This window comes from Chanodichthys erythropterus, chromosome 4, assembly GCF_024489055.1.
Source record: "Chanodichthys erythropterus isolate Z2021 chromosome 4, ASM2448905v1, whole genome shotgun sequence".
In the NCBI taxonomy this organism is placed as follows: Eukaryota; Metazoa; Chordata; class Actinopteri; order Cypriniformes; family Xenocyprididae; genus Chanodichthys; species Chanodichthys erythropterus.
This window is the reverse complement of record NC_090224.1, coordinates 32,667,416-32,726,152: the sequence shown is the minus strand read 5'-3', so window position 1 is coordinate 32,726,152 and position 58,737 is coordinate 32,667,416. Positions and strand designations below refer to the sequence as shown.

At 39.5% G+C, this 58,737-nt stretch overlaps 1 protein-coding gene across 5 annotated transcripts; it reads right to left on the bottom strand.

Annotated features, from left to right (window-relative positions):
* Window positions 1–4,933: 4,933 nt before the first annotated feature.
* On the bottom strand, window positions 4,934–55,031 carry ches1 (checkpoint suppressor 1). 5 transcript variants are annotated; one of them, XM_067384754.1, is made up of 6 exons: window positions 54,872–55,031; window positions 32,434–32,984; window positions 25,134–25,282; window positions 17,036–17,094; window positions 11,847–11,955; window positions 4,934–9,559 (listed from the first exon to the last, which is right to left on the bottom strand). In XM_067384754.1, exons 2-6 carry the CDS (start codon window positions 32,968–32,970, stop codon window positions 9,061–9,063), a joined length of 1,353 nt encoding a protein of 450 aa, XP_067240855.1. In that variant the 5' UTR covers window positions 32,971–32,984; window positions 54,872–55,031; the 3' UTR covers window positions 4,934–9,060. The 5 variants fall into 5 exon arrangements, 4 of the variants coding, with proteins under 4 accessions (XP_067240855.1, XP_067240857.1, XP_067240858.1 ...); XM_067384756.1 differs by lacking the exon at window positions 54,872–55,031 and adding an exon at window positions 54,462–54,570; XM_067384757.1 differs by lacking the exon at window positions 54,872–55,031 and adding an exon at window positions 54,266–54,280.
* Between the last annotated feature and the right edge of the window lie 3,706 nt (window positions 55,032–58,737).

Here is a 58,737-nt window from a genome sequence, read left to right as displayed (position 1 = left end):
TATAAATGAAGCAATATGTTTAAATCGATATACAGTAGTTTGATACGGGCGCAAATGTAGTTAGAATGTAGTTTTCCTCTTTTTTCACTATCTTTGTCTTAATAGCCTTCAATATGAACATTGTTTATAGTACAAAATAAGATATTTTTGTAAAACAAAATCCAAATAGAAAAATGTAGAAAATACCTCTTATATCGCCATTCAGCCACAAAAAAAAATAAAAAAAATAATAATAAAAAATAATAAAAAAAAATAACGAGATATGATTTTTTTTGGCCTTATCGCCCAGCCCTAGTACTGAATACAGCAAGGTATGGAGAAATGTATGGCCCTTAATTTATTGGAAAATACAAGCCTAATGGACTTACCATTTTCACCACACGAGGGCAGTGTGTACCACTCCATATATCTAAGATTCATTTTAAACATTCCAATGTTTAAATACTTTAAATAATAAACAGCAAAACTACTTTTGGATATACATATTTCAAGAAATTTAAATTGAGGACTTACTGCCTCTATAAGTTTTAGATCGTACCAGAGAGAGTATTGTCTACATTCAGATCATTTGTCTTTGAACAGACGAGTTCAGGCTGCCTGCTCCGAAGTAAGTGTGAAGACATTATGCTGACCAAAGTCAGATTGTGCCAGCTTTGACCCACCAAACCCTTAGTGTCAAAGGCAGTTTATTTATGCAATTGTAACTGCTGTGTAAATTCATGTATTCCACCTCTGAGCAGCTTTAAACTGTGTGTAAATTCACGTAAATGCAACAGCTTTACAGTTTGGCTATAATACATGTTATCAATATCTTGAAGTGTATGGTTAGTTCACCCAAAAATGAAAATAATGTTATTTATTATTATTATTCACCCTCATGTCGTTCTATCCATAGACATATAATAAACATTTATTTATTATATGTCTATGGTTCTATCTACACCTGTAAGACCTTCGTTCAGGGAGATTCAGAGCACAAATGAATCAGTGTATCGAATCTGCTGTTCGGAGCGCCAAAGTCACGTGATTTCAGCCGTTGGCAGTTTGACAAGCGATCTCAATCATGATTCGACACACTTGCTGCGTCCCAATTCGCATACTATGCGTCCTAAATTCGAAAAAATAATTAGTATGTCCCAAATCGTAGTATGTTGAAATGAGTAATCCAAAGATACCCGGATGGTGTACTTTTTCCGGTTAGAATTCGAAGTGCAGATCCGTGCACACTTCTAACGGCTAATATTGCCCATAACACATTGCGCTGTGGACGAGGATTCGATTAGAACTACAAATACGAATAAAAAGTGTTTATAAACTACAAACATGACGGACGTGCGAGGTACGACGGTTAAGATAAAGGGGCTTGAATGATTAATAAGCAGTGTCTAACCTGACAAAAAGATATTTATTAAATGTTATCCACATTATATTTCATCTGCAACAGCATTGTGAACTTTTACAACGATGTGTTTGGTCATTAACTTTTAAATGCATCATTATGCAAAGATGAGGAGAGTTCTCTGCATGAAAGACCCATGACTGGCAGATCAACGTGCGACTACATTTCTCTCCGAAACGGTAGGAAAATAAATTTAATTCAATGTGGAGGATTTTAACTGTGACAAAGATGATTGACAGGGTAGTTTAAACAGTTACAGGTTGAGTAACTAAGCAACAGAAAGTCCGTTAAAGACGCAGTTATGACAGTATGTCCCAAAACTTGCATACTCTTCTACTACACACTCAAAAGTATGTACTTTTTCTTTACAAAAACAGTACATACTTTTAAGACGTAGTATAAGTAGGCGAATTGGGACGCAGCAACTGATTCATTATGCTCTGATGCTTCCTGAAGCAGTGTTTTGAAATCGGCCATCACTAAATAAGTCGTTATTTAGTTTTTTTGGCACACCAAAAAATATTCTCAGCGCTTTATAATATTAATATTGAACCACTGTACTCACATGAACCAATTTAAATATGTTTTTAGTACCTTTATGGATCTTGAGAGAGGAAGTGTGCATTGCTCCCTATGGAGGCCTCACGGAGCCATCGGATTTCAACTAAAATATCTTCATTTGTGCTCTGAAGATTAATGAAGGTCTTAAGGTGTGGAACAGCATGAGGGTAAGTAATAAATGACAGAATTTTCATTTTTGGGTGAACTAACCCTTTAAGGTTGAACCACTGTAGTCACAATGACTATTTTAACCTTGTCTTTACTACTTTTCTGGACCTTGAATGACGGTAATTACGTTGCCTTCTATGGGGGGGATAAAAAAAAACCTCTTGAATTTCATCAAAAATATCTTAATTTGTGTTATGAAGATGAACAAAGGTCTTGGGACGACATGAGGGTGAGTAATTAATGACAGAAATTGCATTTTTGCGTGAACTAACCCATTAACTTTAATATAATTACATTTTTTATATCTTATTTTTTTGTATATGTTTTGGGTGTCATCTGTTTACATGAATTTCATCCGCTCACTATTTGCATCATTTCTTTTGTGCTATGGAATTTTTGGCCCATTTTTCTTAACCAAGGAATGAAATACACCTGTACTGTTTACTCATAAAGACTCAACACAAAGACTAATAAAATGTATCAAGCACAGATTGCCTACTTATGGCTCCTGGAGTTGCATAGCAACAGAAATGGCTCCAGTGAGCACAGGGAGCTGGTGGCTGCTGATTAAGCCTCTATTGCCTTTAATTATGAATAAAGCTCCAGTTGCATAAACCATCATTGGGTCCCATTAGCCACACCCAAGCTCAGTGTAATCAAGTCACCTTAAACGTGGGATAAATCAGTCAAGATTGCAGTTAAACCAGACAAAATCACACAAGTACGTCGGGTTTCCATTTTAATGGGGACTTTCCATAAACATAATGATTTTTATACTGTACAACTGTATATTCTATACCCTAAACCTACCCTAAAAAATGACAATGTCGGCACAAGGCCAAATTTGTGCCTATATATGTGAACATTTGACACACACACGACAAGATGCAATGGTTTCTATACTGAGGTAGTGATATAGTGATAAAATAATTTATAATATGATGTAATAAATATATAATCCTCAAATAACTATTCGAGAACTCAAATTCTGACAACAATTAGCCTACCACTGAAACTAAATAAATGAAAACAACTTGTCATTTAAAACTCTGATATTTTTATTATTGCAACTGGAAGACAATACATTACATAAACATTATTTTAAGTTTCAGGAGAAATATGTGGAAAAGTAACAACATGATGTGACATTTATTGTCATATAGACAATGTGATTATTTACATGTATTGATGAAATAGTTTGATATTGTTCTTTGGCAATATGATTGCACACCAAGGAAATAGACAGCTTTATACTCGTACAGCATTGGCATCTGTGTGTATTGAAAATAGACCTGGTCAAATACATATTCATCATGACTCCATTGTGCTCTAAAATCATATCAGACCACTAGTGACTTATGTAAGTACAAGGACAAAAACATATTTGGCAAAAACAAACAACATCAACAACATTGACAAAACCCTTATATTATTTCACATATAATTTCAGAGGCAGTGAGAGATTTCCAATAAATAATTCATGCATATTTGTTTCCCCTTTTTGTCTTACATGGATTTGTAGGAATCTTAGCTATTAAATCAGTTAAAAACAAATTGTGTTTTTTGGTACACATGCGCACACACACACACACACACAATGGCATATTATGGGACTGGCATAAATTTAAAGCAAAACCTTAGCAGCAGCTTATTGCCTAAATATGCAAATCAAACAAAGTAGGGTCATCCCGCCGTACGTCTCTTATTTTACACTGTACTCTACAGTGCCGCTCCATCACTAGACCCCCTGCCGAAGACAAACAGTCCTATTTTACCATTTTAAAAAGTGCTGAAATATCGTGCTGGAGTATTTGAAAGGACTGAAACGATATATCTGTGCTCCGTTCCCCCGGGAGACGCATAACATTCAGAAAGCGTTTCAAATGGAGTGTAAACATCGTGATAGATGCTGTGTAACAAATACATTGGTGCATTCAAGTCCTCCTTGGAAGTTCGTATTTACGGGTTGGGAAGTCGTGTTTATGACGTCGGGTGCGTTAAAGCCACTTTCGTAGGAGCAAAATGGCGGTGTACCTTCTGTAATGCTGCCTTCACGTGCTCTCGGAATTATCATAAATACGAGTTTCCTAGGTTGCACATGATCGTCCTCCCAGACAAGCACGTACGTGAAGGCAGCATTAAAGGGTTTGTTCACCCAAAAATGAAAATTTTGTCATTAATTACTCACCCTCATGTCGTTTCACACCTCGTTTATCTTTGTAACTCAAATTAAGATTTTTTTTGATAAAATTCGATGGCTCAGTGAAGCCTGCATTGACAGCAAGTTAATTTACACTTTCAAACTCCCAGAAAGCTACTAAACACATATTTAAAACAGTTCATGTGACTACAGTGGTTCAACCTTAATGTTATGAAGTGACGAGAATACTTTTTGTGTGCAAAAAAACTTTATTAATCATGGCTGATTTCAAAACACCACTTCATGATGCGTCGAAACTTTATGAATATTTTCGTATCGAATCAGTGGAAATGAAAGTCACGTAATTTCAGTAAACGAGGCTTTGTTACGTCTTAAGTGTTTTGAAATTTCAATAGTTCACGTGACTATGGGAGTTTGATACACGCTCTGAATCACTGATTCAAAACAAAAGATTCGTAAAGCTTCGAAGCTTGTTATTTTGTTTTTTTTGGTGCACAAAAACGTATTCTTGTCCCTTCATAACATTAAGGTTGAACCACTGTAGTCACATGAACTGTATTAAATGTGCTTTTAGTACCTTTCTGTGCATTTGAAAGTGTAAATTAACTTGCTGTCAATGCAGGCCTCACTGAGCCACTGGATTTTATCAAAAATATCTTAATTTGTGTGCTGAAGATGAACAAAAAAAAAAAAAGAAGAACAAAGACTGTGCATCAGGTGTGTTTTGCTTTTCTATGTTTTAATTATGAGCCTACTGTGAACTTTATCGTTACATATTATTAGGCTATATTGTTATATTACGATGCTATCGTATTTTGTGCAGGCAGTTAACTTATTTGGTTGTGAATAAATACGCCTGACAATGTCACTGCTAAATACCTAAGTATTGTGGTATTCCGCCATGTTTGTCACTGACACGCCCCAAACTCGTAAAGATCGGGCTTTATGCTGCCTTCACGTGCTATAGGAAATGTAATAATTCCCACTTCCTATGTCGTGAATACGAACTTATCGCATTCCAGTTTCTACATGAGAGGGCATTCATGCGCAATATTTTAACCTAGGAAACTCGTATTTACGATAATTCCGAGAGCACATAAAGGCAGCATATATGCTGTTCACACCATAGGCGTTTCTCAATGTCAAGGATACTTCCTTGGCAGGACTGGTCCTTCCAAGTCACTGCCTTCAGAGGCTAGGCGAGGCTCCTCTTTAGCATTCGGAGAACACGTAAATGGAACAGACTAGCAAGTGCACGTCATTGCGTCATTACGTCAGTGAAAAGGTAAAAGAAATGCCGGTGACGGCAAACAAGCTAACAATTGTTAAATGACGGTCCGGTTCAGTTAGCCATCAATAACGTAATTTGTATTTCTATAGTTTATAATATCAATATGGTAGTAATTTGTACTGGTATTTAAACGTTAAACTTTATTTATCTGACTTATTTACATACAGTTTTAACAAATGTTTGGTAACGTTAATGTACTTACATTTGAAAGCATATTGCTCGCTAACGTCCAACATTTTTTAAAAAAATTTCGAACAAGATCGCAAAGCTGCGCGCATAGGATTGTGGGTGATTTTAGAGCGCGAAGGCTACACATATGCATCCTTTCCTGTATATGGGATATTTTTAGAAAGAAGGACTTAGTCCTTGTTTGAAATTCCGAGGATCCTCGACATTGGAACAGTCCTTCGACGGATGTCGATGACGTAGCATCCTCGAAATTCTGGCTTCCGAGGATCCTTCCTTGACATTGAGAAACGCCTATGACAACACGTGATTATTCAGAGCTGTTCACATCCTCAGACTGGGAATTATGCTTTTCTCTGCCAACACTATCAATGCCTAAATGTTTGGAAGCTTGTTTCCGCCATTGAATTAAAAAAAAAGAAAAAGAAAAAAGGTAATTGCGACTTTTTATCTTAAAACTCTGAGGAAAAAAAGTCGGGAATTGTGAGATAAAAAGTCACAAATATCTTTTAATTTTTTTTTTTTTTCGGTGGCGGAAAAAAGCTTCCATATAAATGAATCTGCAGCAGTCGGGTGGTACAGTGATCATGTGATACAGGTAGGATTTTTTTCGAAAATTCCCATCTTACAAGGTGTAATTACAAGCTCTATGGGGTCATGGACACTTTTTACAAGTTGAAATATCTTAATTACAGTAATTACAGCATGGCGTGAATGCACATATAATCCCCAGCTTCCCACTCATATTTCGCCATTGTGGTGGCGTTCATGTGCGTTCAACTCGTAAATATGATCTTTCCGACATGACTTGAACACACCGTATGTATTGATGGATGACGACCCAAGCTGGCAGCAAACAACCACCACAGGACGTCCTCACACACCTGGACATTCAGTTTCACAGATGGAGTTCAAGTTCATGAGGGATGGTACTTTAAAACAAGATATAAAGGAAACAGACAAGCCATGGTCGATCGCGCTAATAAGGGATTATCCTAAAGCCAATACTAATTCCTTGTCAAACTATTTCAGTACAATTTATGATATCAACGCTGCAGGTTGCACAATGCAAATGACTTTAACGGAGTATCGAACCATTACAAAAGAACAGAACAGACATCCAAGCACAACCTTAAAGGGTGTACAGAGTGATAGGTCATCCAACACTGATTATTAACAACATCTGAACACTTACATCAATGAATTGAAAAAGGACCACCAAACTGAGGACCACAAAAAAGGCAAAATCAGTTTCACCTGATATTCAATACAAGGCAGATCTGTTCATTAATGGGTTTTCATGAAGTCCCTTCCTTTGGAAGAGTTGTCTGCCGCAGAAGAGAAATACGATTAAAAAAAAAAAAAAAAGTAAAGAAAGAACCCTACACTTTAAGAGACGCCTCTCTCTGTTTTCTCGTAAGAAAATAAGCCATGCCTCATGCTAAATATCTATCTTACATGATCTTTCGTTTAGAAAAGAAAATACTTCTTTCTTATGTACAAGCACCCATGCAATATAACTGAAAAACAGGCAAAAACTGCCTTTTGTGGAAAAAAAAAAGGGAATATCTTTTTACAGTGTTATCCTGACAGGACAAATTGCTTGGATTGTGATGAAGATTTTTAAAAAAGAAAGAAGAATTAAAAAAAAAAAAAAACATTTTGGCAACATAATAGGCATTTCTGACACATTGCTTCATAGAAAGATTAGTTTTCGTGTGCTTCAAATAAGAACTAACACCAGAAATGTTTTGAACACCAGGCATCTAGAGAGAATTGGCATATTGCATTTGACCTTTACATTTGTTATCCACTGGACACAGGCCGTTTTACACAAAACATTTGCTGCTTAATAAATAAATGGATCAATGACATATAAGAGTGTCCACCATAAAGAATAGGAAAAATCTAGTTTAAAACACGTGCCAAGTAGAAATGTACTTTTTGTTCTTGTGTACACCATTTTCAAGAAAGTAAATTTCCATCAAACATTAATAAAAAGAATAATATATTTTCCTTATATCTTGAGTACATACATGAATGTACACGTTAACCATTATTAAGAAATAAATACATTTCTCAAGGCAAAAAGTATTTTTAATTATTCCTTTTTTATTTAATGAATTTTGTCATGAAAAGGTCAAATTATCTGATATTTAAGAGACTTACTGACCTTCTCTCTAAGTATTTTTTTTTACTTTTCAGACAAAAGTTTTCAAATATAATTTAGCAGTTTTGTCAAAAATATTTATATTATTATTAATTTAATTAATGTTTCAAATTTTTCATATTTTTAAGACAATAATAATAAAAGATAATGCCATATTACTTTTCAGTGTTGGGGGAAACTAATTGCAAGTAACGCGAGTTACGTAATCAGTTTACTTACAAAACATCGAAGTTACTTTTTCAAACAAGTAACGCAAGTTACTTTGCATTTCCTTCAGCCTAAGGCTTATTCATGTCACTTTTGGTGTAAAATGGCCTTTACTTTTGCCCAAAATAGAATGCAAAAGTAATGTAATGCATTACTTTTCATTAAAAGTAACTAAGTAACGCAAATAGTTACTTTTTAGGGAGTAATGCAATATTGTAACTCATTACTTTAAAAAGTAACTCTCCCCTTAACACTTCTAATTTTAATGATCACACTGAACTTTCTGACTTGACCCAAAAATGAATTTCGAAATAAAAATGCAACAAAAAGCGTACTCGAGTCGTGAACTGCATTTTTAATGTATTTTTGAGTTAATCAACAGATGTGGACCAAGAAAAATGAGCATTATGTCATTGACCCAAATATTCATCTGATGGTTTTTGTAATATAGGTCGGTATTACTAATTTTTGAAACTATTACTGGTCTTACTAAGTGTGCATGGATTAGCTGCACTTTCATCAACAGGTATCATCTTTGGCACACTTGAGAGCAGCATAGAAAATCTCTCCGTTCAACTTTCTGATGTGAACTAGAAGGATTGCTACAACAGAATTAATTCTTTTAACTTGTTCCGTAGGCTTGATGAATTCAAAAACAAACATTAAAACAGATTTCACTCAAATGACCCAATTTTTACTATGGCTTTTTTCCCTCTTCACACATACATGCACACACACACACTCGCACACACACACTCGCACAAAAAAAACATGAACATGAGATTCTTTCACCCAGGAAATCAAATTTAACAAGGGACAACAGTGATTTTATTGATATTGCAACAACTGACTAGAATTCACCTGATATCCTGGAACAGAAGTATTTAGATCTGTGTTAACGGGATTTCCGTTCATTGCTAATCACTGGCTTCCTCTTTCAGCTCTTTCTGAACTTTACACGCACGCTGAGCGTTCTTATTCAAACCGGTGCGCACGCCCGCCAGGTGAAGCAACGACCCCGCCGCCTCCTTCATCTCCTCATCTTCCTCCTCTTTTACCAGGAGATTTTCCGCCCTCCTCTTCTTCAGGGGAAGTGTGTCACCAGGGGTCCGTAGGTGACCTTTGGTCCACAGCAGTCTTCTGCGCTGGAGTAGCTGGGGAAGAGGTGGCGAAGCGTCCAGCGGAAAGTCTTTTTGCTCCTCCTTGACCTCAGTGACCGTCGCCTCCTGACCGTGGCTGTAGACAGAGAGGGAACCCTGAGTGGAGCAGGAGGAGAGGGAGGAAGAAATGTCCCCCTTTGTACTTGGAGACTGGGAGCTGCTGTACGTGTGGTCCTCCTGTTGATCATCGCTGGGTGGAGGAGAGTCACTGCACAGACTGTTTTTACCCCGTGTCAGATAGTCGCCCAGGGCTGATCTGTTAAGACAGACAGAGAGGGAGGCAAATCATTATTAAATATATTACAGTCACGCAGAAGCTATTACCAAAAATGACAGTGTATTCAAGGTATATACATGTTGTGTTATGGCTGATAACTAAGGCTTGACATTAACGTCCGCCAAATGCGGGTGGATTTCAGCAGTGGCGTGTAACAAGTCACTTCTACTAGCCACTTAATTTGACATATAATAGATTTTCAATTGTAGTCTTTTAAAAAGGCATCTGACATAATAAACTAAGTGCAATGTAGTGTTGTCAAAAATATAATAAACCCTTCCGATATTCATTTTCTGCAGAATAGATACACAATACCAGCCGTGCTTTCTTGCTCTCTCATCTCTCCGACAGTGAGTTGACACGCATACCCGCCTTCCCTCACTCACTCCTTTCGATTGCTCCAGATGAATATCATTGGTATTACAGGGCTTGAATTGCACGTATTGCGCATAATTTTACTGATTCCTGCACCCAAAGTGTGCACACATAAAGCCGCCTCTCAGTACTAAACTGAGTTCTTTTTTGCTGCTTGTGCGCTTAAACAGTCAAAAACAGACAAATACACACAAAATAATGTCAAAATGCTGATTTTGGTGAGTATTGACATAAACATAGTCGGTTTTGTTTTAAGTGAACGTGAACAGTTGAGAAAGAAAAGGCACGTGTAACAGTAGAATGGATCTGTTGTCAGGTCTTAAAGTGACAGCAGCCTAATAAACCAGCTGCCAAATTATGAGATAATATTAAAAATATCTATATGGCAGTTTTTCTCCATGGTATCTATGTCAAAATTGTGGCCAGTGAAAATGCTGAATGGCTAGTAACTTTGAAAAACCACTAGCCACAGTGGCTGGTGAGCAAAAAAAAAGTCAATAAATGGCTGAAATTAAAATTCTAAATTAAAAATGAAATGCTAAAAATTTAAATCTGTAAAATTACTTTAGGTATCAGAACATTATAATATACAGTATATAAATGGATATTCATTTTGAGATTTGCTAAAGATTACATTTTACATTGTTATTGTTTTTACAGATTCATTTTAAGTGAGCATTGACAACAAATTTAATCTACAATGTTAAAATACGGAAAATGAACGTGCGTTATATTTATGTTATAGTTAAGTTATATTGTCAAAATGCTTTTCTTTTTTCAATCATATATCTAACAATGGCATAAAAAAAGACAAAATACATTTTTGCAGTGTCCATTAGCTATTTTACAACAGCTTTGGATTTTGGCTTTTTTTGTCAAAAGCCAAGAGAGAATGGAGTCTGGCATATTTCAGGGACTCATTTTCCCCATGTCAGCTCCTTTTATATGAATTAAAGGAGTTGAGATTAAAACACAATACCATATAAACATTGTAAAGTAAACATTGTCATAACTCATCAACATTATTTCATAAGGAATCGAGTAGTCTGAAGCACTGTGTTGTGTGAGCCTGGAAAAGGCGCCGGGTTTTCCTGTGGGTAGATCAGCACGTTACAATTCAAATGTGTGCATCTACCACTCAGGACATCATCTCTTCCCAAATCATCCCTCCCTAACATTTTCGTCTCGTTTTTATTCGTTGACGAAAATGAGAGTAGATTTTTGTCAAAGTTTTCATCATTCAAAACGTTACACGTTTTTTATTTAGCTGTCGTCTCGTTTTCGTCAGTGAAAAAAATGTAGACGAAAATTATGACAAATTATTGGTCAACGAAATGAACACTGGTTGAGAACACTAGTATTTGTTTCATGTTTTATGTAAGTGTGTAATATTGCTGACTGTGAATGTAAAAGGTCGGTTTTAAAGATCAAAATTCACAACAAATAAAGTTTCCCAAATGAAAAAATCGATTTTGAACTGCCTGAAACGACTCGTCCACAAATCCAGTCTCACTTGCTGTTACATACCAACGTAACAAATTAGTATAATTCAGAAATGGTAATAGGCGTTTGGTTTCGGACACGTACTGTAAGCAGTAGACCAATCACAACAGACTGGGCCGTCTGACCAATCAGAGCAGAGCAGGCTCTCAGAAAGGAGGGGTTTAGAGAGAGTGACTCTTTGAATGAACTATTTTCAGAATCTTTTGAGAAATTAGGTGATGCTGCAATGTATATTATAAGAAAATTTGTGTTTTTTGACTTTGAATGCATGGAAACGTATTGTTGGAGACCTCCAAAACAAAATCAGGAACCTTTAAAATAGCATAATATCACTTTAACAAAAACAATTTTTATTTAAAAACACTGAGAAGGAGAGAAGGATACTAACCTCACGGCTGTGGTCCTCTTACTCACAGGACTCAAAGGAAGGGGTCTGATAACTGGAAAGAGCCCCTGAGCAGCAACACGTGAGCTATGCTGTATCACTCTCTGTGGAACTGTGAAACAACAAACCGCCAATTACAACTCATGGCACAAAATACACAAACAACATGTACTGAACTGGACTACACTGCTGTGATTCCAGAAGTTTCAAGAACCGAAATTACCAGTACGAATAGCATTTTCTACCTAATAAAATATTTTAGAGCTTGACATAACTAGATAAATGTATATTCATTATGTAAATTTCCATGACTTTATATCTTTTCCAAGTCTACAAATTGCATTTTTAAAATTCTCCTATTTTTCCAGGTTTTGGATAATGGTAATTTGGTAATTTTCAATTAAAAAAACCCTGACCCTTGCAACTTGGTTCACAAATAGAACAAAATAAAAACTAAATGGAATCAGAAATATTATGTCAGTTAACCTCTTGATTTGTAGAGTTTCTCCCCTTTCTTTTTCATTTTCTTTCTTTCTTTCTTTTTCTTTCTTTCTTTCTTTCTTTTTTTTTTTAAATTCTTTTTAGCTTATCTAAAATAATTTTAAGCTATCTTGGTTAAGAACCACTGCCCTAAAACATCTGAAGAACATCACCCTAAGGAACATCTTGTCCACCTTACAGAAAAATTCAGCCAAAAATGAAAATTCCATCATATACTCTTCAAAAAAAGCTATTGTATGTCTTTAGAAGACTTGAGGTGTAGTGTATAAGTCATATGAATTACTTTTTTGCATGAAAAAGAGCAGTGTGCTAAACATCTCATGGAAGAAAGTAATTCAGGTTTGGAATGACATGAGGGTGAGCTGAACAATAGAACGATCTGAGGAACACATTATAAACCATATCACCATGAATATTAATCAGGTGATGCAATGTTTGCTCAACTGATTTGTTGAAAGGTCAATAATAGTGTTGACGCTACCAGTTTTGCAGCAGGCAAAAACATAGAAAGTGATTCTCCAGTTAATCACCTGAGGGCAAGTAAATGATTGGGTGAACTATTGATTAAAGGATTAGTTCACTTCATGATTAAAATTTCTTAATAATTTACTCACCCCCATGTCATCCAAGATGTTTATGTCTTTCTTTCTTCAGTCAAAAAGAAATTAAGACTTTTAAGGAAAAGATTCCTGGATTTTTCTCCATAGAATGGACTTCACTGGGGTACAATGGGTTGAAAGTCCAAAGTGCAGCTTCAAAGGGCTTTACATGATCCCAGCCGAGGAATATGGGTCTTATCTAGTGAAACAATTGGACATTTTCTAAAAAATAAAAATGTATATACTTTTTAAATCACAAATGCGCATCATTTTCATATTATTTATATATATATATATATATATATATATATTTATTTATATTTATTTATTTATTTATTTTATTTTATTATTTTTTTTGCTAGATAAGACACTTATTTATTCCTCATCTGGGATCATGCAGAACGCTTTGAAGCTTCACTGAAACTGCAATTTGAACCTTCAACCTGTTGAACCCCAGTGAAGTCCACTATATGGAGAAAAATCCTGGAATGTTTTCCTCAAAAACCTTAATTTCTTTTTGACTGAAGAAAGAAAGACATCTTGGATGATATGGGGTAAGTAAATTATCAGGAAATTTTAATTCTGAAGTGAACCAATCCATTAAAGGGCCAAGCCAAAAGGACACTAGACAGCCTTCACAGGTGTCCAGCCACTCACAAACTCTAAGCACTATGACATTGGCTAGTAGCAAGCTTAAGTGAAGCAAGGCTGTCCAGTCCAGCACTTGACACACATACACACTCTGAGCTCTTTGCTTTTATGTAGACAGCCATCAAGACGTTCACATCACTCAAACGCCAATAGCCTTGCTCAGACACTTTTCACAGGCAGCTCTGCACCCATTATTCCATTATCAAGAGCAGACGAGAAGGAGAGAGGAGCCACTACAGACAGATAATGTATCCATTTCCTTCCATTTAGCTGCTCGCGGTGGAGTGGAAAGAGAGCACCCTGATTGGAATCGAATGGACATTTAAACGGCAGGGACACCAACAGGGAGTGAAAGAGAGAAACAGATGGACTGAAAGAGAGAGATGAAGGAGCAGTTGTGGGAAATGAGAGAATCAGTGGCAAAAAAAGAATGATTCCCAAGACATTACAAAGGTAATCTGTAGGCGCAAAGCAGCTATTTGTGTGATAAAGAGGGCTTTTTTATAAATCAAAATCAAGGGGATTTTGCGAGGCACTTTTAAAGGCTGCATGACATCACTTGGCAAGCACAGGTTGTTTTGATATATTTCTTTGGGTGGGACATATCAAAGGACTTTTAGTTATTTTAAATTGTAATATAAGAGACTTCTTTCAAAAATACTGAAGAAAAAAAAAAGAAGAAGAAAAAAATGGTAGCACTTTATTTCAATAGTAGACTTTTTGACATACAACCTGTAAGTAACGTTGTACCTACATGTCAACTAAAACTAATTAGATTATTAGTACTGTCTGCTTAAAGGTGCCCAAGAATGCTTTTTAAAAGATGTAATATAAGTCTAAAGTGTCCCCTGAATGTGTCTGTGAAGTTTCAGCTCAAAATACCCCATAGATTTTTTTTAATTAATTTTTTTAACTGCCTATTTTGGGGCATCATTAACTATACACTGACTTTTTCAGCGCGCCGCCCCTTTAAATCGTGTGCTCCCTACCACACGAGCTCTCGACTATATTACAGCGCATTTACAAAGTTTACACAGCTAATATAACCCTCAAATGGATCTTACATCATGTGAGTAAAGTATTTATTTTGATGTTTACATTTGATTCTTTATGAGTTTGAAGCTATGCTCCGTGGCTAACGGCTAATGCTACATACTGCTGGAGAGATTTATAAAGAATGAAGTTGTTTTTATGAATTATACAGACTGCAAGTGTTTAAAAATGAAAATAGCGACGGCTCTTGTCTCCGTGAATACAGTAATAAACGATGGTAACTTTAACCACATTTAACAGTACATTAGCAACATGCTAATGAAACATTCAGAAAGACAATTTACAAATATCACTAAAAATATCATTGATCATGTCAGTTATTATTGCTCCATCTGCCATTTTTCGCTGTTGTTCTTGCTGGCTTACCTTGTCTGTGCACAGATCCAGACGTTAATACTGGCTTTCCTTGTCTAATGCTCGAACATGGGCTGGCATTATGCAAATATCGGGGGCGTACATATTAATGATCCCGACTGTTACGTAACAGACGGTGTAATGTTGAGATCCGCGTGTTTTCCGGAAGTCTTTTAAACAAATGAGATTTACATAAGAAAGAGGAAGCAATGGGGTTTGAAACTCAATGTATGTCTTTTCCATTTACTGAACTCTTGTTATTCAACTATGCCGAGGAAAATTCAATTTTTGATTCTAGGGCACCTTTAATATCTGCTAACACTTTATTTTGATGGTCCCCAACAGACATAAGTAACTTTGCAACTACATGTAAACTTCTTCTACTTACCCGAAGCCTAACATCTAACCCAAACCTAACAGTCTACTAATACTCTAATTCAGAGGTATTCAATTCAAGTATTTCTTTATATTTCTCAACTATTTCTCCCAACTGGGTATGAATATAAAAGGTTAGATCAGATATTTTATCATGCTATTTATTTATTTCGTTTTTCATTTAGATACCTTTGCATATGGCGCATAGAATGCCTTGGGACTGAGAAAAACTTAATTGTCACAAACCTGTTTATTTAAATGGTCGGAGTCATCTGAATGATAGTTAAAATAAGAATGGTATTTTTGTGCACTCTCATTTTCTGCAGCGTTTTAGCAAAAGTATCTTGACTAAAAACTTTGACTAAAAGTATTGTTCTGCTCAATGTGTTTCTGCTGTTGTTAAAATAACCGCGTCATCTGCAGCTCTTAATTCAGCACTTTACGTCTTTAGCTCTGGTCAAACATACAGCCTTGCAAAGTATACTTCATTTGACTTGTACATGTACAGAGGAGTTTGAAGTCCCTTTAAGACAAGTAATTTCATTCAGCGGCCATCTTTGAAACGCCTCTCAGGCATGCAAGTGAACCTCCTATCTCTATGAATGGGGAAACATCAAATTCTCCAAAGATGTTTGCCAAGTTTCCGTTTCATATTTAAAATCACCAATGAAATCTGACAACTTTCTCATAAATTTTGGTTCTAAACGCTCGAATTATGACAAAAAAACTCTTTTTCAGGCTGGATCAATCTAATGCGCATGCACAGTCCTAAATGCGTGTCTCTCGTGTCTCATTTCGGAGGTGCGCGTCTGACTGTTTCTATAGGAACCGGAGCTTCTAATGGCCACTGTAGTTACGCAATGACTTTACCAGTCTGCGATTGGCTCTTATTTAGAAGGCGGGACTTATTCTGCCATATTGCGTGTTGCACTTTCTCCCATTCAAAACAATAGGAGTAACGCGTCTCTGTTATTCTATAGTCTTTGTTTCGACGCATGCGCAGTTTTGAGCAATCTTTCGCTACGAGTTACAACCCACACTCTGGGTTAAATACGGACAAAACCAGGGATTGGGTTGTTTTCACCCAGCCATTTTTTTCAACCAATTTTGGATTTATTTTTTTAGCCAGCAATATAGTAATATAGTTAAAGGCATGTTTTAACTCACCCCCAAATAGGGGCAAATTTGTGGGGTATTTTAAGCTGAAACTTGACCAGACCAGAGACTTATATTACATCATGTGAAAGAGGGCATAATAGGTGCCTTTTAACCCAGCATTTTTTAGAGTGCATGTAAATATATTTGTATTCTTTCATGCTAGAGATACAAAGTATTACAAAGTAAAAGAGAATACAAAGTACGCGGGGTTACAAAAATCCAGCGGTGCACATACAGTACTCTTCTGATGACGAAATTTTGAATTCTCTCATGACGAAATTCGCGTCAGTAGAATGACTAAAGTAGACCATCGAAATAAAGTGTTACCAAAAAATCTTACTGACTTCAAACTTTTCAACGGTAATGTACCTGTTTATCTGCTCAGGCTATAGATGGTTTCAAAGTTAGTAGACATGAACTAAAAGCAACAAAACTCCAATTTTGATATAATGGAGTCTTTAAGAAACAGAAAAGAAGAACTAACAAAAAATGGGATTTTACCTTGTAAGAGCATTCCTCCATTTTTTCTGAAGAGTGGACTTCCTGGCCATAGTGGAGGACTAAGGGATATAAACACAGAGCAAGAATGCTAGAGAGAGAAAATCACATAGAGTGATAAAAATCAAATAATGGGAGGGAAAAAAACTTGTATTATGAACTTCCAAAATCCTAGTCAAAGACAGATAAAGGCAGAGGAGAGGAAACTCTAGAGAATTAGAATCTGATGGTGTGGAATGCAAACTGTAGACTGAGAGGTAGTGCAGGAATCTAATTGAACAAGTACAGACATCCTGGCGAGGCTTGGAAATCCAATTATTTATCATGATTACTTGTTATAGACAGTGTAAAGCAATGTATCCAAATGGCTTCTATTTTCAATAACAATCAATCTTATACCTTCAATTAGATTGACTTACTCCTTTAGTCTTTAAAACGGATCCTCAAACTCACCATGGGCATCAATTTTTAAAGTGATAGGGACAGTTGGGGGTGTTGGGGTTCACAGATGATACATTTAATGTCACATTTATCTAATCTCTTTAGGTAACATTTTAGTTCCCTTTCGATACTTCACTCGTACTGCGTATGGGGAAAGGTCTCCCTTTTTCCCCGCTGCTGAAGCCTTTTTCAATAACGCAGTGTAACTGCACCGTCATTGGTTCACTCATAGACAAGTTGTTGAACCAATGGCGGCGCGGCATAGCTGCGCGGCCTATGGCGACAAAGCGCGCGAATATTCCCGCCGAAATGGGCGGGGTATAGGGCTATATAAGCAGGCGTTTCGCCATAGGATTTCAGTGTTTTCTCCTTCAGCGACGACATCTACTTCTCTTCGCTGATCTCCGCCTGAAGCCGAAGAAGCTCGCCGCCTTCTGCTCTCGCCGCCGTCTGAAGAGGCTCCCGCAGCGGACTCGCCTGGACTCGCCGGTGGAAGAAAGCGCCGGCGCCCTCGCGGACTGCAGCTTCTAGCGCCGTCGCCGAGCCGCCGCCTCCCGCTTCCCGCTTCCGGCCGCTTCCTGTGCGTCCCCTGCCGCCATCCGGCGCGCCGCCTGAGAGCTTCATCCGCGGCTTAAACGCCGCTCTAAAGAGCGATTTCCAGCGGTTTTCACCGCTTTAAGAGCTTCCGCGGCCCTCGCCGCTCTAAAAGAGCCACCCAATTGCCGTTTTCACGGCAGCGGCGTCTCACGATGCCCCGCCACTCATGTGGTACTTGCAGGGCCCCCCTGCACGACGACGATGGACACAGCGAGTGTGTCGCTTGCCTGGGCAAGCCCCACGCAGACGGCGCGCTCGCTGGAGACTCATGCCCGCACTGCGAGGGGGCGGAGTCTCGCTTCCCTGCGCTCGCGGGTCGCCTTCTTCACTGAGGGCGATCTCGCCGCTCGCGCCCTCCCGTCTCCTTCCTCCCGCGGTCCGGCGAGGAAAAGACAGCGGGGTAGAGCGACTCAGCGCCAGGAGTTGAGCGAGCTCACGCCGGCCCAGCCCCCGCGTGCCTCGCCCTCTCCTCCCAGGGAACTCTCTCCAGTTCTGTTCTCTCGCCCTGAGCAGCGTCCCTCCGCAGAAGCGAGTGACCTCGTCTCATTCGGGGGAACAGACGACGAACAAGACGACTCCATGTCTCTTGCGGCTTCCGAAGCGGAAGGATGGGCTGGCGAGCCGGAAGACCCCGCTCCACCGCCTCCCTTGGAACCCATCGAGCATGGCCAGGGCATGGATGCCGAGCTCTTCCGCATCCTGTCTAGAGCCGTTGAAGAGCTGGACCTCGAGTGGGCCCCTCCAGAGGAGCCGTCTCGCAGCCGCCTGGACGAATGGTTTCTGCCAGGCCGCCGCCAAGCACCTCGCCAGCGTTCAGCGCCCTTCTTTCCTGAGGTCCACGAAGAGCTGACGAAGTCGTGGCGCGCTCCTTACTCTGCCCGCCTCCACACTACGCACCGCTCCGCCCTCACCGCCGTCGACGGCGCCGAGGAGAAGGGATACGAGCGCTTGCCACCCCTAGATGAAGCGGTGGCTGCTCACCTCTGTCCTCCCGCGGCTGTGGGTTGGAAGACGAAGAGGGCCCTTCCTTCCAAGCCCTGTCGGACCACCTCTACTCTGGCTGGACGGGCTTACACCTCGGCGGGCCAAGCTGCCTCTGCGCTCCACACCATGGCCATATTTCAAGCATTCCAGGCCAAACTCCTCCGCTCTCTGGATGAGTCTGGAATCGACGCGCCAGCCTTCAAAGATCTCCGCAGCGCCACGGATCTTGCCCTGCGAGCTACGAAGGCTACGGCCCAGGCCATCGGTCGTTCCATGGCCAGCCTGGTCGTGTTGGAGCGCCACCTGTGGCTCAACCTAACGGAGATCAAAGACCTAGACAAGACGGCCTTCTTAGACGCCCCGGTCTCGCCTTCTGGTCTCTTCGGGCCTGCAGTGGATGGCTTCACTGAGCGCTTTACTGCCGCGCAGAAATCGTCTCAGGCTATGAGGCATTTCTTGCCTAAGCGCTCCAGCTCCGCTTCTGCGTCTAGCCGCCCCAGGACTGCGCCGGCTCAGCAGAACAAACCAGCCCCACCTGCAACACAGGCAGCGCCGCCCCAGAACATCGCCAGCGCTCGCGCCCTGCGAAGCGCCCTCCCTTCCCGAGGCGCCAGGGACCCCGGCCCAGGATTGTGCTGGACCCGGTGCCTCCGAAGTCGTCCTGATTCGTCGGACAGGAAGAGGATGGGGGACCGTCCCGTTACGACCGGACCACCCCAAAAGCTCCCACGGGTAATTTCCCCTCCGCCTCGTTTATTTCCGGGCGTGGGAAACATACTCCAAGTGACAGCTGGGCCCACACCTGTTGCGCCCACTCCAAACGCCGTTTTCACGGCGGACAAATTTTTACCTCATCACAAAAAGAGCAAATTTCCTCTTCCACCCCTCGCGGTGTACGACCCTCTCAACGGCGGTCTGTCACCCAACATTATTCAACCCCTAGCCACTCGGGCCGAGGCCTGGCAGGCCATCCCCGATGTGTCAGAATGGGTCATGGGGATCGTAAACCAGGGCTACTCGCTCCAGTTTGCACGACGGCCCCCCGCTTCGCCGGGGTGCTTCAAACATCGGTCAATCCGGACGACGCTCATGTCCTCCGGGCCGAAGTCATGTCGTTGCTGGAAAAAGGAGCTGTGGAAATGGTTCCTCCGTCAGAGAGCGAGACAGGCTTTTACAGCCGCTACTTTCTGGTCCCCCAAAAGGATGGCGGTCTCAGACCCATCCTAGACCTCAGGCTTTTGAATCACTCCCTCATGAGACGGAAGTTCAAAATGCTGACGCTGAAGCAGATCCTCGCGCACATTTGCCCCGAGGACTGGTTCTGCTCGCTGGACCTGAAGGATGCGTATTTTCACATCCAGATAGCCCCCCGTCACAGACGATTCTTGAGATTCGCATACGAAGGGGTGGCATACCAATATACGGTCCTGCCCTTCGGGCTGTCTCTGGCTCCCCGCACTTTCACCAAGTGCATGGACGCGGCGCTTTCCCCTCTGAGACAGATGGGAATCCGGGTTCTGAATTACCTCGACGACTGGCTCATCTTAGCCCGTTCACGAGACGAGCTGGAACGCCACAGATCCGTGCTCCTCAGCCATCTACAATGCCTGGGTCTCAGGGTCAACTTAGCCAAGAGCTCGCTATGCCCCACTCAACGAATTTCGTTTCTGGGAGCAGTTTTCGACTCGGTCCGTATGACGGCAGTAGTCTCGCCAGAGCGCGCCCTGGCAATTCAGCAGCTCACGGCATCTGTCACGAACAAAGCCTATCTCCCTCTGAAGTTTTTCCAGAGGCTGCTAGGGCTGATGGCTTCCGCCTCCCCGGTGCTGCAGCTAGGCCTTCTTCGGATGCGGCCTCTTCAGTACTGGTTGAAGTTCCGGGTTCCTCCCAGCGCATGGCGGCACGGCCGCCTATGTCTCAAGGTCAATCGGGCCTGTCTTCTAGCCCTGAAACCTTGGATGGATCCAGTATGGTTCCAACGCGGAGTCCCCTTACAGGCGGTCTCACGGAGGACGGTGCTCTCAACAGACGCCTCCAACTTGGGCTGGGGCGCTGTGTGCGAGGGCAGACCGGCCTTCGGCTCGTGGAGCCACGAGGAAAGCCATCTACACATCAACTGTCTAGAGATGCTAGCAGTGATGAAAGCCCTTCAGTTCTTTCAGGCTTACTTGACGGGACGTCATGTTCTAGTTCGGTCAGACAGTATGACGGTGGTGTCATACCTGAACCACCAAGGCGGTCTTTCGTCCAGCCGCTTATGCGCTCTGGCGAAACGACTGCTGGAATGGGCTCTTCCGAGGCTTCAGTCGCTCAGAGCGACTCATGTTCCTGGCAGGAACAATCTGGGTGCGGACATGTTGTCACGGAGCAACATCCCCTCCGACGAGTGGATGCTCCACCCCCAAGTGGTCCTCACGATCTGGGAGTTCTTCGGGAAGGCAGAGGTAGACCTCTTTCGCCTCAGAAGACAACTCTCATTGCCCAACATTTTTCTCGAAGGAAGTAGATGCTCTGGCCCACACATGGCCCAGCACGCTCCTTTATGCTTTCCCTCCGATCGCACTGATCCCCCAGGTCATCAGGCGTATCAGAGAAGACCAGCACAGAGTCCTTCTGGTGGCCCCGCTCTGGAGGAACCAGGTTTGGTCCTCAGAGCTATTCAGGCTCTCTCTAAGAGCCCCGTGGCCGATTCCCCTGAGACGGGACCTCCTCTCTCAGGCAAACAGAACAATCTGGCACCCACAGCCGCAGCTCTGGGCTCTGCACCTCTGGTCCCTCGATGGGAGCCGACTAGCCTCCCCGAGGACGTCCTAAATACCATTTCTCAGGCTAGAGCCCCATCTACGAGGCGCCTCTACGACCAGAAGTGGTCAGTCTTTGTTGATTGGTGTTCAACACGCAACATAGACCCTGTGGAGAGTGACGTATCTTCCATACTGTCTTTCCTCCAAGAACGCTTGGAAATGGGCGCTCCCCTTCCACGCTTAAGGTTTACGTAGCAGCCATTGCAGCGTTCCACGCTCCTATTGCTGGCCAATCGGTGGGACGAAACGGGCTCGTGATCCGTTTTTGAGAGGTGCTAGGCGTTTGAATCCTCCTCGCCCTCTCACTATTCCCTCCTGGGACCTCTCGTTGGTCCTCAGGGCCTTGAAAGGAGCCCCATTTGAACCAATGGGTTCAGCCGACCTCAGGCCCCTAACACTAAAAACCGCTCTGCTACTAGCACTAGCATCGGTAAAGCGTGTTGGCGATTTGCAGGCCCTCTCTGTGAACCCTGCATGCCTCGAATTCGGGCCTGGTGACTCTAAGGTCGTTCTGAAACCTAGGCATGGCTACGTCCCTAAAGTGCTCTCAACTCCGTTTAGAGCTCAGGTCATCTCGCTCTCTGCTCTTCCTCCCTCGGCGGACGAACCAGAGCTGCAGCTACTCTGCCCAGTCAGGGCATTGAGGACCTACATAGACCGATCACAGTCTTTCAGACTGTCGGATCAGCTCTTTGTTTGTTTTGGCGGCCGCACCAAAGGGTCTCCGGTCTCGAAACAACGCATTTCCCGTTGGATAGTGGATGCTATTAACCTGTGCTACTCCTCACTGGGCACTAATTGCCCCATAGGAGTCAGGGCCCACTCCACTAGAGGAATGGCTTCCTCGTGGGCTTGGTCCAACGGAGTTTCCATCCAAGACATCTGTGAGGCGGCCGGCTGGTCTTCGCCGTCCACCTTTGTCAGGTTCTATCACCTCGATGTCCCGACCTTACAAGCTCGGGTCCTGTCGGTGTGATTAGCGGCTTCCAACAGGTCCCGCTTCACGCCACCATAGGAAGTATCTTCCTTCAGTGTAACCATGGGTTCGGTTAGGCTTTGCCTGCCTCCGCTTGTCCTTTTTGCCCCCCTCTGGGTGGCCAAATGCAAGCTATATCGTTCCCAGCCGTGGCACGGCGTGGTTGAATTCGTTCCCCATACGCAGTACGAGTGAAGTATCGAAAGGGAACGTACTCGGTTACTAACGTAACCTCGGTTCCCTGAGATACGGAACGAGTACTGCGTCACTTGCCGTGCCACGAGGCTGCGGCTCAGGGTCGTCGCTTCAGTCGATTGACACTGAAATCCTATGGCGAAACGCCTGCTTATATAGCCCTATACCCCGCCCATTTCGGCGGGAATATTCGCGCGCTTTGTCGCCATAGGCCGCGCAGCTATGCCGCGCCGCCATTGGTTCAACAACTTGTCTATGAGTGAACCAATGACGGTGCAGTTACACTGCGTTATTGAAAAAGGCTTCAGCAGCGGGGAAAAAGGGAGACCTTTCCCCATACGCAGTACTCGTTCCGTATCTCAGGGAACCGAGGTTACGTTAGTAACCGAGTACGTTTAGGGTCCATTTCTCACTATTAACTTGTTGCTTATAAGCACGAATATTACAAGGATATTGGCTGTTTTTAAGTACTTATTAAGCACATATTATTAATGCCTTATTCCATATTCCACATCCCTTAACCCTACCCAATATCTAAATTTAAGAACCTTAACTAACTATTAATAAGCATTCATTAAGAGTTTATTGAGGCAAAAGTCATAGTTAACAGTTAGTTAATAGTGAGAATTAGACCCTAATCTAAAGTGTGACCTCATGAATATTATTTTGATTACAATTTAACATAACCTTTTACTGGTTTGAAAATGTTTAAATTGATACATTTAATTTTACATCTGCCACTGTCATTCCTGGGATTTTGTAGGTCAGCTGATAAATGCATGGGTCAGCATATTAATAATTTTAATAATTTAATATATATTTTTAGATTTTATTTTATTTTTAATATATAGTGCTGTCAAATCGATTGATCACGATAAATTGCTTCTAACATAAAAGTCTGTAAATATATAATATACATGCAGTATTTTATTTTCTAAATGTATGACATAGATCTTATTGTGCATTCCATTTTTATTTATTTATAAATTTTAGACCTTGCAATTTTTTATCAAAATGTCACAACTCAATCTTCCGGTGAAACGTCAGAATTCTCTCTGTTACACCGTGGCTTTTAATGAAAACAACATTCTGAACTACCTTGGACAATCTAAAAACCATGTAAAAACCATGTAAGCTATCATATGAAACTGTTTTAGCTGGAATTTCCAACAGGTAATGAATTTGGAGTATCAGGTTTGATCGTGGTTCACTTGTTTCAACTTCAACTGATAAAAAAAGGCCACTTATTTGAAATGAAAGACAAAAAAAGCTTTTCTTTTTTTGTAAACAGAAAAAAAACTGCATAATTGACTGTACAACTGTTTACACAGTAAGAGGGTATCAAGAAAAAAGCAAGAAAACAGGTGTTTTACATTTACTGTTGCTATGGAGTTTTGTGTTGCTAAGCCTATAATGTATTTCTTAGCTCTAACTGTCTGTCCTATCCATGTTTTTTTCTTCTTTTGTCAGACAAATAGCTTTGTGCTTATATTCCACCTGCCTCATACATATGTTGCCATGGAGGTGCTCTGGTCGTCACAGCAACAGCAGAGGAGAAGAAACGACTCAGGAAGGGCAAGCGTGTGCTGTTTCTTTACATCCCACAGATTCCCCAGAGGACCATGTCCAGTTGCTGACAAAGAGTTCAGGAATGAGTGAGGAACTGACCCAGAACCCTCAGACACCGAATCAATGTGTTCTTCACAGGAAGGTCATAAGAGACACCACCAAATAAAGGTGTATATATGAGCTTCCTTCTTTCATCCTTTCTCTTTCTTAAAGTGTAAGAGAAGATTTGTTTTAATTCAAGACTATTTTATTCTCAAGATTATTTATACCGTGGTAAGGTCAACATCCACTCAGTCACATTTTGTTATTCCACACTAAGATGTTTTTGTGCCCAAGATCTTTCTTTAGAGACGGAAAAGTCTGGACTAGGATTTTCAGGGCCACACAAAATGGAAAGTGTGAATGAAAGTACCAGAAGAAAGAGGGGGAAAAAGCAATAACTGGTGGTTGCAGAGGAAAAGAACAGAAAGGAAAAAGAAAAAGAAATGGACGGCCAAAAAAAAAAAGAAAACTGTTTATGAAATTGAGGCGTTACCTGTGGTATTGCTGAGGAGAGGCAGATGGGGAGGTAGAAGGTTTTGGAAGCCGAGGGGAATACGGATGATATGGAGTCTTCTTCAGCGCCTGAATCAGATTATGTCTGTAGTCAGGATCAATAGACCAGAGAGAACCCTTTCCTATGCTCTAAAATACAAAAAAAGACAAATTACGGTCATGTTAAACAGTATCGTTATTAAGATTAACAATTTTCAGAGGTACTGTACAGCAGGGAGCCTACTTCAAACATCACCAGGCAAGCCCTGACCTGGAATCTTCAAGGAAAAAGGAAAAAAGCAAGGCCAAGAAGCACTTGGCACCGAGATCTTGAAGCGGATTGCAAAAAGATGGGTAACACCTGGAATGAGGTCGAGAGGAAAGCCCGAGATAGAGATGTCTGGCGAGCCCTGGTTGACAGCCCATACCCCAAAAAGTGGGAAAAGGCAAAGTAAGGAGTAGTACTGTACAGCAGGGGTGGACAGCTCTGGCTTTTCTGAGAACATACTTTCCAGCAGAGTTTAGCTCCAGTCCTAATAAAACACACCTGAACAAGCTAATCAAGAGCTTCAGGATTACTGGAAACCTACAGTCAAGGTGAGTTAAATTCTGCAAGAGAGTGGACCTCGAGAGCCAAAGTTGCCCAGCCCTGCTCTACAGGAACATAATTTAAATTGGGGGCTCTTATAGGATAGGAAACTGGGACCTCACGGTGCCCAAGAAAGAATCATACCTCTAAGGCACCGTCCATATAAACACGGGTAGCTTTTTCTATGCGGTTTGGCCGTTGGTCCACACGCAAACGCAGTATCCGATCACTGAAACCGAACTTTTTTGAAAACTGGCATAAAAATCCTGGCTTCTGATTGGCCAACATGGCTTTACAGTTAGGGTAATGGTTTGGCATGATGCTTTGGCATGCTCTTGACAGCACTTCATAGTGTGTTTTTGCATTTTCATGTGGATGCATTTTTTTTTTTTTTTAAACAAAGGAGGAAAAACTTGTGTACGTGTGGACTAGGCCTAAACCAGGCGTAGCCAACCCTACTTTTGAAGGGCTACCCTCTTGCAGAATTTGGCTCCAACTCTAATCAAACATACCTGAACCAGCTAATCAAAATATTCAGGATTACATGAAATAGCCTTGGGTGTGTTTCCCAAAAGCATCGCAAGCCTATCATAGTCGCAAGTTCTGTCATTGCCAACACTGTTGAACGAGTTGGCATTTCACGAAAGCATAGTTCAAACAAACATTTGCAAATAGCATCGATCGTTCACCCAAAAATGAAAATTCTGTCATTAATTACTCACCCACATATCGCTCCAAACCCATAATACTTTCGTTCATCTATGGAACACAAATTAAGATATTTTAGATGAAATCTGAGAGCTTTCTGTCCCTCCATTGACAGCTACATAACTACCACTTTGATGCTTTGATGCACTTTGAAGTTAATAAAGAGACCGTAAAACTAATGAACCAATGAGGTTCATTCTCATATTACGCAGTAGGGCTGGGACAATACATTGAATCTCGATTTGAAGAATCTGGAGCGATTCTGATAGTTTCCGATGTATCACAATTCTCTCTCGAATCAATTCTGAGCTTAGTTTTTAAACAGCAGATGGCACTGCTATACGTGATTTAGAAACTCGTACACTGCCTGCTTCCAGTTCCTTTACACACACCACTTAAACCTAAAATAATCATTTGAAAAGTTTGAAGCGAATTACAAATCTTGCATCATAAAAGCATTCTCAGCCAAGGTGCAGTTATATTTAACCACTTACATGACTCGAGCCGAACGCACAATCGCTGTCCAGCAGTCTTCTTCGTGAGTGTTTGAGAGTGTGCGGTTAAAAACTAGCCTAGAGCACCATCTGCTGGTAAAACTAAGCTAAGAATCGATTAGAGAGAGAAAATATCAGGATCGATCCAGATTCATTGTCTTGATCGAGAATCGATGTATCGTCCCAGCCCTGTTACGCAGCACGTTTGAGCTTCAGAAAGAGATTTGTTCTCGCACATCAAGCAGGTTTGGTTGAGATCTGATCAAGTCTCTTCAGAAAATTTGGACTAAACCGCTCAATTCATATGGATTAGTTTTACAATCTCTTTATGAATTTTTAAAGAATCAAAGTGTCAGCTGCATAGCCGACAGAAATCTCTCAGATTTCATCAAAAGGGTCTTCATTTGTTTTCCAAAGATGAACGAAAGTCTTATAGGTTTTGAAGGACATGAGGGTGAATAATTAATGAATAGTTTTTGGGTGAACTAACCCTTTAAATGGTTGGAGCTACAGCTCTCGAACTGTAGAAGCATAGTTTCTTGTCAAAACGACAAGAGGACTTGAATAGATTGTGCTATTGAGCACATAGTAATCTAGCTAACATTCAGTACACTCTAAATCTTCAACTTTAGTCCTGGGGTGCGTTTCACAAAGCCAAAACTATGTCACAAGTGCCGTCGTTACCAACACAACTCAACAGAACTTGCGACTATAATTGGTTAATGATGCTTATGATAAACACTCCCCCTGGATGGCCAGTGTCTTGCCAAATTTAGCTCAAACCCCAATCAAATATCCCAAGGTGGGTACACACAGGTGGGTTAAACTGGAACTGGTACTTAGTCTGCAGGACACTGTCTGGAGTTGAAGAACCCAAACCCATACTTAAATTAGCACACAGATTCTCTCAAGAATCTTCAAAGAATGACATATATATTGGGATATCATGTATATTATCAATAAATACACCTTTGCATACTGAGGAAACTGAACAGCAGGGTGGAGGATTAGACCTTGCACTCGAGACCTTCGCTGTCTAGTGAACACAGAGGCACCTTTAAAACTGCCTCAACAGGCAACACTGGCATGTATTTTTAGATCAAAGAAGCCATTCTCCACCTAATTAAGCTGTCTGCCCTCCATCAGGGGCTTCCAGATCCACATTTCACTTTACCAAAAAACACAACTCACACAAGCCATGAAATTCAACCCGTGTGCCTTTGATCTCGGCTCTCGTATTAAGCACAAAAATAAGTGAGACGGGATGATGAAAGCGCTCTGATATTATCATAGTTACAGAACAGTCGCTATTGCAATGATCATCAGTGTTTACTGACACACCACTCACAGCAATTAGGGGAAAGGTTTGATTAAACAGGCCGACAAGCTAGCAATTGCCAAACGGTTGGGGGAAGCAACTTTATTTCGCATTTCTGTGTGTGTATTTGTGTTCTTCACACTGCTCGAGGAGCCATTGGCCCGGCATGCCGTTTCCACCGGGGGTTCAGGGTAATTCAAATACACTCCCCATGACTTCATTCATAACTTCCCCCACCAGTCTGCCCTCAATTAGCTATCAACACGCCTGCAAAACAACATCACAGACTGACGTACATCATTCACCAGCTTCAGCATGGCATCCGGGTACGGCTCCAGCTCACCTGCCTGGGAGAACCGTATGACCCCTCTCTACAGGAGATAGAGGAGGAGCAGACAAGCACCTGTGGTTTCACTGGTCTCCAAGGCAACAAGTAGAAGAGAGGGATGTTGGTTGTCTGGTCGGAAGGTTTGGCAGGAGTATCTCAGTCTACATGGAGACAATGATGGCGTTTTAAAACCAGCCCAGACCAATGTGTTAATCTTTCCCAACCGTGGTAAATGAGGAAAGCAGATTTCTGCCACAGACTTTACGCTGAGAGAGCCAGAATACATGATTGCCTATGTTTAAAGGAGAAGGTTTCTACTTATGGCTTATAAAGTGTACACACATATTCATGAATGTTAAAGAGGTCATATCATGGAAAACTGGATTTTCTGCTCAGACCATTTTTGGAAACTAAGCTGCAATAATGGCTTACTCAGAAATCTTCATGGTTCCAGTGAAAAACTCATTAACGTATGACATCCCACATATCATATTAACACTTATTTAGTATTTAGCAACTTGGTTGACATTGATTAAAACTTATACGCCTGAGTTTAGCCCAAGGGGTCAATGTTTATCTGGTTGGAGTAGTCAAGTTAGTCTCTCCCGGTGGATGCTGTAACTACAACAAATCTCCATCTATGGTGATTCAAAAGTAGCTACGTATTCTGATGAAACAGAAAATCAGGTAACACTTTATTATAGGGAACACATATAGACTATTAACTATGACTTTTCCCTCAATAAACTCCTAATTTACTGTTCATTAATAGTAAGGTAGTTGTTAGGTTTAGGTATTGGGTAGGATTAAGAATGTAGAATAGGGTCATGTAGAATTCTAGTAACATGCATGCTAATAAGCAACTAGTTAATAGACCCTAAAATAAAGTGTTAACGAAAATGATAAATGATTCATTATATGATAACAGATGTTTTCGGAGAGCTCTTTAAAAACATGAAATGGACCATTGCTTCTTGAAGGGTTTGGGAATGTGGACTTTTTTTTTTCCATCAGCCAATCAGTGTTGTTATGAAGAAAGTAAATATGAAGTTTCAGAGTGATTAGCCACATGGCATTTATGAAACACGTGATTTGGTAAAAAAAACCTAGACGTGGAAATGAGTTTCCATGAGCCTGTTTTTGGAGGGTTTTTGTGCCAGCTAAGGAACTAAATGATTGGGAACATTAACAAAAAGTATTATGGAAACTCTTAGTAATTATAACATTTGCATACAGAAGACTTAAAGGTACAGAAGCAGAAAAAACAGGCCACTTAAAGGGATAGTTCACCCAAAAATGAAAATTCTGTACTCATTTACTCACCCTTAAGTTGTTCAAAACCTGTATACATGTCTTTGTTCTGCTTAACACAAAAGAAGAGATTTTGAAAAATGTTATAATCAAAAGAGTTGTGGGGCACCATTGACTTCCATAGTATTTTTTTCCCTACTATGGTAGTCAAAGGGTGCGAGATCTGCTTGATACAAACATTCTTCCAAATATCTTCCTTTGTGAACAGCAGAACAAATAAATTCATACAGGTTTACAGGCAGTAAATGATGACAGAATTTACATTTTTGGGTGAACTATCCCTTTAACCCACTAGTTTGCCCTTCTCCTCCAAACACCCTTCTGGGGTGTGTATGTATTAGTGAAATTAAATACCATTTCAATCAAATCAAGAGAGACATTTAATAAATTGCGTAGGCTACTCAGAGACAAACATTTTGTCAAAATATCTGGACAAAAAAAATAAATTCTGAAATAATAATAAAAAATGTTTCCATTCCCCGTTCCAATCAGAGTGGGAAATGAAACTAAATGAAACACCATTTAAATTTAATTCAGTTAATAAGTCTATATTAGAAAGGTTATATGAACATGTCAATTTCAGCAGATTAGTTTGGTATTCTGCCAGAGAATTACATTGATTATTTTGTACTCAGTGAAATGTGATCCAGCTGGACAAGTAACCTGAATTTTACCCATCAAAACAGATCACTGTGCATCATACCACTTCCCTGAAATGTTCCCATATTTGACCCACACACGCGTATATACAGGTCTACTCACAGACATAGCAACGCAGCCAATCAGTTTTGCTGTTGCTACAGAAACGACATGCTTTTCATGTCAACTACAGCTCGGTTGCTATGGGAATACATATACAAGGAAAACTCTTTTGGCCGTAGTTAAGAACCAAAAGACAACATGATGGCTTAGACAGGTACAAACACACTCTTACACACACACATAACAATGCAAACACACTCTGCCAGAGCACTACGTGTTTTTGTTAATCTTTTCATCTGCTTTGATGTCAGTGTACGATATTATCATTATATTTGTCACATCTAAACAAAAAGCATGATTGCATGGACATGTTTATATATCCACAGCCCAAATTCATAAAATCTCTTAAAAACTAACCATAATAAGTCTTTGTTGACTAGCTAGTACTCAGAACTAATCTTTCATGAAGTCAATGTGGACTTTGATTTAAGGTTAATATGGCATAAATGGGTCAATGAGTTTTCTGTCCTATCTTACATTCAAAATGAAATTCATACATAAAAAGACCACTTCTATGATGAGAATTTGACTTTATTAAAATTTATTTAGTTTTTTTTTTTTTGTGGGGTGACAATATAAAAATGTCAGGATGATACCAGTGTCCTGACATCATAATTCAAATCTAAATGAGTAAAGTTCATTGAGACAAACTTTGATGTTGGTTTGACAAAGCCGTATGAAAGTTTGCAAGTTTTATAAGCTTTAAATTTAATGAAGTGGAAAGAGAAAGAATGCGAGAAATCTTTTGCTAGCATGAATTAACATGTTTTAACAGATTGCGAACATGAATTAATATTTTGTTAGCATGATTTAACACATTGCTAGCATGAATTTGCATGTTACTAGTATGAATTAACAGATTGACAAATTGTTAACATAAATTAGCATTTTTCTAACAAGTTTTAGTACATTGCTAGTATGATTTACACATTGCTAGCATGATTTAATACATTGCTAGCATGAATTAGCAGGTTGTTAGTATGTTTTATTATTTTGTTAGCCTGAATTAACATATTGCTAGCATGAATTAACACATTGCTAGCATGTTGTAAGCTTAAATTAACATTGCTAACATGATTAAACACTCTGCTAGCAATAATTAGCTATTTGCTAGCATGGTTTAACACACTGCTAACATGAATTGTCAACTTGTTAACATGTTGCTAACATTATTTTGCCTTTTGCTAACATATTTTAGCATGTTTTTAGTATGAATTAGCATCTTGCTAACATGATTATCATGTTGCTAGCATGTTTTAACACACTGCTAACATGTTTTAGTATGTTTCTAGCATGTTTTAACACATTGTTTGCAAAAATTAACATGATACTACATGATTTAACATTCTATTAACATGTTGTTAGCATAAATTAACATGTTACTACATGATTTAACATTCTACTAACATGTTGTTAACATGAATTAACATGTTACTACATGATTTAACATGCTACTAGCATGTTAGCTTGAATTAGCATGTTGCAAGCATTTTTTAGCATGTTGTTAGCATAAACTAGCATGTTGAACAAAATTGCTTCACTGCTATTAAAATTTGAAAAAAATATTGTATGTTAAATCAAAGTCATGTCGTGGTTCAATCAACATGCAGAAAAACATGCAGAAAACAGGAAATGATATCATAAAAAAATCTAATAAATATATTTTTAAAATATTTATCTTTTTCTTTATTGTGGACACCGCTGGTCCAAAAAAGGTGGTAAAAAAAACAAACAACCGGTGCTTTGACATCCTTATACTTCAGTAAAACTCAGTAAAACACAAGCCCTCACCTGACTGCGATCCTTATCCACCTTCTTGAAGCATTTGTTTAGTGACAGATTATGACGCACTGAATTTTTCCAACCAGTGGGGGCGCTAGCGAAGTAAGGGAAGTGCTCCAGTATCCATCCGTAGATGTCTTTGACAGGAAGTCGTTTAGAGGGAGCGTCCTCTATTGCCATGAAGATGAGGCAGCTGAAAGAGTACGGAGGTTTACGGCTGGGACCCGTGGACAGGTGGTAGGGCGGCTCGCTGGGCTCAGGGGAGGACGACGGCGAGGACGAGGGCTCGCGGCCACCGTTAGCATCCTGCAGGGGGCTAACGCTACGCAGGCCAGAGTGGCCCAGACTGGTCAGAAGATCTGTGCTCTCGTGCAACCAGCTAAGGCTGGTCAGCTCCTCATCCTCGGCCCGACTGAGAGAGGCAGACAGGGCCAGAGAGAGGTCAGCTGCTTCGGTGTCCTGGTAGAGCTGACTCAGACCCCGCGCCACGCTCCCACTGCTGGGGCCCTCGGCCTTCTTCCCTGGGGGCATGACCACTGGACCCATGCAGCCCTCAGCTCCTGCAGACACATGAGAAGCACACTTTAAAGTCACTGCTGGTTTTTCAGAAAATCTTTTTTTATCAAATTTTAATGAAAAGGCTTAATTGGAACTCTTATATAAGATGAATTTTCCACTACATGAGAAAAAAAATAAAAAAACATGCATGGTAAATGACAGTAAAAAAAAAAAAGGTCATAATTACGACATAAGATTGAAATCATGACATAAAAAGTCGGAATTATGACTTTGTCAAATTATGACAAATTAAAATCATGACATAAGTCGAAATTATGACATACTGAGTCATAATTGTGAGATAAAAAGAAAAAATTATGACTTTTTTTGACATTTATGACACATGCCATAATTCTGACTTTTTAAAGGGTTACTTAACCACTGGCAACATGGGCTTTCAATAAAACTTGGCTGTCTATACAGTATAAGTGTGGGGGAAAAAAGTGAAATCGGTGCTACCTGACTAGAGAAAACAGAAAAAAGGCTGTTGTCTTTCCTTTTGCCAAATAGGTAGGAAAACTTCAACACCCATAATGCACTGGGCATGTTGCCATACAAGGCCACTCCCACCAGTCTGCTATGGATACGCTTAGCAGAGTCAAATACCGTCTTGATTTAGTAGGAAATACTTCTTAGCAAACTTTTAGTCAATGGCGTTGACTTGTATTGTTTGCGAGTGCAAGAATTCAAAGAGTAAATGTTTAGCGGAAGTGAGTTACTTTCAGTTATCCAGAGCATTGTAGGCAGCAGATTAAGCCTGCAAAGACTCATAAATATGGAGTAAACACAGCGATGGAAAATCGAAAAATAGTTTTTGTAGTCAACATAAACACAGAACACAGTGGTTTAGGCCAAAAGGAGGAGAAAAAAAAAAAAGGAAAAAAAAACCTGCCGTTCTGTCAGCTCCCCCCAAACTCCCGAAGCAAAACGTTGTCACGTACAGGTAAGAAAGCTGTTGCTCCATTTTTACCATAATGCTGTTTAAATAATAGACAAAGTAAAATTAAATTTTAAATTTAAACCACCTTTACAATAATTGTTCTGTTAATAACCCTCTGCTGATCAGACTGTCTGGGCGTGGATACAAAAGTGTGAAAGTATAAAATGTAGTTTTCATGAAAGCCCTGGAGCTGTTAAAACGAGTCATCCGGCAGACTTTTGCTGCCAAAAAAACATTAAGTTCTCAGCCCAGGTAACACAGAATGGATAAACACTGTTCATATAGAAATACACTGACACTGTAACAATACAAAATCTGCAAAGATACACCTAAAAAGTCATAATTTCAGGCAAGCACATTTGTGTGCTGTCTAGGAGGAACGACTGGCTCAGTATTGCATCTAGAGATTATCGCGAGTTTAGTGCCATTAAAAGTTAAACTTCTGTTCTCTATTATTTGCTCACTGCATGATTTGACAATTGAGTTTTATAGCTTTCAGTATTAATCAAACATATGGTAAGTAAAATCTAGTTTTTAGGGTCAACAAATACATGAGCCTCAACACATCAATGAATGTGAAGTTTAATCTCTTATATTTGTAGATCTTCCCTCGAAACAAACTCCAGAGAGAAATGAGACTAAAAATCAGCATGAGAACTGGAAACCACTTCCATATTTCAGAGGTAAGGCCAGCAAACAGGAAAAAGACAGAGTTGACACACACAAATGCAGTTTATGATAAATAGTCAAATTCAAATAAACTGAGGAACAGAGCAGAGCAGACAAGTTCCTCTGTTTTCAGTCTTTGGTGGTCAGTTGTTGTGTGTTTCTGTTGGACACACAGTTACATCTTTGCGCCTGCTTTTGCATTAAACCTAGTATTTGTTTTGAATCTGCCTTCTTCAGTCTTCTTCTTCATCTTGTGATAATTATAGCAGTCAGAAGAAAGAATGATGTAAAATTTGCCATCACTCCCTCGGCCGTTGTATTAGAAACACCATCGCAGTTTTTTTGTAATTTACTGCCAAGGTTATTTGACACAAAGAATAGCATTATAAATGTATATTCAATTGCAAGTTTACATCTCAACAAATCTCAACATAACACCGACTGTTACGTAACAGTCGGGGTGTATGCCCCAATATTTGAATATGCCAGCCCATGATCGAGGCATTACACAAGGGCAGCCAGTATTAACATCTGGATCTGTGCACAGCTGAATCATCAGACTAGGTAAGCAAGCAAGAACAATAGCGAAAAATGGCAGATGGAGCAATAATAACTGACATGATCCATGATAACATGATATTTTTAGTGATATTTGTAAACTGTCTTTCTAAATGTTTCGTTAGCATGTTGCTAATGTACTGTTAAGTGTGGTTAAAGTTACCATCGTTTCTTACTGTATTCACGGAGACAAGAGCCGTTGCTATTTTCATTATTAAACACTTTCAGTCTGTATAATTCATAAACACAACTTCATTCTTTATAAATCTCTCCAACAGTGTAGCATTAGCCGTTAGCGACGGACCACTATCAAACTCATTCAGAATTAAATGTAAACATCCAAATGAATACCATACTTACGCGATTAGACGTTGCATGACGGACACTTTGTAAAGATCCATTTTGAGGGTTATATTAGCTGTGTGAACTTTGTTCATGCAGTGATAGAGTCGAGAGCTCGGGAGGGGGCGGAGAGCGCAAGCAATTAAAGGGGCCGCAGCCTGAATCGGCGTATTTCTAATTATGCCTCAAAATAGGCAGTTAAAAAAAATTTATTAAAAAAAATCAATGGGGTATTTTAAGCTGAAACTTCACAGACACATTCAGGGGAATATAGACTTATATTACATCTTGTAAAAAAACGTTCGATGGCACCTTTAAAGTTGCATTGTGAGTTATAAAGTCATAATGAAACATTTTTTTCCCATAATTATGAGAAGTTGCCATTGTTAGATGTAAAGCTACAATTAAAGTGCCCCTATTATGCCTTTTTTAAGGTTCCTAAAATTGTTTTGGGAGTCTCCTACAACAAGTTTACATGCATGCAAGTTCAAAAAACACTTCTGTTTTCTCATAATATACATTTATTTTCACCTCAGTTCTCAATGATAACTGAGAATATGCTGATGTTTCGTTGTGAAATTACAATGAAACGGCTTGGGATTCGTTTAAAAAATGACTCCTTTAATTGACTCAGAGTTGACTCTTACTTTTAGAGACAATAACTTTATGTACGGTACACTTTCAGATTTAAAACTTCGCATGATGTTTTCATTCACTTAGAGCTATGTTACACACTACATGAAAGGTAATTTTCAAAAATTCATAATAGGGGCACTTTAACTTAAAAAAAAACAACAACAACAATGATGCAAGCTTTTTTACAATGGAAAATCTGATCAAGCATTCTATTGGCAGCAGCCTGTTTGTGTGTGTGTGTGTGTGTGTGTGTGTGTGTTTGAGGTTTCTGGGAGGTAAGATTAGCGGGAGGTTATATTTTAGAGGAAGTAAGCCTGGCGCTATCTTCAGATGCATAAAATCTAAATAGGAACTTATCAAATACTGCCCAAGTCACAGTAGGTAATCCAGTTAATCTCTCCTTCCAGCATTACCCGTCACTTTTAACTCCCTCTAACTGACACCCATGCCAACACGTACCCATACACAATTATACTTATACCGTAGGTACATGTCAACAGATGTGCCAGGGGCGGCAACACCCCAATAAGGCCATTCAATCAGTCAATAACAGCATATGCAGCTGAGCACTCCTTGGAAAATGCACAGTCACGCCTCAGGGCTGCTTTTGACACTCGCACTTACATGTCAAAGCAGCAACTCTCTTCCCTTGCATTGATTGACAGCTGACAGCTAGCACTGCATTGCTAATAAAGCATCTGTATCCACGGCAACGGAGCAAGAATATTATCCAGCCTCACAATCTGGAGCAGAGATTCCCTGGGGTCAGTCAAGGCATGGCTGTGTTTATAAGGCAGATTATACAAATGTGGACGACATCACAGCCACATCACAACAGAGGTCTCAGCTAGAATCAACTGCATATTAACAAAAACTGTGTTTTGTTTTACTAAAATACAAGAGAAAACTGTTGTAGTCAACTATTTAATCCTGACCTTTAAATGTCAAATAATTAAAGAGAAATAACACAAAGTATTTTGGAGGTACAGTGATGGTATCTGATGGTAATACACTGGCAGTAACACTGCTTTTTCAGTTATTTTCTACTTAAAAATGTCATGTTTAATTCAATGTGTTACTTGCTGTTTCTTTGTCATTGTTTGTGAATAGCAATTTCTGAGTGACAATGGTTTCTACACCAGATTTTTTTCAGTGTACTTTGTCAATGTTAAAGGGGACCTACTATGCCCCTTTTTACAAGATAATATAAGTCTCAGGTGTCCCTAGAATATGTCTGTGAAGTTTCCACTCAAAATACTCCACAGATCATGTATACCATGTTGTAAATGCCCATTTTTGAGTGAAAGGAAAAACATGCTGTTTTTGTGCATGTATCTTTAAATGCAAATGAGCTGCTGCTCCCCACCCCGCTTTCCAGAAGAAGGTGGAGCCTGTACAACTCAAGCTTCAAATACTCTGCCAAAAACTAACAAAACATCTGTTTGGTTTTGATTATCATCTCTATCGCGGTCGCGCTCACATGATATTGCAATTCTTCATCATCATGAAAATTTATTATCTGCATGCATATTAAATCAGTTACAACTAAGTTCTCTTTCAACTGTTAACACAATGTTATGCCAAAAACACACAAAGTTCACATAATCATAGTTGGTTATGTCTATGACTAAACAGCAAGTAAAGAAATCGGTTATTAGATCTGTATATTAAAGGTGCCCTAGAAGCAAAAATTTAATTTACCTTGGCATAGTTGAATAACAAGAGTTCAGTACATGGAAAAGACATACGTTGAGTTTCAAACTCCATTGTTTCCTCCTTCTTATATAAATCTCATTTGTTTTAAAGACCTCCGGAAAACAGGCGAATCTCAACATAACACCGACTGTTATGTAACTGTCGGATTCATTAATATGTATGACCCCAATATTTACATATGCCAGCCCATGTTCAAGGCATTACACAAGGGCAACCAGTATTAACGTCTGGATCTGTGCACAGCTGGATCATCAGACTAGGTAAGCAAGCAAGAACAATAGCGAAAAATGGCAGATGGAGCAATAATAACTGACATGATCCATGATATCATGATATTTTTAGTGATATTTGTAAATTGTCTTTCTAAATGTTTCGTTAGCATGTTGCTAATGTACTGTTAAATGTGGTTAAAGTTACCATCGTTTCTTACTGTATTCACGGAGACAAGAGAGCCGTCGCCATTTTCATTTTTAAACACTTGCAGTCTGTATAATTCATAAACGCAACTTCATTCTTTATAAATCTCTCCAACAGTGTGTAATGTTAGCTTTAGCCACGGAGCACCATCAAACTCATTCAGAATCACATGCAAACATCCAAATAAATACTATACTCACAGGAATTGATGCATGCATGAATGTCGAACATCTTGTAAAGATCCATTTGAGGGTTATATTAGCTGTGTGAACTTTGTTTATGCACTGTATATCTGCACTTATAATCGAGAGCTTGGGAGGGCAGGGAGCGAGAGATTTAAAGGGGCAGCGCAGCCTGAATCGGTGCATAGTTAATGATGCCCCAAAATAGGCAGTTAAAAAAATTAATTTAAAAAAATCTATGGGGTATTTTGAGCTGAAACTTCACAGACACATTCAGGGGACACTTTAGACTTATATTACATCTTTTGAAAACACGTTCTACGGCACCTTTAAAGTGACAGTAGTGTAATATACAGTACCTACTGCTATTTTTGCAGTTAATATGAATCAAACAACAAAAGAAAAACAGAAAATCACTGACTGCTCTTGATGAAATAACTTAGTACCTTTATTAAGACTACATTTCTTACATAAAATGCTGCTGTTAAATGCTCTGGTGAGGAGATAAACATGGCAGATTGTGTACAGTTCACTCAGGGCGGGTTCTATGCTAATAGGGCAGAATCTGTCAGCAGTCATAGGCATAGCCTAGGCATTTGTGACATCACAAAAGCTACAATCTACAAACAGCTTGTTCTGAGACTCTGCTTATGATTTATGGGGATTAAAAAAGAGAAGTGGGTTGATTTTTATCATAATGAGGTGGTGGTGTACACACACTGTTGACACAAAATTAATGTTCCAATTAATGAATGAGTTTTATATAATAGGTCCCCTTTAATAAAACAGCATTTACAAGTTATTCTAATGGTCTCCAAAATATGTAGTATATAGGACAAAACATCAACTCTGTATCAAATTGGGCTCAACATATAAAAGCCTATAAATAAATCTGTAAAAAAGCAGTGGACTGGTGGGTCAGTTACCAGTCGAGGTGTTTTATGAAGGGTAACCGCATGAAGGTGTTCTCTTGGAACATATAAATGCACATATACACACGATACGCAGTTCTGCTTTCTGTGTATCCATGGTGGCACTGCCACAAAACGTTACATCTGACAGAAAAGGGCCAGCTAATTTTACTGTTGCTATGACAACAAACTACTCGAACAGGGTACCATTGGGGCTGCCAGTGAACTTCCCTTACGCTCAAGAATCAATTACATCTTACCGTTCACAAACAGAAAGTAAGTTTGAAGCCGGTTCTGGTTTAAGCCCTTGAGAACTCCTCTGAAATAAGGGAAATTCAGCAGTTGTGAAAAATGACCAAAGAGATCTAAAAACTGGAAAAGGCAAACAACAGCTCACCCAAATGCCCATTAGTGCCTCAAAACTAATGTAAACATTACAGATTTTTTGGCTCAGTGTGAATGAAAGAAACTTCAAAACTCAGCATCTGCTTTAATAGATACTGCAAGCTTGGTTACTTTCTACAATTACAACAAATGTACAAACAGTATCAGTATGGCATTCTTTGACGTACCTTGGATACCAATTAAACATATACAATGGTATGTGAATATTATAACTAGGGATGTTCTGAGCCGTTCTCAAGGATCGGTATTGGGGTAAATTTAGCATTTTTTAACTGATCGGTATCGGCTATCCTAAGCGCCCTATCCTTTATTTTACATCAGCTGTAACGCAGGTGTTGTGCAATAGGTGGCGGTATGCAGCATTAAGTGGGTTTGCCAACTGCATTAAAAGGAAAAGAAGAAGCTCAATGTGGGTTGCTTCTTGGGCTACATCCAAAATCGCATACTTCCCTACTATGTATGTAACAAAAGTAGTATGTCTGAATTCACAATATTCATAAAAAGTGTAGGCTAAAAGTACCCAGATGACCTACTACTTCCGGTGAGATTATGAAGTGTGCATACAATGGACCATTTACCATCCCATGAGACCACGGGAGAGAATGTGCGAATGGCAGTGAAGCGACGCTATTGATGCTGGTAGGTCATGTGATAGTGACACCATGGCGAATGTGGTACATCCAGATTACATTCATACTACACACACTCATACTATATAGAACATACTTTTTTGGAAGTCATGAAGAAATTACTTATTCAAAATAAGTACCTACTCAAGAGAGTATGCGATTTCAGACGCAGCCCTGCTTCGGAGCTTGACTGACAGACTGGCATTCTGACACCGCAAACTTTATGCTTTCTAACCTTCAGTTTTTGTTGCAATTACTCTGCTTATTGTACATATAAAATACAGTGACCATACAGTGTTACAAAGTCTACCATTATAACAGATGTTTACATATACCAATGTCTTTATGCAGTGCATATATATATATATATATTATATATTATATATATATATATATATATATATTTTATATATATATATATATATATATATATATAATGTCTGTGTGTGTGTGTGTGTGTGTGTGTGTGTGTGTGTGTGTGTGTGTGTGTGTGTATAGCTAATATAAAGGCCTAGAAATATAATTACTAGTTATACTATATAGTATATAGTTACATATGAATTACTCTGTAGTGATAGATGCCCCCTTTTTACATTTGAGCCTCTCTGCACAGCCTTGTATAGCCTACATTGGATTGACTTTAATAACTTTAATGTACTTGAAGTGTGAACCAACCACTAGGAAAATACAAGTACTGGATTGGGACTTGGTAGATACTCAATATTCAGTGACTTGAATCGGATAGGGGGCACAAAAATCTTGCCCCTTATTAAAACCATGGATTCAATTAAACTCAAATGAACATCATTCAATTAAGCTTTCTCCTGTTAAAGTTCATGGTTATTATAAAATATATTGACATTATTAGAAAACATATAGGGCAATTTGACTTTTGTTCTTTATTTCATTTGTTGTTTAGTTGTATTACTTCACAAATGGAAGAAGGGCTGAAACACCAGTCAGAAGAGTTTTCTAAGATAGCGTACCTAGCAAAAAACATCACTCATCAGACTAAAACCAAAATAACACACCATATATTTTATGACTTTTTGCACACCTGTTATACCTTGCACTAATGCTTAACATGGGAAAAAAAAACAAGAACCAAACAAACCAAACCAAACAACAAAAAACAAACATAAAAGGGAAAACAACAACAACAACAATAAAAAAACAAAACCAAAAAAAAACATAAAAGGCAAAGAAAAAAACAAGAACCAAACAAACCAAACCAAAAACCACCAACAACAAAAACAAAAAAACATAAAAGGGAAAAAAACAACAAACAAACAAAAAATAAGAACAAAAAAAATCATAAAAAGCAAAGGAAAAAACAAGAGCCAAACAAACCAAACCAAAATAAACAACAAAAAACATAAAAGACAAAAAAAAAGAACAAAACAAACCAAAACAACAACAAACACACACAAAAAAAGAAGTAAAAAAGGAACCAAACAAACCAAAAACCAAAACTTAAAATGCAAAGCAAAATAATAAACAAAATGTCAAAAAAAATGATATACGAGATAAGGGGACAAGGGAATATTCCTATTAATTACCGCAGTATGAGTCACAAATGATAACCATAAATAACAGGCAATCAATTATGACAGGTAGCGCAAGGCTTGAGTTAATTTAAAGCAAGCAAAGAAAAAGTCTCAATAGACTTGAGTTCATTCTAAATATTTTAATTCCACAAAACCTGCTAAACAAATCCTTCACAAAAGCAAACAATAAACCGGATTCACCTAACCAATCTCGCTTATGAGATTTCAGTTCTGGTATGTAGAGTACAAATAATAGACCTTTGTCTCGATGTCAACACCAGCATTGAAAGACATCGGAGTTTCCCCCTCCTTTCCAGCACTGAAAAAAAGACTTGTTTAGTTTCCATTTCTTCAGTTCCCATGACAACAGTGTTAGGGCACACCAGGGCATGTACATACAGCCAACCAATCAGTCAGGCCGTCCGCAGATCAAAGAATACGGTCCATCGTTTCCACCAGAAATATCAGAAAACTCCATAAGCAATGGCAAAAAGCTGAAGGTTCATTGTCCGAAGGGGCCGGAGCCACAGTTCTCCCTGCGGGGGACGCAACACAATAGACTCCGGGCAAGAACTTTCTCCATTCCAAATGAACCGCTCTACCCCACAGGCACTTACCATTGGAAGAGTTACAGCGCTCATTTGCTTTATTCCCCTGCTCCCCTGTTCCCTCGCTCCCTTGTCTGATCTGAGCTTAGTGAAGGTGACCTGACCGCACTCAGCCCGAGGGTCTTCGAGTGAAGTTCGGAGCAGAGAGGAGACCTCTACTCTCAGAAGTCAGGCTTAAAACAGCGCTGGCCCCGGGCCCCTGCATTCACAGCATACACTGGCAGCATGCTAAGAGACGCTTTTGCAGAGGGACCCCTCTCTTTCTCTCTCTCTCTTGCACTCTGTTTTTCTCTCGATTACACAGTCTTTGCTATTGACCTGAACAACAACTGATGGGAGAGGAGTATTCGGCAAAGAGCAGGGAAGCCAAAAAGACTTCCCTCTCAGCTTTTATATTCAGAGTGAAATAATAAATGCACACCGCATAATTTATATCATTACATTAAAACATGTGTAGAGAATTTCCATACTGTAGTGCAAAGGAGTGAGTTTTTCTTGGTAGTTGGTTAACAAAATAAATATGTGAGGTATATTATTTGGTTTGAATAGAATAATATAGAGTAGTTCATTATATACCTTTTTCTTAGTTTACTACTGTTCAAAAGTTTGGGGTCTTTGAAATAAGTCTCTTATGCTCCCCAAGGCTATTTGATCAAAAATACAGTAAAAATGATGAATATAAAGTTGAATACTTTGTAACATTATAAATGTTTTTACTGTCACTTTTGATCAATTTAATGCATGATGCTTGATGAATAAAAGTAGAAAATTAAATATATATACATATATATTTTAGCAAATAAAATAATGTTTTACATTAATTGTCTTTAAATTAACTATTCAGCCCAAAACAGTCTTTAAAGTGGTCTAAATTGTCATTTTCATGTGGGCACTTTTTGGCTAAACTTCTGATTGTGTTGAAGCTGTGTTTTACAGATAGTTAGGTCACATTCCTTTGCATGTGCCACACGAAACGTATAGAATTTACTGGATATTCATGATTAAGACAAGAACTGAAGGTTGGTAAGCGATTCTATTACACTAGTCTCATGCTAACAAATGATAAGTGTACACTTTGGAAACTGTATATCTTTAACGTTTATTTCCAGTGCTGTACGAATGCCAAATACTTCAATCGTGAATTCATTACTGTTTATTTTTAGAAACTGAGGGTCATGTGGAAATGATTTTCTGTGGTAAACATCAGAAGGCCACAGATGCTGTCGATAGTGTTGTTATTAAACCTCAAATATTCAATTAAAGATTCACCATTTACCTATTTATTTACATATTACCTTTCATGTATAGTGTAATATACAGTAGCTGACTGTGAATGTAAAAGGTCTGCAAAGTTTCAAAGACCAAAGTCAAATAAAGTTATTGTCTCCTAAAAGGAAGAATCGATTCTGAGTTGCCAAAAAGAGGGGTCAGTAATTCCAGCCTCACTTCCTGTTACAAATCTAAGTAACAATGTAACAAATTTGCATAATGCAAGCCAATAGTCTGCCAGCGAACAACGTCTACTTACACTCTCAAGGCAGGGACAGACCAAGCCGATGGTCGGCCGTCGGGCAGTTTTTGTTCGTCGGTCGATTAAGTTTTCTCAGTGTGTTCCGCACCATCGGCTGAAATTTGTCCTCGTCGGTTTGTTGAATCGCCGTCGAAGCTCGTCTGTCCATCAGGCCATCTGACCATTCTGATTGGCTGTTGAGCTATTGCCACCTGCTTGTACGGAAAGACATTTCATCTTACACAGGCGCGGAACGGACGTGCTACTTGGCCGCCGGCTGTCGAGCGTTGGTTTGGTGTGTCAGGGCAACTTTGGACCCAGTCTCTGCCGACATGAGCCAACCCCGCAGTCTGCTTTCATCGCCACTAGTTTATCGGCGTCGACTTGGTGTGTTCCTGCCTTCAAACACTATAGTTGTAGCTGGAAGAGTTTGGTTTGTGTTGTCGACATGTTGATAAGATGCTGCTTCCTGCACTGCTCAAGTTGTGCTTGTGATGGTGGTTCATCTTGATGAGCCACTTATTCCAATGTTTCATTATCGAACTTGGGCTTGAATTGATATGGTAAACCAACGCCATTGTTACTGTTCATATCAAAGTGTATCAAGTGCTGAAGAAACCTCCAGAGCTGAATTTCAGATATGATAATGGACATTTCGTTTCTGACACACGCTGTAAGCAGTAGACCAAACAAAACAGATTGGGCCATCTGACCAATCAGAGTAGAGCAGGCTCTCAGAAAGGAGGAATTTAGAGAGACTGAATCCTTGATCAAGCTGATCTTACATATTGTAAGAAAAGAGGTGATGCTGCAATGTATACTATGAGAAAGTTAAAGTGTTTTTGACCTTGCATGCATGTTAAAAAATAAAACTAGGAACCTTTAAAATAGCATAATGGGGGCACTTTAAAAGTGTTTACAGAACCACTAAGAGTTCCACTCCAAGTCCAATATTTGGGCTAGCTTAAAAACCAAAGCAGCCAGTGTTTAAAGACACTACCCACAAAGACTTCAGCCTTGTGGCATCACCACTTATCTCCAGCAAACAGGAGGACGGGCTGCTCGCCATCAGCCTGAAGTTTGTCCCTGCAGGTACCACCGAGGACTAGCAACCCAGCATTGTTACCCAACGCTTTCCTGGCCCTTGACCATCAGGACAGAGAAAAAAAGAACATCCTCTAGTCATTAGCGGCATTTCAAAGTCAATGCGTCCTCCAGCGTATGCTATTTGACAGGCCCTGCCAGGGTAACGTGACTGAGGGATGATGGTACCATGATTAGACAGAAGCTCTAGGGAGAGGCCATGCATCCACAGATCTGAGCTTAAAGGACAGGAGGAGGAGTGGAAGAGGAAGATGAGACGGGGACTGTGAGAGCTGACAGTCTAGCGCCAGATACATATTCATCAAACGTGCCCTTTGTGATCTGCCGAACTCGAGACACCATACACTTCTGCGGTTCATCAAACTTGCCTGCTTCTGCAAGAGGACCGCAGTCCCTGGTGTCCTTGTCGTGTCAGTTTGTTCAAACAATCCTGTTCGCATCCCCCAGCAGTGCAAAGTCGGCAATGGGTGCGTTTCAGTCCACTTCAACTGTTCAGTAGTGTAGTATAGTACAGTAAGTGCACTACCCAGGGACTGGATTTAAACTCTACAAGAAGATGGACAATAAACAAAACAAATGTTATCAGAAGCATGGTGTGTTATAGAGATGTTGTTGATAATACCAGTTGTACATACGCTGACTTGAATATACCTTTTCTAGGAATAGCATGTTGTGCCTGAATTATCATTTGCAATATACTGATTTACATCACAGAGAACTATAGACCATGACCAGTATGCAGCCATATGTTCTCAGTTTAACAGGATGAATTTTGGAGTATAACAAGGATATACTTCCATGATTATTTCAGAATTCCCCAAATTCATTAAAACCGTAAAGCGTTTGGTAATGGACATGGTGATAAATCGACTCAGATGTTCAGAGTGTGAGCTGCACACTTTTGTGAATACCTGATTCCTCTGGAGCGTATTCAGAGCATGAATCAGAGGAGTCAGCATGTCTGCGTCCGACCGCAGCACACAATCTTAGCTCGGCACTTCCTGTTTCGCGTCTGCTCTTCATAAGTGTCCCTCACATAATAGTCTTGGGCACTTAATCATCACGATAAGGGGACAAAAGAGGAGCTTTCCACAATAACAGCTTCTCTGGAATAATTGACCCTTTATTGTGCCCAAGAATGAAAGTTCAGTGATGGAATCAAGACCAAGGAGGTCTTTAATGCCTGCAGAAAGCTATGCATTAGCATTCCCATCTACCTCAGTTGCAGTTGCTCAACCGATGCAATATGTGATTTAAAATCTGCCATATACCTTTCAATGGTCATCAATAGAAAAGGATGCTTCCTCTCTCCATAATGGAATCGTTACAGCATCAACCATCTTAAGGTTACTGCAAGTGCTAAGTAAGCGAACTTTGAACCCTTGAGTGTGACCCCTGACCCATCACCATTGTCCAGGGGAATTGTATTATGTCAAGAGGATTGTATTAAGTGCATTCTAAGTCACTTTAGCTAAAAGCATCTGCAAAATGACTACTTTAGGGATTCTGAAAAATTTCAGTCCCCAGTAAAAAAAGAAAAAAAAAAAGAAGAAAAACTTTTTTTTCCCTTTTCTTTTTTTTTTTTTTTTTTGTCTGAAAAAGGCAGATATTCAGCTCTTATAGTGATTTTCTGGAGTGAAAACAGATGCTTCATCTTTTGTATGATGTACAATAAACTGCATACAAATTTTGGCCATCATTTGGTACAGGGTCCGCTACAATAGGCGTGTACTAATAGTGGATAAAAGCAGATAACAACATAAGATATAATCATAATAAAACTAAACTACACCTGTTCTATCTCCATGCAGGATATATTGTCTGGCTCTGTAGGCATCATTGTCTGACTCCGGTTCGAACTGAACAACGCCAGTTTCTGACATTTTCAAAGCGTGAGATTGTCCTGTTTTGTTGTTGCGGGTTGAGCACGAGATCTTGAAGCTCTGCCCACTTCTTGAAAGGGGGCCGGAGCAGCAGCTCATTTGCATTTAAAGGTACACACACAAAAAATGGCGTGTTTTTGCTGACCCCCAAAAAGTTTTAACATGCTATAAAAAATGACATATGGGGTATTTTGAGCTAAAACTTCACATACACACTCTGTGGACATCAACTTATTTTACATCTTGTTAAAAGGGGTATAATAGGTCCCCTTTAAAGTAAAATACGCGTATATTAGTCAAGTCTATAGATATAAAATCTACAGAGTTATACAATTTTAAATGATCGCGTAAACGATTGGCTGATGTTTTTAAGGCCCAACCTCGTGCACAGATGATGTATATTAATATTATTCCTTTCAGTGCACCTAATAAATAGTCTTTTATCAGTTAGTAAAGACAGTTTCAAGTAATATTGCAAAAATTTATAAAACAAAACATCCTCTTTAGCACCTTTAAGCCCTCAGTTCATTGTTCATTGTCCGGTAAAAAGTTATAAAGAATTTGACTAGTTATTCCAAAAAGAGTCTATTAAAACAGTAATTTTTGGTTTTGGTTTTCACTACTTCACTATTTTCATAACTACACATCAAAATAAATATGAACAGATTATTGTTCTGATTGAGCCTATAGAAGTAATGTTTCTCATTTTACAGAATCTCCACTCCCAATAAAACTATGCACAAGCACACCACAAGCTAAAACTGGCAGTTTCTTTGTCTACAAACAGCACTACATTCTTATTGTCATTAGTCACCTCTCTTCGAGCTCTTGACAATTTGTCACAACACTCTAAAAGCACTTTCTTATAAGTCGGTTTGAGCCAGCTAAGTAATAATAATGAATTTAGACATATTAATTATTCATTATATACAAAAAACAGTCAGCTAAGGCCATGCTATGTTTACGTGTGGACCTTTCCGTAACATTTAAGAAAGGAGAAACTAGACCCACACTCATGACCATCACAGCTGTTCATTCAGGCCCGATCAGAAGGCAGTTCTCAGATGACCAGCACTATGAATGGAGCAGCCACTGCCTCGGCCGAAAGGACTATTAAGGTATGAATGCCGTGCTGCTCTTAAGCGGCAACATTGAAAAAAGATGATCCTCATTCCTGCTGTTGTTCGTAGGGAGTGAGTTTAGGGCCTCTCTCAGACTGTGTTATGCTTTGCTCTGGTGTTTAAGCCCTGACATCATACAGGAAGGTATTTTTCCCCTTTGCATTGCCAAAGAACAGGCCCACGCATGGTCCAGACAGAGCAAAGGGAGATGCACAAAAGCAGAAGGACAAGCTCATGAAAATGTGACTGGATAGATGTGGATCATCCACATAAGAGATCTAAAAGACAGCCTTTCTTGCTTAAGATATGTAGATTTGGGAAACAGATTATCATAGAGAACCTGGATATGCTGTGCACCTACTCATTAATTGGGGAAAAATCCATATGTGTGATTTTATTTGTGGCGGAAACTGTTTTGCCCAGAAATTGTTCTTCAAATTTTGTGCTGGAAATGATCAGAGTGCACAAAACAAATACTTTTTCTTAACCACTGACTAATGTGACACTAAAGTAAAAACAAAATGATCAATGATAGTCAGTGGCAGAACTAGAGTTGTATACATGGGGTGGCCAAGGCTAATTCAGGGGGTCCATAGACCATAGCAGAGAATTAGTGTACAACCCAAACCTGGCAAAAAAAAAAAAAGCACGAATGAATCATATGATTGCTGATTATTTCACATTACCCCACCTATACATTACTATAATAACTTAAGATACTGGAACTGCACTGCGTGTATTACTAGCACTGTTGTAAACTTAATGAGTGTTACTGGAAGTCTATTATTTCTCTTATCTGATTAACTGTCTGATGAGCAAAATATCTAACATTAAAGGGTTAGTTCACCCAAAAATGAAAATTCTATCATTAATTACTCACCCTAATACCGTTCCACACCCAGACCTTCATTCATCTTCAAATTTAGTTTTTTTTTGTTGATGAATTCTGATAGCTTTCTGTCCCTCCACTGACAGTGTATGCAATGTAAATTTGACGCTTCAAAAAGTTTATAAAGAGATCAGAAAATTAATCCATATGAATTGAGTGGTTTAGTCCAAATTTTCTGAAGAGACTCGGTCGCTTTATATGATGAACAGATTTAATTTAGGCTTTTTCTAGCATATAAACCTTGATCAGCGAACATAAACAGAAGCTTAAACAGAACATAAACAGAAACCGAACACGAATAATGCACAAGATCAAACCTCTTGCCGAAGCTCAAACATGCTGCGCACATTTGAGCTTCCGCAAGAACCAACGAGGTTCATTCTCATGTGTTACGCAGCATATTTGACCTTCCACAAGAACCAATGAGGTTCGTTTTCGTGTTACGCAGCATATTTGAGCTTCCGCAAAAACCAATGAGGTTCATTCTCATGTGTTACGCAGCATATTTGAGCTTCCACAAGAACCAATGAGGTTCATTTTCGTGTTACGCAGCATATTTGAGCTTCCGCAAAAACCAATGAGGTTCATTCTCACGTGTAACGCAGAATATTTGAGCTTCCGCAAAAACCAGTGAGGTTTATTCTCATGTGTTACGCAGCATATTTGAGCTTCCCCAAAAACCATTGAGGTTTATTCTCATGTGTTAAGCAGAATATTTGAGCTTCCGCAAAAACCAATGAGGTTTGTTCATGTGTTACGCAGCACGTTTGAGCTTCCACAAGAACCAATGAGGTTCATTCTCATGCGTTACACAGCATGTTTAAGCTTCCACAAACTTGTTATATTCCATAATATTTGTTCACAAAGTTTCATTTAGAAATACGTCAAATTACAGAGATAACTTTCGAATGGCAATTCACACTGTTTTCACACCAGTACTAAAAGGTAATGTAAACATTTTCCTTTTCAAAAAAAAAATCAAACTATGAATAGCTTACATGTAGATGACTTTGCAGATTGGGATGTGGGATAGGAGACAGTATTTTACATCAAAAATGACACTTCAGCTTAAATGATATAGCATCTTAACACTGAAATATTCAGCTCAGGATGTTCTTTGACCCATGAGGTTTCTTCTGAAGTGCCGAGTCTGAGGGATCATCCAGACGGTGCACTCAGACCCACTCTGTAAGTTAGCTGACACTTTCACTTTTACAGTCCACAAGAGAAACGGAAGAGGAGAAAAAAAGTGGAGGAAGGGAGAAAGAATGCGGTGAAGTAATTTTTCAGCTTTCATATGGTTTCTAGGACAAAAATACAAGCACATAAATCCAAAATATGAGGCCAATTATCGTGGCGATATAGCTAGTTCTGTTTCAAGGTCATGTATAAGCCAATGTTGTTATTGTGAACCGAAACTTTATTAAAAATCATTTTCATTATTTGAGAAAAAAATATATAAATATTACAAAATAACTATATAAATACCGAAATAAAATAATGAAATAAAAGCTAATTAAAATATTAATAAATACTATAACAGTATATAAATAACACTAAACAAATAAGCAATAATAATAGTGATGGCCTAAGAAAGCATTACAAGAAACTTGATTTTGAGAATAAACAGACCCTGTTTATACAATTTTAGAAAGTGACATAATGGCCCATTGGTGAAGATGATCAATCTCTTATGAGTCACAAAGGCATGACATCATTACTCAGAGACACTATAGGCACATGAAATCTGGGCTTTTACTGCTGCATGTTCCAGTTGTAAAGATAACCACAGCTAAACATTACAATCTCCTGCTGACTGAGGGTTAGTTTGGACAATAAGACATACTTACACAGTGCTCTACATATACAGCTGCCTTACTACACAAAGACAAACACATGCATTACAGTGCCAACCACTTTCACCGGCAACCGGCCAGTAAATATTTATGAAAAATAAAAATAAAATCAGTCACTGACTCACACGGCCAAAGTGGCCATGGACCAATCAGAGGCAGAGCTGCAGAGCAATCAGTCAGACTACAGCATGACATCATGAGTCATGACATCAACCCCTGAAACTAAACACCCCTCTCACTCCTCGCTTTGCTCTTTTCTCTGAAACAAGTTCAAGGACACAGAGAGGAAACACAGTGTTCTGGCTGTTCTCACATCAGTACGGCCGATTTTGTGGCCTGAGACTCATTATCTTGTATTATATCATGATCAGCAAAATCGTGGCCGAATAGTCACAGTGTCGCACTTGTTTTATATTGAATTTTTGTTGTATAGAGTATATATTTTGAAAAATGGTGTACAGGACAAAAAGTATTAATACAAACAAGTATTTTGTCTTATTTCCAGTAAAAAATAAATGTAAACAACAACTTTAAATCATGAAAAATTAGTGTAGCGAGACACATTATGCTTGTTTTCAGAGAATATGAACCTCAATAAACCGATTATATGATTATAACATTTGAAATTTGAAAGCTATTAATGCTTAAATTAATTTAAGATATATTTTATGTCAAGTAAATGCATCGTGCTTAAAGGGATAGTTCACCCAAAAATGAAAATTTACATGTTTATCTGCTTACCCCCAGGGCATCCAAGATGTAGGTGACTTTGTTTCTTCAGTAGAACACAAATGATGATTTTTAACTCCAACCGTTGCAGTCTGTCAGTCGTATAATGCGTGTCAATGGGAACTTCGTCTATGAGAGTAAAAAAAACATGCAAAGACAAATCCAAATTAAACCCTGTGGCTCTTGACGACACATTGATGTCCTAAGACACAAAACAATCGGTTTGTGCGAGAAACCGAACAGTATTTATATAATTTTTTTACCTCTAAAACACCCTATGTCCAACTGCCCTGCAAATCCGGTTAGTGAGGTCTGAACGCGCTCTGACAACGGAAGTGATCTCTTGCACTCATTGAAGCAAAGCGTGAGACATCACTTCTGTCATCAGAACGGGTTTTCTGACCTTACCAACTGGAAGTAGAGGACAGTTGGACATAGTGGTGTATTAGAGGTAAAAAGAAATGATATAAATACTGTTCGGTTTCTCGCACAAACTGATCGATTCGTGTCTTAGGACATCAATGTGTCGTCATGAGCCGCAGGGTTTAATTTGGATTTGTCTGTGCATGTTTTTTTACTCTCATAGATTTTGTTACCATTGACACGCATTATACGACTGACAGACCGCAACGGTTGGAGTTAAAAATCATTATTTGTGTTCCACAGAAGAAACAAAGTCACCTATATCTTGGATGCCCTGGGGGTAAGCAGATAAACATCACATTTTCATTTTTGGGTGAACTATCCCTTTAAAGGCACAATATGTAATTTTTTGCCACTAGAAGTTCCTTATTCAAAACAAAGGCGTTGCTTGATGATGCCTTGATTTCACAGAATCATGGGAGGTCTTCACGTCTACAGGTGGTAGAAAAGAATCCGATGGGAGTCGGGCAGATATCATATTCATGGATGAGCTAATATATTAAAGATTTATTACCTACTATAGTATGATGCAGGGTGTGGCTGAAAGCTGTTGGATCAGAACGAGGCCGTTGGAGCGATTGGTAATGAGAGACAAGCACAACAACGAGTGCTTCTGCTTCTTCTGGTTATGCATATGTGGGGTAACACAGCGCTATTTTATCAGATACGTTTGTGTGTTGAAAGTTGTTACTATGTTTGCTCGGCGGCCTCTATGAGACACTTGTTGCACACTGCAGTAAGCTAGATCAATATTAGTCATGGTAAAACGAGATTTAAACAAAAAGACTTACTGTGTTGAGCTATATGACATGATTAGTTTTCTGTCGATGAATATATCCATCCACACAGTTGCTCACCTGTCTAATAAAACATATAATATAAGGCGTCTTTGGTGTTTCCATGGTTTCTACAAAATAAAACCAGAAATCGAGGGTAATGTGGAAAACAAGACAAAACATACTGTGTGTGTTATTTTATTATCAGCGATATACCATTATGGTTATTTTGAATCAGTTTCCTTTTTATTTTCTGATTTCACTTCAATTTAGTTTTAGTAATTTAGTATTAGTTATTTTAGTTTTTCATATTAAACTAAAAACTAAAATGAGAAATGTTGCCAACTAGTTGACAAAATATGTTTAAGTTTTTTTTTTATGTAATATTTCAGTTAATGTTTATTTTTTTAAGTAAAACATTTTAATATACTGTAAGTAAAAACACACACACAGATTAAGAAAATTGTTTTTAGTGTGTATATTATATATTTAGCATAAAAGTGTCATAAAAAGTATCATACAACAGTTAATTGGAACTTTGAACTGTTTGTATCACTCCACTTGTCTGTGTTTGCGGTGTTCCAGACCAGAGTATGAGAGCGGTAAAGAGTGGAAGCAGAGATTTTGCCAGAAGCGAGGAGGTTTTTAAAAACCGTGTCTCTCACTCTACACTGTAAAAAACTCATTATATTTTGTTTCTTTTTCGCATGGCTTTTTTTGAGTTTTACATACTACTGTTTTTTTGTCAATTCAAATACATTGTGCAAATCAATTGGATAAACACAGTAAATTAAGTTTAGTTTACTAAAAATAATTTTTCACAGTGTAGAATCGTTCAGAGTGGGGTTTCTCTTCTTTACGTGATCTCTTGAATCTTGAATTGATTTTGAATTTTTTTTATTTTTTTGGTCTGTGCACTGAAAGTCAATGGTTTCCAAAAACGGTTTGGTTACCAACATTCTTCAAAATATCTTTGAGCTCTGCAGAAGAAAGTCAGTCATACAGGTTTGGAATGACAATGGAATTTTCATTTGAACCGAACTATCCCTTTAAGTCGGTTTATTAAGCCATATTCCTCATGGGAATTCTGACTAGTCCTCACTCTGTAGCTGATTTCAAGATTTACTGTCCTTGTGGGGAGATTTGACCCAAACAAGCAAATACACATATATTTAATTAATATATATAATTACAAATTGATTACCACAAAATAGCCAAAATACCAAAAATGGCAAAAAAATCTGATAACAATGATTCAGTCACCCAAGAATCCCAATGTGCATCCCTAAAGTGCACACGCTATATAAACAGACTCCACACACTCACTCAGATTAATACACTCAAACACAAATGCTTTGCACGCACACGTGGCAGCGCGATTAAAACCGAACAGCGTTCATGTGTACAATCAGCTGTGTTGAGCCAGTCAGACCGAGGCGTCTTTCTGCTGTTGCTGTGGTCCTCATCAGATCTGCCTCTCTTAACTAGTTTTCCGCCTGACAGACACAACATACCACACATACACGCATGCACACACACGCCTACCACCATCTGTCCAGGCAATCACAGAGATCACAAGCAGTCTGTGGTAAACCTGTCTTCCCCACAGAAACGCTCCAGATACAAACCTGAGGTTCCAAACAGATGAGAAGTTAATGACGAAGCTGTGGTGTTTCCTTTCAAATCCACAGCAAACTTTTGTCTCACGTCATTTTCTCCTGGTTTTGCATGGAACGATCAGCCTTGCGCTCTTTCTCCCTAAAAACAGTGCTGTCTTTCCTCCCAGACAGGAAAAGCACCCCAAACACGTACACACACACGCACACACACACACACACACACAAGTATTCCCCTCGTGCACAGCGATGACTCATTTCCACAATCCTTCTGAAGACGCATGTGAAGACCATCCCTACACTCCCAAACACACTCCAGCCTCCTTTTGTTGAAGCCCCTACCATAAACACACTCATAAAACCGTGCATGCTTGCATTCACACACTCGCATGTGTGCCCTAAAGATCAACAAATTGAGTCACCTTTTAATCCCGATCCACTCTGAATAAGCACTTCCACATGTATTCCTCTGCTCCCGACGGCAGCGGGTCAGTTCCTGCACTTCAGCCCCTCCATTTCTGCCTGAGCAGTGTTCTTGGAGTGACCACAACAACAGAGCTGCGTTCCTCTAGTCTCACCCTCTCTCTTTTCCTATCTCAGTTTTCCTAAGCAGGGGTGTGCGCTGAGGCTTAGGCAACCCCTGGAAGAAAATGCAGCGCTCTCTGGGTCCTAGTGCTCATTGTGTGCACTCAAAGATGCCATTGTCTGTGGCTCAGGGGGAAGCCCTACTCGCCAGAGTCACTACAGAGGCTGCAGGTGGCATAACCATTAACGTGCCGGGACTGGGAGACTTGAGGGCAATTAGGCTACCTCTAAACCAAGGGTGGGCATCTCTGGCCCTCGAGATTCTTTTTTTTTTCTTTTTCTTTTTCTTATAGCTCCAAACCTGAACAAGCTAAGATCTCCAGGATTACTAGAAAGCTACATGCAGGTGAGTATGATCAGGGCTGGAGCTAAACTCTGCAGGAAAATGGGTTTCGAGGACCGATGCAAAGCCTTGGTCTACACTAATCGCGATACATTTGGAACGCATCTTTATCTCTACGTTTGAACTGTGGAAACAGAGCTTTTTGAAGATGCTCTTCCAAATGGATAAATTTGAAAATGAAAGCTCTAGCGCAAGTTCTGCCAGGAAGACTCAATGTTACGTCACCAATTAGTTTAGAGCTAACCAATCATTATCTTGCATTTGGAGTATATAAGATTGCTGACACATGTTTGAGTCCCCAACCTTCACCTCCATCCTCCCCACCACCACCAGGATGGCCCCTGTCCATACCTCCCAGGGGGGTCAGCTATGCCCCTGCCTTCATCTTCAGGCAGGAAATGCAGAGTCCGCAACCCTTTAGGATCTGAGCTACGGACGGGGCCTACGCCAAAGAACTTTCTTACAACAATTGGCTTGCTGATTGTTAATAAATATGGTTGTCACGTTATCTTACCTCCCCGAGTCTTTCTGGTAGAAATGCAGTTTCACATCGTAGTGTGGATTAAGAAAACTGAGAAATTTGAAAACGATCACATATGTTCAGTCAAGTAACACATATTTTACTAATAGATATCTGTGTTTATAGCGGTATGGGCCTTCTATGTGCTATTCACTTTCACAGTGTTTCCTAAGGTAAATGCTACTTTGTACAATCTTCATATTACATTCCTGCAAAGATGATAGAAAATGTACTCACAATTGCTGTCCTGCAGCAAAACATGAGGACAATTGCATTTTAGGCCATACATTAAATGGCGATTGAGCGCGAGCTGGACGCACCCGTGAGTGGTGGGATATTTTGCTAATAAAATGATCCTGCCTGAAGAATAGCGCGAGAACTTTATTATGTATGGTGAGCTCTCTGTATCATCTCAGTGAGCTTTTATTACATTTTACGCATATGCAGTAAGATGATTTTAGCATTTTCTATTGTTCTAGTGTGGTTGAGAAACTTTTGGAAAATGCTTGAAATTGCTAATGTGGCATTTTGAAACAAAAAAGCAGTGTATCCAAATTAATGTAGCCTCAGTTATGCCAATAGATCTAATGCTGCCATGGAGAACCTATAAAAAGCAAAAATTCAAAGACATAATCAGATTTATGATTATGTCTGATGTAATTAACTGTCATTTTCAGCATTTCATTTAGGTATACTGCAGAGGCAGAAATTTACTTTTCCATTAACGGGATAGTTCACCCAATAAAATGAAAATGATCCCATAATTTACTCACTATTAAGCCATCCTAGGTGTATATGACTTTCTTTTTTCAGACAAACACAATAGGAATTATATTAAAAAAATATCCTGGCTCTTCCAAGCTTTATAATGTGAGTGAATGGTGCCAAATGTTGCCAAAAAAGCGCATCCATCCATCATAAAAGTAATCCATACAGATCCAAAGGGTTAATAAAGGCCAAAAATGCAGTATTGTAAGAAAAATTCTCTATCCTCTGCACTTCTATGTTCTTCAATACGTCTTGCATTGGGTTAGAGGACACTCTTTGACTGGAACTAGACTCCCGTACGGCCAGTTATTTATTAATAGTTAATTAAGTTTATAAACATGCATATTTTTCTTTAAAAAAAACACACAACTTCACTTCAGAAGGCCTTTATTAACCCCCTGGAGGCATATGGATTACTTTTATGATGGATGGATGTGCTTTTTTGGGCTTAAAAAAAATGGTACCATTCACTGGAAGAGCTAGAATTTTTTTTTAATAAAAATTCCTATTGTGTTTGTCTGAAAGAATAAAGTTATATAGACCTAGAATGGCTTGAGTGGCTTGACCCATTTTTGGGTGAACTATCCCTTTAAGGGGCAATATTTGCCCCCTGGAATTAATTTCCAGAGAAATTTTGACAATTTTAATACTTACATTATTAAATGTATCTGTGTTGTCTTTAATGCCAAATGCTTAAATTTAGCCAATTACTTCAGTCAGAAACTGATTACTATAGACTGTTACCAAATAACTTATTACAAGGTGAGGCTGCAATATTATGACAAAAATCATTGTCAATTATTGCTCTTGATATTGTAAAAATAATTCTGTTTGGGGAAACGGCACGTCATATACAGGCTACACATACAAAACAAGCTAAGAAACGTTAATAAATTAGTTTATAATTATGCAAAAATGAGTAAAAAGAAATATGATGCAACATGAGAAGATCTAAATGTAATGCTGCAATCAAGACTTTTTTTTAATCCATTTTCACGTTTCACTTTAATCCGTAATAAAAATGTTTTCTAGCTAGCAAATCTGCAACTTGTATCATATTTAGCATATTATTAGGGTATTTCAATCTAACCCATCCCTAAATGGCAGACAAAACCAAAACAAACTGTTATTAGTTTGCAATAAAGACAGCCATTTCTTATTGAAGTGGGAGGCCAGAATAAGCTGCAAAGTGAACCAGACCTCATGCAGACTGTCAAAAACCCGTCTATGCGAGACGATGGCAGGCAACTGACCACTCAGACACTAGCTAGAGGAAAATATGCAAGGAATGGGTAGAAAAACAACATATTTTGAACACTGTGCATGAAATAGGCCTCTCCGTGCGCTGCATTTCTGCGTTTCTCGGGAGACTGTAATAACAGGCTTCAGCAGAAGACGACATACCAATCTGCTGAGATGATACCAAGGGCACTATAGATCTCTGACATTAATAACATTATCCCTCCTCTGGCAGTCATACTTCTTTTTAGTGGGTTTTAAATGCTTTTACAGTAGTTAAGCACAACGTTTGCCACATAAATAAAAGGATTACCCCCAAAAAAAGACAAAGACATCAACTCCAGGTGAACCACAATTGCAGGGTGAAAGACAAGATGATTGTCTGAGTGATGGATTGAAAGGATGGAGATAAAGTGAGAGAGGGACAGATTACAGGGAAAGCGAAAAAGGGGGGAAAGAGATCTCGCCCTTGCATGCTCGTCTTCAGCGGCGGCTCGGATCGATAGTAATCCAGAGAGCAGGAGTTGTTTATTTTGGAAAGTCTGAGAGGCCTGAAAGGGTGGCTGCTTTCTCACACAGCCATTAATCAGATGGAGGGGAGGAACCACCGTGTCAATGTCCACATGCCTGTCCACATACCACACAGCGGACACAGATCACTGACTTACTGTAGTCGTAGCTCACACCCGCCGGGCAGCCCGGCTCCTCCTCATCGCCACGTGCTATTGAAAGCCTGTGCGCTCGGCTTAAACCATCTGAAAACACACAGGACACAAAAGTAATCAGGTTATCTAGTAGGGAGTGACCGCTCCTTAGGGGAAACTGACTTGATT

Coding starts and splice junctions, on each gene's coding strand:
- ches1 (XM_067384754.1), bottom strand. CDS start 32,970: ATGGGTCCAGTGGTCATGCCCCCAGGGAAGAAGGCCGAGGGCCCCAGC. Junction 25,283..32,433: donor TGGATAAGGATCGCAGTCAG/GTGAGGGCTTGT, acceptor TTTGTATTTTAG/AGCATAGGAAAGGGTTCTCT. Junction 9,560..11,846: donor AAGAGGACCACAGCCGTGAG/GTTAGTATCCTT, acceptor CTGTCTTAACAG/ATCAGCCCTGGGCGACTATC.